This window comes from Cryptomeria japonica, chromosome 5 (genome assembly GCF_030272615.1).
Source record: "Cryptomeria japonica chromosome 5, Sugi_1.0, whole genome shotgun sequence".
Classification (NCBI taxonomy): domain Eukaryota; kingdom Viridiplantae; phylum Streptophyta; class Pinopsida; order Cupressales; family Cupressaceae; genus Cryptomeria; species Cryptomeria japonica.
The window spans coordinates 812764950-812837038 of record NC_081409.1 but is presented as its reverse complement, the minus strand read 5'-3'; the positions used below and the strand labels follow the sequence as shown (position 1 = coordinate 812837038).

The following is a 72089-nucleotide window of genomic DNA, read 5'->3' as shown; positions in this document are numbered from 1 at the left end:
GAAGCGATCTTCCACATATGTCGAGTTTGAAAGTTATTAATGTCTGTGTTTAGGTATAGAAAACTGTCATGTGAATGACAATCACTTTGATGATAGTGAATTGGATTATTTCAATGAACAATGAAGTTTAATGGTTTGCAAAGGTATAAATGATTGGATATGTTTGATACAACATTAATGAACCCCTATAGCATTCATGAAAGTATGATGGTAGATTGATATTGATGGAGAAGTTGTTTTTATGCCTTAAATGAGTAGTTTGGAATGAACCTTGAAGGGTTATTGAGTGAGTGTGTTTGGAACTATGGTGCTCTGCATCACAAAATAGGAGTCACAGTGAATACAATTGGATGGTTAAATCTAATGATAATGTATTGCTCAAAGTAGCATCTCCAATGTTAGATTCAATACCGTTTAAGCTTTGATAATCACCTTCAAACCTTTCATGAACCTTCTGTATGGTCTTCTCATATGATCTTCAATATTCGCATATACCATGATACAATACCATATATCATATGTTGTTACCTTCCTATTACATCATCTCACAAATGAGATCTTGCATATATACAAAAACCTAGGACCAAATGTGTAAGTCGGCTTACTAAGAATATTACAATGAAATCAATTACAAATAAGTCAAGATGCAATGCATCATGTTTTCTCAAATACATTTACAACAATATCCAATTAATAAATCATCTCCATAATGTGTCGTGCTGATCTGGAATAGATAATGCATGCCAATCCATAGCCTAGACCAATTTGTCGGTAACAACAAATATGTCAACCTGATTAGACCAATAACCAAAATACAAAAACCAAGTATCCAAACCATGTCTTCAACATAGCCAAGTGATCTCTAGATGATAACAAGTCATCCTCAGTGCCAGTGAACAATATAACCTGTCGATGAACAATATACCGATGACTGTGCATAAGTCACTGAACTTGCCAGTGAGCATAATGTGTTGGTTCAACATAACCAAAGATATCCAGAAGGATAAGTGTTAACATCAATGACAAAACCAATGCAACAAATCCATAATACCAACAATCTCCCCCTTTGGCATTGATGGAAACACAAGATGGAAAAACATCTAAGTGCCAAAACAGAATGCCATAAACCAAAAACCAACAGTCTCTGGAATAGATCAATACCAGAAATCAAAATACAAATGCAAAGAGTATATATCTCTCCCCCAATGAATAATCTCTCCCCCAAAGAATAATGTTTCCTAAATACAAAGTTTTTCCATAGATATCTTTCCCCCTTTGACATCAAATGCCAAAGCAATACAAATATCAGATCATACAACCAACTCATATAACCAATTACAATAACCAATTGTTATAACCAACTACTCCCCCTGAGAAGTAGTTGTCCTCCATCAAAAACGAAAAAAGGTTTCTCTGTGAATTTCTGTCAGTTTGATGCTAATCTTCAACTATCTAAGTCTCTACCGGTGAGGGTATTACCCCGAGCTACTCTCTGAGATATTCAAAAGTTTCCTTAGGTAAAGGCTTAGTAAAGATATCTGCAATCTACTCTTTAGTATTCACATAAACCAATCTCACTTCTTTTGCTTCAACATTCTCTTTCAGAAAATTATATTTGATAGAAACATGTTTAGTTTTAGAGTGAAATACCAGATTCTTTAATATATCAATTGCTGTTGAATTATCACAATAAATGATTATAGGTTCTTTGCATTTTACCTTTATGTCCTTCAACATTTTCTTAATCCATAATACCTGAGTACAATTAGTTGATGCTGCAACATATTTTGATTTTGCTGTTGATAATGATGTACAACTTTGTTTCTTGCTCAACCATGAAATCAATCTGCTACCAAGAAAGAATGCTCTGTTGGTGGTGCTCTTTCTGTCATCTACATCTCCTGCCCAATTTGCATCGGTATATGCACATAAATCAAAATTTGCATCTTTAGGATACCATAAACCAAGATTTGTTGTGCCTTGTAGATATCGGAAAATCCTTTTCACTACTGATTCATGATTTTCTTTAGGATTACTCTGAAATCTTGAAACAATACATACTGCATTCATTGTATCAAGTCTTGTTTGTGTCAAATATAGTAAACCTCAAATCATAGATTTATATCTTGTCAGATTAACAGGAGCTTAATCATCATTTAATGTCAATTTATTAGTTGTAGTCATAGGAGTACTTACCGGTTTAGAGTTTTCCATACCAAATTTCTTCAATAGTTCCTTCAAGTATTTTGTTTGACATATGAATATACCTTTATCAGTTTGTGAAATCTTTAATCCTAAAAAGAATTGTATCTCCCCAATCATAGACATTTCAAATTCTTCTTGCATCTTATTAGCAAAATCCTTACACAATCCATCTTCTCCTCAAAAAATGATATCATCAACAAAAACTTCAATAACCAAGATGTCATCATTAGTCACTTTGAAATATAAGTTGTTGTCAGTATTACCTTTAGTGTAACCAAGCTTCACAAGATATTTGTCCAATATAGATTACTAAGCTCTAGGAGCTTGCTTCAATCCATTCAAAGCTTTCCCTAATCTACAACCCATATCTTTATCATTTGTCAATGAAAATCCATTAGGATGTTCAATCTAGACTTCCTCTTCAAGATCACCATTCTGAAATGCACATTTTACATCCATTTGATATACTTTATAGTTCTTATATGTTGCAAATGCAAGGAATAATCTGACTGCCTCAATTGTAGCTATCGGTGCAAAGGTTTCATTGTAATCAATTCCCTCTTTCTATGAATATCCTTTACACACTAATCTTGCTTTTCTTCTGATTACCTTTCCATCTTCATTAAGTTTATTTCTGAATACCCATTTAGTTCCAATTACATTTTTGTCTTTAGGCTGGGAACTAATGCCCATGTATTATTCTTTTCAATTTGTTCTAATTCATCTTCCATAGCTTTAAGCCAATGTTTACCTTCACATACCTCAATAACAATTGCTGGTTCAATTTGAGAAATTAAACATACCTCTTCATTTGTCAGTCTCCCTCTTGTCATTACACCTTGATACGTATTCCCAATTATCTAACTTTCAAAGTGATTTAGTCTTACATACCTAGGTTTGTTCACTTGCTTCTGTTCTTCAGTCACTATGGAATTCTCTAACGATGCCGGTGTGATTGGATCCACATCCTGTACCAGTGCACTTTGTATAGGTTCATTTATGATCATCTCAACTGTCGGTTCAGAATCCATAGATCTTGAATTTCCTCTAAATTGTTCATCCATCTTCACATTTGCACTCTCAATTATTTTTTGTAATCTTTTATTAAAACATCTATATGCCTTTCTTTTAGATGAATAACCAAGAAATATTCTTTCATCACTTCTAGGATCAAATTTACCAATATACTCATCTCTCCTAATATAACATTTGCTTCCAAATATTCTGAAATATTTAAGAGTAGGAGTATTACCAAACCATAGTTTATAAGGGGTCTTACCAGTTTCACCTTTGATGTGAACTCTATTGAAAGTGTAAACCACTGTATTTACTGTTTCTCTCCAGTACACATGAGGTAGATTTGCTTCCAATATCATGCTTCTAGCTGCATCTAGAATAGTTTTGTTCTTCCTTTCCACAATTCCATTCTACTGAGGTGTCTGAGGTGTTGATAGTTATCTTTTGATTCCATTCACTTCACAGAATGTATTAAACTCCTTAGATGTAAATTCACCTCCTTGATCTGATCTCAAACATTTGATTTTCTTACCAGTTTCATTCTCTACCATTGCCTTGAATAGTTTGAATTTCCCAAAAGCTTCTGATTTCTCCCTGAGAAAGGTAACCCAACACATTCTATAATAATCATCAATAATTAACATAAAGTATATATCTCTCTGTAAACCTCTTGTTCTTGTCAGACCACACAAGTCAGTATGAATTAAATCAAGAACAATATTGGATTTCTCAGAAATATTCTTAAAATTTGTTCTAACTTGCTTTCCCATTTGACATTCCTTACATACCGGATTATGAGGTTTTACAATCTTAGGTAAATCCCTTACTGCCTTAGTTGAACAGATCTTTACAATGCAATCAAAATTCACATGACAAAGTCTCTTATTCCATGACCAACTTTCATCAATATGTGCAATTAAGCATGTCTTTTCATTGTTATTCAAATGAAAGATATTACCTCTAGTCTGATTACCAGTTGCAATCTCCAAACCAGTTCTATTCATGATTTTACATCTACCATTTTTGAACTGTAACTGAAATCTCTTTTCAACTAATTGACCAACACTCAAAATATTATGCTTCAAACCTTCAACATAGTAAACATTGTCAGTATTGTGCTTACCATCAAAAGATATAGTACCCTTTCCTTTGATCAAACAATCTTTATCATCCCCAAATCTTACTACATCTCCATTGTATTCCTGAAAAGATAAGAATTTACTTTTATCACCAGTCATATGATGTGAACATCCGAAATCTATAATCCATTCATCTTTTTCTTTGATTTTAGCTGCCAAGGCCTGCTCTATCGGTGGAATAGTAGGTGTTGGTTGATCTTCTTTTATTGCAGCAAAATCCCATCCATTGTCTGTCGATTCTTCATCAAAATCATCAGTAACTCCTTCATCAACATAGTAACATGATTTATCTCTATTCTTCTTACATCTGTATCTCTGATATTCATGGTTAGGCTTATATGTTCTTTTAGCTTCTTCTCTCAATCTTGCATGTCTATCAGGACATCTAGATGCCACATGACCAACTTTATTACAGTTAAAACATTTAAATGGTGCTTTACCTTCATACTTACTTCCAATAGGACCTTTAGGCATTTTCCTTGCAAATAGTGCTTCAAGTTCTTCTAGTTCTTCATTTTCCTTCTTGATTTCTTCAAGTTCTCTTGCATAAAGTGCTTTCCAATCAGATTTTTCAGATGATGATGATGTTGCAGATGATGATACTTTGAAGGCTAAATCTGTCTTAATTATAGCAACAGGACCAAATTCCTCAAGCTCAAATGCTGAAAGTTTTCCAACCAAGGTATCTCTAGATACTGATGTATTAGGCAATAGTAGTTACTTTCATTTTGTATGTCGGTGGCAATGCTCTTAAAATTTTAGAAACAATTTCATCTCCTTCATTCAATGTCTCCAATTTATCCCAAATAGCTTTAGCAGTAGATCACTTTGATAATCCCATGATTTGTTGATCTGACAATGCGCTCAAAAGTGCTTCTCTTGCTTTGCAATCATTCTCTTGATCATTACCCAATGTCGGTGGATTAGGTTGACTAGGTGTAGGACAAACATAGTCATTCTTTGTAACATCTCATATGTCTCTTCCAATGCAATTCAAATGTGTCTCCATTCTGATCTTCCAAATACCATAGTTAGTTCCATCAAGTTTTAGACTGTCCTTTCTGAAAAATTTTGTTGCCATAGAATCTCCTCAAGCTGTTAGACTTCTACAAAAAGAGGACTTAGCTCTGATACCAATTGTTAGGACCCGGAGGCAACTGAGAGGGGGGGGTTGAATCAGTTGATAATGAATTTCAACCAAATATAACTTAATCAAACTTGATACTTAATACCGGCAAACCAAACTTAATGTCGGTTGACAAATTAGCAGTTAATATCAATACCGATAAAAATTAATGCATGAAATAGAACGAGAAACAACATCCACAACACATAATACAAAGATTTGTACGTGGAAACCCCGTAAGGGGAAAAACCACGGTGGTAAACCTTACCCACAATCAGATGATACTACTGCAAATAGTATGTGTATATAAATGGGGTCTGCACATGCAGAAAGGCCAACCGCCTAGAGCTCACTGCTCAATCACAAAATAGAAGTCACACTGACTACAATTGGATGGTTAAGTCCAATGATAATGTACTTCTCAAAGTAGCATCTCCAATGTTGGATTTAGTACCCGTTAAGCTCTGATAATCACCTTCAAACCTTCCTTGAGCCTTCTCTATGGTCTGCTCATATGATCTTCAATATTCACACATACCATGATATAGTACCATATACCATATACCGTTACCTTCCTATTACATCATCTCACAAATGAGATCTTGCATATATACAAAAACCTAGGACTAAATGTGTAGGTCGGCTTACTAAGAATATTACAATGAAATCAATTACAAATAAGTCAATATGTGATGCATCATGTCGGCTCAAATATGTTTACAACAATATCCAATTAATAAATCATCTCCATAACATGTTGTGCTGATCTGGAATAGATAATGCATGTCGGTCCATAACCTAGACCAATTTGTCGATAACAACAAATATGTCAACCTGATTAGACCAATAACTAAAATACAAAAACCAAGTATCCAAACCATGTCTTCGACATAACCAAGTGATCTTCAGATGATAACAAGTCATCCCCAGTGTCGGTGAACAATATACTGATGACTGTGCATAAGTCACTGAACTTGTCGGTGAACATAATGTGCCGGTTCAACATAACCAAAGATCTTCAAAAGGATAAGTGTTGACATCAATGAAAAAACTAATGCAACACGTCCATAATAACAACACTCACATGGCCCTATAGGTTCAGACAAATCATTCACAAGTACCACAAATTCTGAGAAACAACTTATCAAAGTTTGGCAATTTTTCCCACTTAGGGCGCTCAAGAGATGACGTTGCTGGGGTATGGCACTAAGCATTCAATCGAGTTGGGAGGAAAAATAGGAGCATGCCTAGGGTAAAACCTTCTAATTGCCTTTTTGGCATCGACGGTTCATGCCCCCGATGAACATAACATGAAATTGACTATGTTGCAACTTTTCATTAAATGCCTCTAAAGAATTTTTGTGTCAATAGAAAAATCAACATGCCTTAGGAAAAACCTCTCCAAATCTTGAAAATTTGAGACAAAATATTGTAGAGGGGCCCCACATGACCCTGTAGGTTCAAACAGATAATTCCCAAGTGCCATGAATTCCCAGAAATAACCTGTCAAAGTTTGATAATTTTTTGCACTTAGGGTGCTCAAGGGACGACACTGCTAGGGTATGGCATTGAGTGTTCAATCGAGTTGGAAGGAAAACAAAGCATTCTTAGGGTAAAACCACCTAACTGGGCATGTTGGTGTTGATGCTTCACACCCATGATGACTTTTGAAATTTTGTAATTACTTGTCCTCTGTCATTACTAAGCGTAACTAACCATAGTTATTACATCCACATAAACAATTAAATTTTTTGGTTCAAATATGTCAAAGTGCATAAGAGGTAGAACATAAAATTAATTCTAATTTTGTTTAATTCTCATTTGTCATTACTAAGAATCCATGTTATGATTAATAGCAATACCAATATGGTCATTAAATTTGGTGAAGTTTCCCAAGGCAACCAAATTTAGCACTTAAGATTTAGATGGAAAAAATTATATTGGAACTCAAGATTATAAAAATATCATGCTATTGTTTATTATTATATTCAAGATTAAAATTTTAAATAATGAAGACATACACATGAGAAACAAATTATATCGAATCTCAACTTCTACATATCAAATTGTCAAATAATTACAAGTGTATGCCCATATACAAAAATGGCATAAACACCAACTCAAACAAAATGTATGTCCATATATGTAAGTGTACGTCCATATACAAAATATGCATGCCAGATACACATGTATGTATCCCAAAATGTCTCTATTACATCCTAAACTACCGATGGATCATCAAAATCAATCCTCTTGAAAGCACTCTTTGGCTCTAAAGGATCCTACACAAGAAAAATTCATACCATAATTGAGATTAGTTATATTATATAATTTACATTAAAAAAGTTAACATCAAAATCAATATACATTGAACTATAATTAAACACTAAAATTGAATTATTGATTACCTCAAGTCCTTGTCTTCTCTTAGGATGGTTGGGAGTCTTAGAATATACCTGTTGTAGAGAAGGGATGTTATCAATATTTTTCGTAGACAACCTGTATATGTTCACAAACATAACATTGATGTAGTTTAGCATATAATTGTCGGTGATAAGAACATATTTACTAAACACAAAATAAAATAAACACATACTTGAGGCATCTCTTCTTCTGCTTCTTCAGGTATTGTGGAAGCACTCACCAAAGATGTGAAACCAACAATTCTTTGTACATAAAAATTAAGTGTGTTAAACTATCAATCTATGTAGACATGTATAATCATTATAAGTTATTTAAAATATTAATTCAATCAAATTTGTATTCAATTACCTTTCTCTTGTCTCTAATTGCACTTTCAAAGTTTGGATTATGTAGCATTGCACTCACACTAGGTGTGTCCTACAAGGGTAAAATAAGATAAACATGTAAGTTAATATATAATTTAATTAATGACAATCATGCATATAATAAAAAATATAAATGACTAAGTGCAAAAATATATATCACGTAGCTATGAAGGCTAATAGAAATGGTTGAGAGGGTGGTGTCATGTACCTATGACAGCTCCTCCTCAGACATCAATTGTTAAATAGATCATGTATACAAACGTTAGTACTTAATACTCTCTCTTATAAATATTCATTTAACATAAAATACACTATCAAATTACAAGTCTTACCACTACATTTTTAGTATATGATGAAGGTACCTCCTTGTCTCTAGCATGCAAGGACTCCCCAAGGTGTGCTCCAATCCCTATCATCTCATCTAGTACACTAGCCATATCATGCACTTTGCAATTAGATGTGTCAATGCCATGATCAACAAGTTATCCAAGAGGACTTAAGCACATGTGATGGCATATAGTATAGTATGCAAAACCCAAATATGTGGACATGAGGAGGATGTGTCAGTGCTGCTTGATCCACTATTAGCATCACCCTCATGTGGCTAAGTTGTAGCCTAAGAAACCAAAAGGCCACTCAAAGAGTGAATAGTCGATATGGTCTGTGATATTGCCTCAACAATAATATTTGGAGGTTCAACTGGAGGTGTGCGAACAATGCAAGGAGGAAGAACATATGGTCCCTATACTACTCAAATTACCCTAGGTCTATCTTGGGGCATACATCCCCCCACACCCTGGAAATGTCTGATGTGAAAGCAGTTGACATGCTTGCCTAAAAAAACTTGGCATATAATTTTTTGATGAAGTAAAATGGCACATCAAGATTTTTTTGGGTGGTCTATCAATGATCCCAACGATCCACCAACGGCCCCAAAAGTTATCTTGCATAGCATCATTTTGACACCATTTGATGGATATTTTTGGTTTTTTCACATCTACGAGCTGTCTGGTGCAGGGATTAAAAAATAGGGCAACAATTTTGGTTTTAGATATCTCAAGGTTCTGCACCTCATCATAGGACAAGCCATTCACATGTTGTTCCTTCATGTCCTCTCGCCACAAAAGAACAACATTCAAGTGCTCAGTGGTGATAGTTCTATATTGGATATTATTGCCTTTAGTGCATCTAACATGGGGGATAAATAAGGGATTGTGTTATAGACATCAGTAGTGCCCCTCAATTGGTCCAAAATTTGACCAATTAACTCATGAATTGAGGGGGATTTTGGTAGAAAAGGGTTTGGTGGTTGTGGCGGTTGTGGTGGTAGTGGATTCTCATTGCTATTAGCCATTTTACTTGATTGAGGTTGAAAATTTAGATTTAATTAATAGATTTCAAATAACATAGTGTATTTGAAATATAAAAAAACCTTAATTTATAAGTAAAAATTTGAAAAACAAATAAAAAAATGCAAAGGAATGATAAAAAAGATAAGGAAATTAAGGAAAATTTGTACTTGATGCTTGGATTTGATGAAAATTTTCTTCAGGAATCGGATATCAAATCGCTCCAAAATGCCAAACCCATGGGTAAAAATGACCCACTAGTGACCACAATCTTGGTATTTAAAATAAGCACACGTATCGGATATCCAATACCTTTTTTCATGGTTTCCATTGTGTATTAATAACATATATTATTAATATATAATCATATATATTATGAATATATGATAATATATGTTAATAATACATATTATTAATATATAATATATTATAACATATTATATATTATATATTATATATTATAGTATTAATATACAATATTTTATATATTATATATTATATATTGTATAATTGTAAAGTGGAAAAAGCGATCGAACCCTAAGTGTTCCCCCCACCACTCCAAGGAGAGAGAAAGGAGGTCACTAGGATTGACGGTTTTCACTTAGGGGAGACTTTACATTCAAAAGAGGGGTTGAAACCCACAAGATCCAATCCCACACAATGCAAGATTGGCTTCTAAATGAGTTTCAAGGGTTAAGACAGCAAGGCTACCCTCTTTTGTAAAGAATGTAGATAGAAGGATTGAGCTAGGAATGCATGTAAAGTGAGAAAGATTCACTTATAAACAGAGATAGGAATATAGGATGAAGTTGCGGACCTGGAATTAGTAGTAAAATGTCGAGTCGGCGTTGTCCTGCAAATTTGAGTGAAAGTTGATGGGATGATGGCGCCCGGCGTGCACACGGTCCTCCAAAAAATCCGCGAAACGAAGGGGGATCTGTTTGTCTCTACACAAGGATTCCAGATCTTCAATTACAGCCGCGTACCTGCAACCTACACACAGAAAAGAGAGGATGATTAGGGGGTTAGGGATTAGGGGTTTGCCCTTAGGTCAAACCCCGGTTTTGGAATTAACCAAGAAATGAGAATGCTGTAAATGTAAATGATTGTAATGTAAACAAGTACTGATACCTTGTTGTAAGAATGTTTGTATTCCTACATGCGAAGGTGTAAATGTTGTTGTATGTTGTATGTTGTAAGTGATCTCCTCTTCAATGGTTGAATCCTTGTCTTGAATGCAACACTTAGCCTTGAATGGAGACTTAGAATGATCAATTGCTTGAAGAAATGCTTGAATGCTTGAATGTTTGAATGTTTGCCTAGCGCTTCCGCCTCTTGTACACATATGTTTTTCCTCCTCAAAATGGGAGAGGAAATGTAGTTTATATACTTGTCAATTAGGGTTGATAGACTGATTTTTCCAACCTTGGGCCGACATAGCAACCTTATTTTCCAATTTGCAAACTTAAAGACCCGAAGCCCCATAAGAGACCGGGCCCAAAATAGGGCCAGGGACCAGGGTGCTGGGCACCATGGTCCTGGGGGACCAGGGCGCTGGGCGCCATGGTCCTGAAGGACCAAGGTGCTGGGCACCATTGTCCCACCTCCAAGGACAACAGGGTGCAAGGAGGATCGGGCCAGGGTGCTGAAAAATGCAATTTTTGATGTCATGAACAAGTTTCGGGGTCTCCATTCAGGTTCAGTGTTGCGTCGCCATCGTGAAGACCCAAATGCAGTCAAAATTGCAAGTGTCACAATTTTAGGATGTTACATTTAGCCCCCACTTTAGCGGGAGTATAAGCGTATGCCCATACTTCCGGTAAAGTACAAGGAAACAACATTGAAAGACTTTCACCACGTCAAGGAGGCAAGATACGCCAAGCCCCCAGTGGACTAAGGATCTTACGACTTCGATTGACAAAGTAAAAGGGAAGATCACGAGGGAGACCCATGACTGTCAATAGTAAGGTTCCCTCACTATGAGTCATGCAAGAGAAATACCAAAAATTTTCAAGGCAAAGCTAAGTTCGCCAAGAAGTTTTCAAGTATCTTGAAGAGATATGGATGGAGTGTATGCCCCCCTACGTTAAAGCGATCATACACGCCTCAACGGGGGTGATTGCTTTAAGGTAGTGATACACATAAGAAATGAGAAGGGAAAGGAGCACGTTATCACAAAGATTTAGCCCCTAAGTGTGAGATAAACCCAAGGATAATAGACACAAAACATGAATCACGAGGTGACTTTGCTTTCCTTGGGGTCAGTATGCTGTATGATAATTCATGTATATCATATGTATGTATGCATAATTTTTCTTCATTCCCCAATCAAGGAAGGTCACCTAGAAGAAGGGAACACATGTGTCTTTTGAGTCAACATGAGAGAGACCAAAAGAGATCTCAATGCTTTGGATCGTCCTCAAGTAGACAACATTAAGGACAACAAATAGAAGAATGAGAATAACACATAGAAGAAGTAACAAAAGAAAGAGAGGAGGAGAGAGTCTTCTATGCTAATGAAACTAGTCTAGCACGTCATCCACCCCCCGATCTTGCTGATCAATATTTCGGGAAGGCGGGAAACACGCTAGAGGAGGAACATCCAACATAGCAGATGGAGCTATCACAAGATCCAAACAAGGGCTATGTTCACGTTCCAAGCCACGTTGTTCTTGTCTAGGAGCTAGGATAAGTGTTGTAGAAAATTCGTTAGATAGATGGTTATCAACATCAACATATTCATATTCACTATCAACATGAAGAGGAGTAACATTTTCATCATGAATAACATTTTCATCTATATCATCATCAAGATTTATAAAAATAGGATTTTTAACTCGCACAGGATCAAAACCATCATGCATCTTATATTTAGGAGATTTTGGAGACAATGGAATAATGCTTGTTGAAGGTGTTTTGGGGGATTGCAAAGTTTGAGAAGCAGCTGCCTGAGCTCTAAGATGACGCTTTCGTTGGCGTTCACACGCAAAATGATTTCGTCTAGTCTTAGTAGGAAGTTGAGAAGATTGAGGAGGAGGAATGTTCTCATCCTTATCACTTGGGTGTTTAGATTGTGGTTTCTTAGGTTGGATAATAGGAGAAGAGGAAGGTCTCTTCTCTCTATAAAAGGAAGGAGGAGAAACTACTCCATATAAAGGAGGAATATTTGGTTTAGGAAGGAGACCAAGTCCATCATGACGAGGAGGTATAGGTCTACTTTTAGAAATTTTATTAGACATAGACATAGTCACATCCATAGGAATGGGTTGGGAGTCTTCTTGAGGAAAGAGATTAGTTTTATCTTTCAAAGGAAGAACTTCTTTCTCAAGAACGATAGGAATATCAAGTTTGGGTGTTCTAGGTTCACTTAGAGATAGGATCATATCTGTTTTCCACTTTTGATAAGATTTGAAAAGATGATCACTTCGCGGTGGAAGAGATTGGAATTGTTTAGGCCAAAAATAATCAATAGGAACGCTAGAAGTTCTTTCAACTGGTTTAAAGAGACTATGATTGACAGTAACAATTTCACCATTATGGGGAAATTTCAAACATTTATGAATAGGAGAAGCAATAGCTTTCATGGAAGATAGCCAAGGATAGCCTAGCTTCACACGAAATTGTTCGGATGAAGGAATAATAGCAAAGTTCACATCAAGGGATTTGTTATGAACTTCAATAGGTAATGTAATAGAACCAATTGCAGGAGAAGAAAATGTATCAAACAATTTCACAACCACATTTGTTTTGTCGTAGATCACTTGATTCAATTGTAAAGTAAAGAGAAATTCTTCAGTAATAACATTAACCATGCAAGAAGGATCAATAAGCACTCCACGGCAAGGTGTATTTTGGACTTTTGCAACTATATATAAAGGACCATCAGGTGCCCTAATAGTTTCACTAGAATCAAATGTGATGGAAGGTTCTTTAGGGTTTTCTTGCTGCTCTACAAAGTTAATCACATTCGGAGTCATAGACACAAGACCATCAGATGAGAAAGAGGAATCATTAGTCTCAATCACATTAGAGGTATGAGAAGGTAATGGATCAGTAAAAATCTTAAGATTTTGGTTAGGAGGAGCTACAGATGTGTTGCCTTTATCATTCACACCAGAAACAGAGATAGTATTATTATCAATCAAATCTTGAATTTTACCCTTTAAAGCAAAACATTTTTCAGTATCATGCCCAGGTTGACGATGAAATTGACAAAAAGATTTGTTATCAAAATAGGGTGAATTAATCTTTGCAGGATCTATTTGCTTTATAGGAGGGAGAGTAAGCACATTTTGTTCCAATAACTTATTCATAATACTATGTAATGATTCATGCAAAGGAGTAAACTTTCTTTCTTTCTTGAAAAACTTAGAAATAGGAGGCACACCTGATGCTGCATTCACATTGTTGTTGATGATGTTTTCATTGAACCTAACGGACTCTCTATTTGGTTTAAACTTTCCAAATGGTTGTTGACTACTATCACCCTTATCACTCGGAGCCACAGGATTTGGTTGTTCCATTTGACTCACAGTCAGTTGATAATTGTGAAGAGTTGCACACAACTGTTGGAAAGAAGTAAACTCAGAAAACAGAAGTTTTTCTCTAATATCTTTTTGTAAATTAGAAATAAAGATTCTTTGAATATCATTGTCAGGCACTGGAAAAGAGATTTGAGCATACAAATGCTTATATCTACCAATGAAATCAGTCACTTTTTCTTTAACACCTTGTTTACAATGCATTAAATCAATCAAAGTAACTTTAGGACTTATATTGTTTTGAAATTGTTGAATAAAAGCATTTGCAAGTTGTTCGAAAGAAGTAATAGAATAAGAAGGCAACGAGCAATACCATTGTAGGGCTTTATCTCTTAATGTCCTAGTAAACAGTTTTGCAAGCAACCTTTGGTCATAAGCAAAATCGGTACATATTGTTTGAAAAGTCTTAACATGTGTTAGAGGATCACCTTTACCATTATAAAGCTCCAAATGCGGGATTTCAACATGTTTAAGGGGGATAGCTCGAACAATGTCAAGAGAAAGTTGGCTCGCAACATCAAATGTGGGCACACTAAACTTAGATTGATTCATAGAGGCAATTTGTTGTTGTAAAGAAGAGACAGTTTGTGCAAGATTGTTAATGGTCGCTTCAGTCGAGGAGTTCATATTAGACGTGTTAGATTGTGATGGAGGTATTATGTTATTGAAAGAAGGTATTGATTGAGAGTAAGGTGGCGGGACACTATGATGGTTAGTCATAGGAGATGATTGGAAACAAAGAGCACTACAAGGAGGAATGGAATGGTTAAATGAATTGCCCCCTTGCGTCATGTTCATTTGTGGAGATATAATAGGAACACTTATTGAAGGAATGAATGAAGAAGTTGGGTTGAATGAAGGAAGAGGGTTAATTGAAGAGGAAGGATTGCCCCCATGACTGGTGATCATAGGCGGAATGTCTTGTATTGAAGTGGTCATTATGTTTGATGTAAAAGTAGGTATGCTAGCAATAGAAGTTGTTAAAGGAATGGAATGATTGATTTGAGTAGGAGGTTGTGTATAACCTAAAGTTTCGGCACAACTCTTCATAGGCATCACATTTGAATCCACAATGTGTGCAATACCACACAAAATATCAATTCCATTCTTATCACTTTGAAGCATACGTTTTAGACCCTCAATTAATGAAAGAGCTTGACTATCGAGATACTCCTGAGACATCCATTGCTGAAAATCATCAAATTGGTTATCCAATTTCGAAAGTTGTTCTACAGAAACCTCATGGAGAGCTTCTTCATCATTAAGAGGATTAGGGGAATTACCCGTGTCCTCGTTAAAAAAGCCATTCAAATTAGGTTCCATCTCCTCGATAATTAAACCTTGGAAAGACTTAATTCTACGGCTTCGTCTAATGGGAATAGTGTAAGTAGGGCTTATTGTTGTAAAACTCATGCACTAGAGAGGGAGAGAAGATTTTAAATTCAGAGGTAGCAAATTTCAATAAAATCAGCCAATCTCCTAGATTTAGGCTGTTAAATGCAATCACGACAATCTCCTGAAATTTCAGAAAAAATGTCAAGGACCGTGGCGAACGGAGTGCACACGGTCCTCGCAACTTTTTTCGAAATTTTCAGGGATGAAAGTTATGATGATTAGGGGAATTACCCGTTTCCTCGTTAAAAAGGCCATTCAAATTAGGTTCCATCTCCTCGATAATTAAACCTTGGAAAGACTTAATTCTACGGCTTCGTCTAACGGGAATAGTGTAAGTAGGGCTTATTGTTGTAAAACTCATGCACTAGAGAGGGAGAGAAGATTTTAAATTCAGAGGTAGCAAATTTCAATAAAATCAGCCAATCTCCTAGATTTAGGCTGTTAAATGCAATCACGACAATCTCCTGAAATTTCAGAAAAAATGTCAGGGACCGTGGCGAACGGAGTGCACACGGTCCTCGCAACTTTTTTCGAAATTTTCAGGGATGAAAGTTATGATGATTTTAAATCTAATCTAAAAAAATTGAGTGATTTTATGATCTATAGATAGGCCAAATTAAAGTTGCAATCTCAAAATTGAACCCTACCAAGATTGTTGAAAAATGCAAAATTTGAATTTTGAAAAAGAGATGGAAACTGAAATTTTGAATTTTATGATTTTAGAGGGAATACTAAGAGCAATGCAAGCTTTCAAATTTAAAAGTTGACTCAATTTCACGCAAAATTTGATTTTGAGAGCGGAAATCAAAGTTGTTGCAATTAAACACTTAATTTCAAAAGTCACAAATTGCAAGAATTTGAATAAAGCACTGAAATTTCGAATGAATGCTGATACACTTTTCAGATTTAGGACAGTAAGAACACAATTTTGACACAAAATTTAAATTTCAACAATTTTTGAATGATTAGGAGCCTTAATCCGAGCAATCACTAGACCAACTTTGACTTTAATTTTGTAAGTGTTAGAATTGATGAAATCAGCCAAGATTCTGGATTTTAGCAGAAAAATACAGTAAGATCTAGCTCCTGAAATTTCGGAAAAAATGTCGGGGACGATGGCACTCAGGGTGCACACGGTCCTCGCAACTTTTTTCCAAATTTTCAAGGATGAAAGACATTATGATTTTGTTGTGGAATCCAAAGTTACAGTCGATTTGGAGATGTTTTGATCAGTGAAATTGTCGGTCAAAGGTTGAATCAAGAGGGTTTTAAAAATTAGGGTTTTGACACTTAACCACTTAATTTTCAGAATTAAAGCACAAATATGAATTGACAATTTGTAATAGAAGGGTAGATCTGAAACAAGCATTAACAATTAAACATTTCACAAGCTCAATTACTAAAAAGAAAATTTAGGGTTTTTATGCAATTAACCTCTAAAATTTTGCAAAAGATCAAACATGGAAATGTAATTAAGGAAGCAATTTTTTCAGATCTAACCATGAATAATTAGAAAGGATGTTCACATCAGGTTCACCAAAATGTAAAGCGGAAAAAGTGATCGAACCCTAAGTGTTCCCCCCACCACTCCAAGGAGAGAGAAAGGAGGTCACTAGGATTGATGGTTTTCACTTAGGGGAGACTTTACATTCAAAAGAGGGGTTGAAACCCACAAGATCCAATCCCACACAATGCAAGATTGGATTCTAAATGAGTTTCAAGGGTTAAGATAGCAAGGCTACCCTCTTTTGTAAAGAATGTAGATAGAAGGATTGAGCTAGGAATGCATGTAAACTGAGAAAGATTCACTTATAAACAGAGATAGGAATATAGGATGAAGTTGCGGACCTAGAATTAGCAGTAAAATATCGAGATGGCGTTGTCCTACAAATTTGAGCAAAAGTTGATGGGACGATGGCGCCCGGCGTGCACACGGTCCTCCAAAAAATCCGTGAAATGAAGGGGGATCTGTTCGTCTCTGCACAAGGATTCCAGATCTTCAATTACAGCTGCGTACCTGCAACCTACACACAGAAAAGAGAGGACGATTAGGGGGTTAGGGATTAGGGGTTTGCCCTTAGGTCAAACCCCGGTTTTGGAATTAACCAAGAAATGAGAATGCTATAAATGTAAATGACTATAATGTAAACAAGTACTGATACCTTGTTGTAAGAATGTTTGTATTCCTACATGCGAAGGTGTAAATGTTGTTGTATGTTGTATGTTGTAAGTGATCTCCTCTTCAATGGTTGAATCCTTGTCTTGAATGCAACACTTAGCCTTGAATGGAGACTTAGAATGATCAATTGCTTGAAGGAATGCTTGAATGCTTGAATGTTTGAATGTTTGCCTAGCGCTTCCGCCTCTTGTACACATATGTTTTTCCTCCTCAAAATGGGAGAGGAAATGTAGTTTATATACTTGTCAATTAGGGCTGATAGACTGATTTTTCCGACCTTGGGCCGACATAGCAACCTTATTTTCCAATTTCCAAACTTAAAGACCCGAAGCCCCATAAGAGACCGGGCCCAAAATAGGGCCAGGGACCAGGGCGCTGGGCGCCATGGTCCTGGGGAACCAACGCACTGGGCGCCATGGTCCTGAAGGACCAGGGCACTGGGCGCCATGGTCCCACCTCCAAGGACATCAGGGTGCAAGGAGGATCAGGCCAGGGTGCTGAAAAATGCAATTTTTGATGTCATGAACAAGTTTCAGGGTCTCCATTCAGGTTCAGTGTTGCGTCGCCATCGTGAAGACCCAAATGCAGTCGAAATTGCAAGTGTCACAATTTTAGGACGTTACAATAATATATAAGTTTAATAATATTGGATATTTGATATTATCTAATAGTATCAAATATCTATTATGCTTTGGCTTTTGTCATGGCTACATGTACTCACATCCACACCAAGCAAAAAGTCAACACATATTTCTCACATTTTTGGGAAAATGGAAAAGAAATTTTTTTCATATCACCACTTTTTGGCCCCTCATGATCCTGCACACACCCAAGTATGCAGCAAGTATTAGGTTCCTTGATTTTTTTTATGGTCTAAGGAGAAAGTTGATTTCAAAGTCATTTCTCTCAAAAATAGACATTGACAATGCTATGTGGGTAAGTGCACTAAGATGGTGAGCAGAAAAGTGGCCACATGCCAAAAAAAACCAAATTTTTCATAACCCGTGTGGGTTCTAAAAATTCAAAAACGTGCAGATTGGTAACACCAAGCCTAGCCAAAAACAATTTAAAAAACTAAAAGTTCCTCAAAACCCGTACGAGTTTTGAGGAACATTTGGTTTTTAATAAAAAAATTAAAAGTTTCTCAAAACTCGTACGAGTTTTGAGAAACATATTTTTTTTTGTGTATACCATGGGTTTTGGACATTTTCAATGCCAAAACGCGTGGAACAACAACAAGGGAAAGCCAAAAAACCATAGAACCCGCACAGGTTTGCAATTATTTTGGATTTTCCCAACATTGAGAGCAACTTTTAACAATGGCACCTCGTCGAACAGGTAAGATTTGATTGGTTTGATTATTTTTGTTTGCATTTTAATTGAAGTGGGGTTTTTTAATTGATTTAAGTTTTTTTTTTAGTAATTTGAAGTCAAATTCTTCAAGCAATCCCCAAAAATGAAATAGACAACAAAGACCTCCTCCTACACAAGCAACACAAACAAACCCTGTAAACATTGCACATGAGCAACAAGAAAGCCCTCAAAATCCTCAAAATGTTGCTCCTCAACAACCACTACCACCCTAAAACCCTCCATGTCCTCCATTAGATCATGCAGATGCCACACAAGATGATCTCATCAATCACCTTAAACAAAATAGTGCCCAAATTTCTATATTGGTGAATAGGTTGAGGTCATCTAGGCTTGAGCACCACACAACCCTCGCTAGAACACTAGAAATAATAGCTAATAGTGAAAATGAGGTATCTAGGGAGGTTACGAAATGAGGTTCATGGAGGGATAGATGTCAAACATTTTATGCGGATGGGTAGTCATATGATCAAGTGAAAAAAAAGGCCATAGGTAAAGCTGACATATGTGCTCTTTTCACCGATCCTGTTACCAGTAACAACCTAGAACTAAATACAAATTGGTTTCCTATACATTGGTGTGTTCATGCTAGGCTAAAAGAAGATTTTTGGGATAGGTGGTATATGGTCTTTGACCAACCACCTTGTAATAATTGGGAGGTGCCTCTATTTTTTGAGAAAGTTGTATTGTGAGTTTATCCTCGGCGAGAAGCTGAATTACTTTGACATCCAATAATTTCAGGGTAGAGGGAGAGGCTCTACGTAGGATAGACCTGGGGCCCATATGGTGATAGAGCCACAACATAGGAGGTGTACAACTCCTAAACCCATGGTTCATGTCACTGTCCCTATATCTTTGAAGGAGTCTATAGAATTACAAACTCTTCAAGCAGTTGCATCATTGACTGACATCATTGTTCAACATGGCACATAGTTGGTCGGAGTAGAGGATGTACCAGCACCTGCGAGACCTCCTTCATCGGCGACACCTCCTTCATCAGCGACACCTCCTTCATCAACAACACCTCCTTCATAAGTGGCACCTCCTTCATCAACATCACCTCATGCATCATTTGGCACGAGCCAACCCTTTCAGCATATGTGCACCACCTGCCAAGGTGTATGTTCTAGTGTAGACACTAACGTGGACGACGATGGTTTGACATCTCATTCATGTACATGTTGTGGGAGTAGATATCACGCTTCCACTGCAAAGGATGTGGCCCTCACTGATGAACTGATCAATATGTTGTACCCTCTCTATCAAACACAGGTGTGTTTAATTATGTTTATGACATGTTATCAATTAAGTGACTAAATCTTATAAAAAGAAATGAATTTTTATTTTTAGAATAATTTAAAGTGACATATAAATAAAATGCATTGCAGGGTGCAGCAGGTTTTGGGAGTACACCACATACTTTTCAGTCGACTCCACGGTCATGAGTAGTTTCTCCACCAGAGGTAAAGATTTGTAAATTTGTTAAAAATATAATAATACATTGGTTTCAAAATATCTTTTTTTAATTATATGTATCATTACTTGGTGTTTTATAGGGCTTATCAGTGGTTGAGATGTCCCAACTTGATGATATCAAGCTTTTGGCCATTGACTTTGGCCAAGATAGCTATGCGGTACCATTTAGATTTATATATGTTTTACTTAAGTGACATATTAAATACATGCTCTTTTCCCTTATGTTAATTTTTTCTATTAGTTTACCCCATATGCCTCAAGGACATCTCATGTGAGAAAGCCATCCTCTAGCACTCCGCTCGACATAAAAAGATATCATCTCGGACACCCAAATGACATAAGGTAATTCAGTAGAATTCAAATTCATTTGTTGAAATGTATTATGATTAAACATGTATATGTAGATATTGATAAATGCACTTAATTTATTTGTTCTATATACAGAAACATATGGGGTTTACGAAATTAATGAATGCACTTGATGTCGACGAGGTTCAGCAGAGGGAAGAGGTGATATCTTCATATACACTTTGGATTTCATTCTTGCTTGTTCGAAATAAGTAAATCCTTTTATGTCTATATCATATGTTATCATTTTTCATATAGGAAATGGTAATAGCTGCATTAGATTCGACTAGGCCTCCTAAGGTTATATAAGAACTATACGAGGCTTCGGTGTGCATTTGTTCTACATATGTTAAAAATATTTGTTTTATCTAGTTTATCAACAACTTTGGGTTATTAACTTGTATAATTGTCTTTAACCTATTACAGGCCCCTTCCAAACTTCCTATTGTTATTCTACCATTCCATTTCAGTAGAAGTCCTACACGTATATTATGGGATCCAACACGACCAAGGGAAAAGGTATGTTTGTCTTAGATCAACTCCTTTTCACTAAGTGCACAACGGAGTTGAAACCCTCTAGTTAACCCCTTTCAGATCACTTACCATGGATATAGGAAATGGTCGTAACTAATTCTTCTGTGACTTTGCCTCCTACGACCACAACACATCCATCTAAGGCTCCGGTATGCTTTAGTTTTTTAGTCTATTCGTTTTTAGTTATTATGTGTTATTTGACATATATGTTATTAACATGTATTAATGTTGGTTTACCAGTTACAGGCCCCCTTCAGGACATCGCACGGATCCTCAGCCTCGCCCAATTGTAGAAGATAGAGATAAGGTAATCAACATTTCAACTTCAAACAATTTAGAGTTTAGTATTTAGTTATTTTGATTTTATATTGAGAAAATATATCTTATTCGACATTTGAATTGTCCTTGTACAGCCACCTCCAGAGCCATGTATTGCTTCAAAGATGCAAAATTTTGATGATCCACCACAGTCATAGATACCGATAGAGACATAAAGTTATAGTTGTGATCATTGAAGGACCAATTTTTTTATATATTTGACATTTTTATATGTATATATCAACTTTGACAGACATGGCACATGCCAAATTTTTGTAATTATTATTAATTTGGCATCTATGCCATTTTTTGATATGTACATGATTATTGTTCATTTTGATATATATGAAACTTGATATTCGATCCAATTTGTTCATTGATATATATGAAACTTGATGTTCTTGAAACTTAGTTATTTGCTATTGAAATGTGATCAAACTTGTTCATTGTGTATATGTCTTGAAATGTGATCCAATTTGTTCATTACTTGTCACTCATATGGCGTATACTTTTAAACTATCTATTTCTCATATTGTGTACACCTAAGTACTGACACCAGTAATGCTAATATTGTGTATTTGATTGAATGAATTTTCTTTGAGTCCTTCGTACATGAAGAGATTGGATTAAAGTTATTATTTCATAAACTCATTCTTATGGAGCGAAGTTCATCATTTCAAGACCCAATTAATACAAGATTTGGGTGCACAAAGCAGATTTGAAATTTATCTAAGGATGAGTCGGCTTAGGTAAGGTTTTCATTTAAATTTTATTCCATAACAAGTCAGCCTTATGGTAAGAGACACACCTATTCATTTAAATTGCCTATAAAATAAGAGTTGAAGCAATTATTTTAACATCAAATCAAACCAATTATCTCTTCTTTCATCAAAAACTATCAGTGAGAGGTGGCAAAATAGTGCATCTTTCATTATGCTTGTCATGGGAATGAACAGTCAGTGCGAGTGCATCTGGTTGGTTGGGTTTATGCTAGGTGTTCCCTTGTCTCGTTCCCCAAGACGTCTGATCGTTCTGAGCCACCTCATAGCGATGTTTTCCCATGAGCGCTCAAAGTGGGAAAATGGTCAAACTTTGACATCGCGTAACTTGAAGACCGTGGCACTTATGGACAATCCATTTGAACCTATGGGGTCATGTTGTTTCTGCCCAAAATATTCTCTCTCGGTTTCAGACAACTCAATTCCTTTTTCTTGTGGTGAGATTTTTTCTATCGCATAAAAAACTAGTGCATCTTTCATTCTACTCGTCGTGGGAATGAACCATCAGTGTGAGCTCATCTAGGTGGCTATTTTTATGCTAGGTGTTCCCTTGTCTCACTCCCCAAGATGTCTAATCATTCAAAGCCACCTTGTAGTGACGTTTTCCCTTGAGCGCTCAAAGTGGAAAAAATAGTCAAACTTTGATGTCGTGTAACTTGAAGAAAATGGAACTTATGGAAAATATGTGTGAACCTAAGGGGTTGTGTTGTTGCTACCTAAAAAAGCCTCTCTCGGTTTCGGACAACTCGATTCCATTTTCTTGTGGTGAGATTTTTTTTGTCGCATAAAAAACTGTCAGTGAGAGGTGGCAAAATAGTGCATCTTTCGTTTTGCTCATTGTGGGAACGAACCATAGCACGAGCACATCTAGGTGGCTAGGTTTACACTAGGTGTTCCCTTGTCTCACTCCCCAAGACGTCCGATCATTTAGAGCCACCTCGTAGCGACGTTTTCCCCTAAGCGCTTAAAGTGGCAAAAATAGTCAAACTTTGACGTCGCGTAACTCAAAGACCGTGGCACTTATGGATGATCTGTGTGAACCTATGGGGTCATTTTATCGCTTCCTAAAAAATCATCTCTTATTTTTGGATAACTCGATTCTATTTTCTTGTGGTGAGATTTGTTTGTTGCATCAAAAACCGTCAGTGAGAGGTGGCAAAATAATGCATCTTTCGTTCTGCTCATCATGGGAATGAACCGTTAGTGTGAGTGCATCTAGGTGGCCTATTTTATGCTAGGTGTTCCCTTGTCTCACTCCCCAAGATGTCTGATCATTCTGAGCCACCTCGTAGCTTCATTTTCCCTTGAGAGCTCAAAGTGGAAAAAATGGTCAAACTTTGACGTTGCGTAACTCAAAGACCGTGGCACTTATGGATGATCCATTTGAACCTATGGGGTTATGTTGTTGCTGCCTTAAAAATTCTCTCTCAATATCAGACAACTCAATTCCGTTTTCTTGTGGTGATATTTTTTCGGTCGTATAAAAAACCATTAATGAGAGGTGGCAAAATAGTGCATCTTTTATTTTTCTCGTCATGGGAATGAACCGTTAGCATGAGTGCATCCAGGTGGTTGGGTTTAAAATAGGTATGCCCTTTTCTTTCTCCCCAAGACATTTGATCATTCTGAGCCACCTCATAGCAATGTTTTCCCTTGAGCACTCAAAGTGGAAAAAATAGTCAAACTTTGATGTTGCGTAACTCGGAGACCATGGCACTTATGGATGATATTTTGAACCTATGAGGTTGTGTTGTCTCTACCTAACAAATACCTTCTTGGTTTCAAAAAACTCAATTCCATTTTCTTGTGGTGATATTTTTTTTGTCGCATCAAAAATCGTTAATGAGAGGTGGCAAAATAGTGTATCTTTTGTTTTGCTCGTCGTGGGAACGAACTGTTAGTGCAAGCACACCTGAGTGGTCAATTTTATGCTAGGTGTGCCCTTGTCTCACCTCCTAAGATGTCTGATCGATTTGAGCCACCTCATAGTGACGTTTTCCGTTGAGCGCTCAAAGTGGAAAAAATGGTCAAACTTTGACGTTGCGTAACTCAAAGACCGTGGCACTTATGGAAAATCTATTTGAACCTATGGGATCATGTTTTCACTTCTTAAAAATCCTCTCTCAATTTCGAATAACTCGATTTAATTTTCTTGTGGTGGTATTTTTTCTGTCGCATCAAAAACCGTTAGTGAGAGGTGGCAAAATAGTGCATCTTTCGTTATGCTCGTCGTGGGAATGAACCATCAATGTGAGCACATCCAGATAGTTGGTTTTATGCTAGGTGTGCCCTTGTATCACTTCCCAAGACATCCAATTATTTCGAGTCACCTCGTAGCGACATTTTCCCTTGAGCGCTCAAAGTAGGAAAAACGGTCAAACTTTGACGTCGCGTAACTCAAAGACCATGGCACTTATGGATGATCTATTTGAACCTATGGGTTCATGTTATCGCTTCCTAAAAGGGCCTCTCTCAGTTTCAGACAATTCCTACTTGCCCTTCAAATCGGGTAATTCAACAATAACTCAAAACTTTCAAAAAATTGCATATTCAGATACCCATGTGTAAGTTATTTAACATATGTCAGAATTAGACACGGTTATTCATAAACAAATAGTACAAATTTATAATCAAATGGTACAAGTTTATTACAAATGTATTTATAATCAAATGGTACAAATTTGGGCTCTCAAAATTTGCAAATCAGCCCCATAGACACTTTCATATATGAAATTTGGCATCTAATATAAACGATCAAGCTCATTACTATTTATATTTACAAAAATTTGCATCTAAATATGCAAATTGCAACTCGTTATTTTTTTATACAAAAATTAGCATCTAGATATGCACATTACAACTCATTGTTGTTTTTTATACAAAATTTGGCATCTAGATATGCACATTACAACTTATTGATGTTTTTATATGCAAATTTGGCATCTACATATGCATATTACAACTCATATGCATATTGCAGCTCATATGCATGTAGAGCACATCCAAAAAAGTGAAAGTACAACATTTCGCAAAAGATATATACACAATTGTCAAAATTATTCTACCATATTGTAGAATTATTCTTCTAGATGGCCCAAAATCAATGAAGTGAACCTTCTGGATCAGCTCTAACCCTTAGTTTCTCAAGTATTACCTCATGGTCAGATTCATGAACTTTCCACAAATCCTTCTTAAGAGGTCTACCATGATATTTAATCAAATGAATATTTGTTGCAACAAGACGAGTTTGAGTAATGAATAATATGTCTATGTGTCTCAAAGTCCCCAAACAATCAGGCATTAGAATTTTTGATAGCGTACCTATATTTTATAGAAGGATAAGTTAATGCCAAAATCAATACAACGACTGCTAAATAAATGAGTTTAAGAGGTCTCAATACAACTCGACACAACAACGGTACCAACTAAGCCATGTCCCTATCACAACAACGGATCCTATTGGGTACTCAATACCCTCTCCATCAACCACTGTAGAAGTCAATTTCTTTTTGGCCTCAATACAACAACACAAAAAGTAATTTATTCCTTCTTTGTTGTTCTCATCCGCAATAACTGCATAAACATGACCTGTATTTAATAGAAGGATATAAGTTAATACCAAAATCATCATAAGTTAATACTAATAAATAGAGCTTAAAATTGTAGCAAATTACAACCCTTTACCTGTTTCAACTATGTCTGATACATGGTCAAAATCCATTGATGCTTCAATCTGGTTCATTTGTAGTGCTCTAGGAAGTTGATATGTATCTAGGGTTTGCAAAGGTCTACAAGACCATTGGTCAACCCACTCTTTTAATTCACATTCATCCCACACAAAATGCATACACGAAGAGCAAAAGCATGCAATCTGTCTAGTGTAAATAACTAGTGATGTTGCATTTGAACTTCTAAATGAATGCATGTCACTTGATACGGTAAGTGTACAACAATATAGATAGTTTTCAATGTTAGATTCACGTATTAACCAAAAATATCTAGAAACCATAGACTTACCTGCATTACCTGGTCCCATCGTAGAGTTACACCATTGCACAATTGTTTTTGCATCTATTAACATTGCACCATCTTTGTACTTCAATTCCTCTCTCGTAAGTGATCTTTTCACACATGCTCCCGCACCATCATGCTCTCCCTTTCCATGCCCTGCCTCAATGAAATTCCAAAAATGTTGCACACCACTTGTCACATACATCCTAGTCAACCAGTAGAACATCCTTGCATTCTTGAATTGTGCAGTGCAATTGTCCAACCATATTAAGTGTTGGTTGTATCTTATATCTCTTTCCCTTAAACTATCATAGAAGACTGTAAAGCATCCTTGCACAAACTCTGAGGAATGAGTACGATTATCGCTAATATAGAAGTGATATTCTATTATAACCTTTATGTCCCCCTCGATGCTATCATGTGCATGCATGAATGCTATGTGTACAAAAATTGTAACTTGTGTAGAGTGACAATACATAGATTGTACTTCATTTTGCGGCTTTAGTGTATAATTCTCAGCAAAATCAATGACAGAGACAATAGTGCCGAGGGGGAAAGTGTCCTTACACAACTTGAATTGCTCATCTAACCACCTAGCTCTATGTGTGTGACCTATGTACTCATACACTAGTTTCTCTTGAAACATCTTCATAAAATTAGCTATGCATATATCCCTTTTCACTAACTCACACCTCTTTAATTATTTTCCATCTTTAACACTATATGTGATTGACTTGTATTTTCTAATAGAAACTAGTTTCTTACCAATTTCATGTGTGTTATCCAAATGTAGGCATATATGCAATTGTTGTGAACCGCCATATGTAGGACAAAAACCTCTCAAACACATCATCTTATAGTAAATGCACCCATCATCTCATCTACATAGTACACTTGAAATAAATTCTCTCAGTGAGTTAGGAGGTGCTTGTAGACCACATTCCTGCAAAACATCATTAGTGTGCAAAGTACAACATATATAGCGATAAAAATCATAATGCATGGAAAATTCAACATGGACCCTACAACAACATGTAGTACATGCATGATTAATCTTAACATAAAATAGTTTTTTCATCTCAAAAAATCTTTGACTAATTTTAATCTGAGGAAAGCTTTGAAGAAACCTTTCATAAAATTGCATTTGAGTTGTATCTAAATAGTGTTTTGGATGTGGCTCACGATTACTAATTCCAATTTGCCTTCTAACAACATCTCTTTGGTTGGGTGAAACCCTTGTGTTGTCATGCCAATATTTCTCAATTAACGTTCTTAGTGCATCAACAACAACCTTGTCCTTGTGTGGGAGTCTACCTGAGAATGCCGAAAGAGAATTATTATTAGGATCCTCGATTGTCTCTCGCCTCTCTAAGGCATAGTGTAATGTGGTTCTACTTATCCTTAATGACTTGCTTGTTTTTCTTATTAAACGAGATTTTTTCGTTTCCTTTCCCATTATGGTTGATGTGAGGACACGACGAGTACCATTAACATCTTTAGTGCATGATTTCGAACCAATAGCTTGGTATACATCAAAAATATTTCTCACAATAGTTCTTTCACTATTATTTTCATATGTTCTTAACCCCAAAATTTTCATTGTCTCTCTAAATTTCAGATTTTTAATCATTTCAACAACTAATTGGCATCTTCCACTTTGATTTAAGTTTTTAAAATAGTTATTCCAAATACTTCTAACCATTCTTCTACAAGTTCTTTCATAAATTTTATCATGCATTGGCTTCACAATATATTTATCAATATCTATTAGGAACTTTGGTTTTCTACGAATTATTCTAAGAGGTGTTAAGATTGGTGCATGATCTTTGTTTTCATTAGGTGCATTACGTGCATTGATCACATCAAATTCAAATGGTATATCTTCTTCAATTTCATTATCATGTGCATTCACCAAATCATTTTCAAATGGTGTATGTTCATTGCATTCATTAGGTGCATTCATCATATATGTATTAGAATTGGTTTATGTTGATCATTTTGATTTGGTGCATTCATCATATCAATTTCAATTGTTGAATGTTCATCACTTTCATTAGGTGCATTAGATGATGTACCTTCACGTAATCTCCTCATACACTCCCTTTGTCATTCCTTTGTTGTCTCTCTTTGTTCATTTGTTCCACTCTTGTTCTTTCCCATTGTCCTACACATAACATCATGATGACAATCCACAATCAAATAGCAAAAAAATAACAAATGATCATCATTTTGTTATAATCTAAAGTAACAATAACAAAATAACTTCAAAAAAAACCAAAATACAAGACAAATCAATCATGATCAAAGAAAAACAACAATAAATGATCATCATTTTGTTATAATCTAAAGTAACAATGATAAAATAACTTTTAAAAAAATCCAATATACGAGACAAATTAATTATTTAAAAGCAAAATTGACAAAAAAATGAAAACCTGACTGTTACTGTCCCAAAAAATCATGTGCAAAAGCAGTGGGGCCTTCAAACAACTTGCAATGCTGGTTTTTAGGCCGTTGGGACTAAAATATATTAAGATTTTCCCATAACCTGTACAGGTTATGGAAACCTTTAATGTGAACATTCACAATTTCTCATAACCCGTACGGGTTCTGTAGAACTAGAAGTTTTGGCCTTAGTTCTACATAACCCGTACGGCTTATGTAGAACTAGGAAAAGGAGAGGGAGAGAGAGAGAGAGAGAGAGAGAGAGAGAGAGAGAGAGAGAGAGAGAGAGAGAGAGAGAGAGAGAGAGATGGATGGAGAGGGAGAGAGAGAGGGAGATTAGGAAAAGGAGAGGGGGAGAGGGAGAGGGAGAGAGAGGGAGATTGGGAAAAGGAGAGGGGGAGAGAGAGATATTGGGAAAAGGAGAGGGAGATTGGGAAGAGAGGAAGATTGGGAAAAGGAGAGAGAGAGAGAGAGAGAGAATAGGAGATAGGAAGAGAGGAATAGAATAGGATAAGGAGAGGGGGATGGAGAGAGAGTTAGAGACAAAGAGAGAAGGGGATAAGGAGAGGGGGAGGGAGGGAGATTGGGAAAAGGAGAGGGTGAGAGGGAGATTGGAAAAAGGAGAGGGAGAGGGAGGAAGATTGGAAAAATGAGAGAGTGAGAGAGAGAGAGAGAGAGAGAGAGAGAGAGAGAGAGAGAGAGAGAATGGGATAAGGAGAGGGGGAGAGATAGAGGAGAAATTGGGAAAGGGGGGCGGAGAAGGGGAGAATAGGATAAAGAGAGGGAGAGGGAGAGATAGATTATAGGAGAGAGAGAGAGAGAGAGAGAGAGAGTAGGAGGAGAGGCTGAGAGACATGAGGTAGAGAGAGAACGAGAAGGAGAAAAGGGTGAGAGAAGTGTGAGGGGAAGAGAGATGTGATAGAACTCAAGGAGGATAATTAGGGCTTAGAATAGACAAAGACGGTGATGGGGGAAAGAAGGCGAGAGAGAGGAAAAGAAGAGATGCATGCATGTATACAAACATATATACATATATCTATATAAATGTGTATATATAACTATAGATATGCATATATACATGCATAAACACACATTATATAGGTATGTCTAACATATGTGTAGTAAATGCTAAGTTTACAAGCATACATTATTATGTCTTCATAACCCATACGAGTTTTGTGAAACACAAAAAAATGTTTTTAGTTTTACATAACCCGTACGGGTTATTTAGAACTGCAAATAGTACTTTTTGTTTTTCAAAACTCGTGCAGGTTTTGGCTTGGTAAGAGGGTTGGAAAATGACCCTAAGGCTTGCAAGCCCATTTTCCCCCCATTTTTGTCCCTTTACACATTTTTTCATCCTCCAACATGATTTCTCAACTTCATCGTCATCAGGTTTACAAATGATCATGTGGGTATCTCTAAAATTACCACCATAATCTCACACATCTTCTCAGTTTTCTGACCATATAAATTTTTCTATTTTTGGACAACATTGGCATAGTAAACTTTAATTTTCTTTATCAGTGCCTTGACAGTCCTCACAGACATATGTCTACCATTTTTTTAACAACTTTTGATATACTTGACCAAATTCAAACTAAATTATATATTATTGTTCTACACTAGATTCTATACAGTTTTGTTTTTTTTTTTTTGCATTTTTTATTATTTTGATGCAAGTTATGCCCAATGCACGAATAGGTACCAAATTTTCAGGATGCGGTCACTTCAAAAAAAAAAAAAAAAAAACTCAACGGAAGATTACAAAAAAATACACAACTCCTAAATGTCACTCTTACCTATCATCCTACTAAAGGGTTTTGCAAAATACTAAATCTAACTATATATTTTGTGCACCGCACAAAAACAGCTATGTAATGTTTTTTTTGAAAAAATCAGGAACAATTTTGCATGCGTGAAAGGTTTGACCCTCTTAATATTATCCAATTTTAAAAAAATTTAGTAGTTTAGAAACTAGATTTAGAGTACTAAAATTATTATTCTTTTTTCAACTCCTAGTTTTGAGTGTATGACCTTCAAATATATCTTTGAAGTTCAGGTTTACCCATTTTCAAAAAAAAAAAAAATGGCCACTTATAACCCCCTTTTTTTCACCATCTTGGTGCACTTACCCATGTATGTTGTTGAAGATAACAATTGTATATAGGTGGCATTAAATAAAAGCACAATATCAAAAAAAAAAAAGTGGCCACTTATAACCCCCTTTTTTTTCACCATCTTGGTGCACTTACCCATGTATGTTGTTGAAGATAACAATTGTATATAGGTGGCATTAAATAAAAGCACAATATCAAATTGTGATTATGTTTGCAGACAGGTAGAAAAAGGTGTTGGTGTAGTGTGCAATAGTAGCATAGATGAAGATGATAGTATTTGCACTAACATTTTATTGTTCATCAATCATCTATATGGATGATTGCAAGAAAGATATCGATGACAACATCAAGTCTATGGATGAAGATGATGACCCAATTGTTACTTGTATTTGTGTGGATAGTGAAGTTGTATGTGCAAAAGATTTATTAGATGAATTAGCTCAAGTAGCTGATTGTATAAAGCATGCATGTATGGATGAGCTCAATAGTGAACAATTACTTGCTTGCTTGTTTGATATTTTTCCTTCTCTTGTCCCATTTAGAGATTTTAAAGTTGTTGGTTGTTTACATAAGAATAGCATTGGTGCAACTACAAATGGAAATAAATATAGGTATAGCTAATGATACTTATTGTGAGAATTGATCACTTGATGATTATGACTTGGGCAATCATATTGATGCATATGAGAGCCTCTTCCTTGGGTGTGAAAATTGTAATCTTCCTCATACATAGTCCACTTTAAAAGGGTAATTTGAGATTGTTTCTTCTCGATTGGATATGGAAGGGTACATGCATTACAAGTTTGATTTCTATGGCACGATAAATTGCTAGGGTGAATGTAAAATAGCGAGAAAACTGAAGAGATTGTCTCTTCACACGAAGTATCTCATTATTCAAATGAATAAGTTGAAGGTTGCATCAACATGACTTACTCCAAGGTATGTTGGTTCTATGTTGTTCCTAAGGTAAGTGGAATTGAATATGGGGCTTTTATTTGTCATGAAGATGTAGCTTCTTTTGGTGGGGATGATAGTGTGCCTGAGTTTGAATGTTGCACTTTGGTCCAATGTATAGTTCATTGTACTAACGTGCAACAACACATGTTTTATGAGGAAAATATACATGTTTCTTAGCTTGATGGTGTGCTAGAGTTCCAAAAATTGTAGTTTGATTTGGTAGGGGAAGATTTTCTTTATTTAGATCAACAATGTAATCAAGCACAATTTTATTTTCCATTTGAATTGGAGATATTCTCTTTTTGTCTCAATTCACTTATGTAGGTTAGTAGATATGGTAACAATTTGCTTATGCGTGAGGGGAATTCACTTCCTCCCATTAGTGTCTTTTCTCTTGTTACTAACCCAATTTCAAAAAAAATTGCCCCTACTACTGTATACATATGTGGTATATTGTGGAATGAGTCCAACACCTATTACTTATATTTGCTCTGAAATGGTGATGGTAAACATGCAAATTCTATTCTCTACGTGGGAAGCATTTGTGAGTTGGTGTATGCATATGTATAGCCTTATTTGATGTAGCTTGGAAAGATTAATGGTATTGGTTTGAGGGATATCAACTCCTTTAATAGGATTTTCTTTGATAGAGGCAAGCAAATTCAACAGTTTATTCGTGGTCATGTTCCTTGGGTATATTGTAGGGTTTCACCTACAATAGAATGGAAATATTCAAGTGCATTCATATTTTCAATATATATGCACCTCCATGTCATTGGCTATGAGATTATAGTCTTGTGTCTTTCGTGTGTTAGTTTCATTAATTTTTGTCTACTCTCAAAGTTTTGTGCCTGCAAGAGACACACGTCCCCATCTATAGCCAATATTGGCAACTCAAATTTTGTGTGTCTAAGATTCGTATTTTGTGCTCCTTAATTTGTCCACCTTGCAATTCCTTTTGATCTATTGTTTAAATTCTTCCAAAGAAATATTATATGGCCCATCTTTCCCCTATTCTATACCTTGGTCAAGTTTCCCTTATTCTAAAACTCATAAAAATTGACTAAGCATAGTTTTTTTGGTCTTTCAAGGATTCTTGTTCATGTTCCAACAAAGTTTTATGATGCAATCTCAATCGTCAACCCCAATGCTCATTTCTTCTCAAGCAATTTTGTTGTTCTTCTTTTGTCTAAGGATGTATTTTCCACCTCAACGAACTCCATCAATGCTTAAACAATTCTCCAACAAGCTAATCATGATTCCTCAAAGTTGCAAAAGATATATAACCAATTAAACTCAACCTTTTGAATAAAATAGTTTTATTGATATTAATAAAATCTAATATACAAGAACATATTAATAAAAAATTAAAAATATTAATAAAAAAGTTTAGTAGAATAACCTACTTTTATTTTTATTTTTTTTTAAATTGCACTAAACAGAATAGTAAAATTAATAAAACAATATAATGTAAAACTTTCTTTAAAAAATACAAAGATACCAATGAGAGTTTCTTGTGGTGAAACATTTAAGTATTTTTTACCTCTGTACAAACAAAATGACAGCCATGTGACTGTTTGTAACAGTCATTTGTGATTCCTTATGAGAGTTTCTTGTATCTTGCTGTATGTAATATTTTCTTGTTAATAAATTTATTTTTTTTCCAATAAAAAAATTACATTCGAAGGAACTCCATTGACATGGGCGAATCAGGCTCTTACTACTCCGAATGTAACAGACTTATGCAGATTGAAAAGAAAGACAGCTTAGGAAACACAGGCTTATGCAGATTGAAAAGAAATACACTCTGAAAACACGGGCTTATGCAGATTGAAAAGAAATATACTCTGCAAACAAAGGATTATGCAGATTAAAAAGGAAATCAACTTCTCAAGCAGGGGAAATGGCCATGGAAAAAAGAAAGCTCTAAAAACCTATAGAACTTAATCAAAAACCTGTCTTCTGAACTCCCAATTTCTCCTTTTCCATCGATTTGAGCAAAGGGGAGCTTGATTTCCACTCTTCTGAGTATTGCAGCTGAAGCTCTCTGTATTTATTCCACCATATCATGAAGCCGCTCTCTTCAAAGAAAACCTCCATGGAAATACTCTTCTCCTCGATCATCTTCGATACATAAACTTCAAAATCTTCGAGGTTTTTCTTGAGATGGGCATTGACAGTTTGCTCTTGCTGGAGATTTGTCAGGTCTTTAGCAGCTTCTTCTACACAAGCCCAAAAGCGAGAGTCCTCAGTTAAGGATGCAAACTTTGTGCGAGCCTTTTTCCCCCTTGTACCTCTTTCAATGCGAGTTTGGTTTTTATCATCCAGCCATTTTTCCAAAACCCTATGACGGAGCGGCCTGTTCTCATTTGAGAGATAGCTTCCATTGTTGCTCTGCCGTCGATAGTAGTCTGCAATGTCCAGAGGCTCTACAAGTCTTCTGTATGCAGTGCCAGCATTGATCCATTTGTTTTGGTATCGGAAGTCACTGGGCAATTGATGATTCTTCACCATATCAATATTTTTATCCCAGAAATCTTGTAGAACCAACCTTTTCAGATTGGCATTGAAATCTCTGAATTTGCCGTGGACTTTGAAAACATCGTAGGAACCATGGCTGTCGCCTTCATGATGAACTGTTTTAATGTACCATTCCAGCTCTGCCATTTTACTTTGGTTATCGCTCAACTCTGAATTTAGGTTCTTAATGTCCATGTCATGCTTGTTTTTCAAATCTGCAGCTTTTTTCAGGGCATCAAATGCTGATTTAGTCTGTTTAACAGTAAAAGTCGTCAGTTTCAATTTCTAAACACAGTAAACAACATTAATAACATACCTGGACTAGGGTAATCTGTTTAACAGTAAAAGTCGTCAGTTTCAATTTCTAATATAGTAAACAACATTAATAGCATACCTGGACTAGGGTAATCTCTAATTATATGCAAGCAAATTAGGAAAAAATATTTTGATAAGTGTAAAGTAAAATTAGCTGTGGAGGATAAGACTGATTAATGGACTGGTGATCATTTTTTTTTATTTTTCTTCTGTGATTAACAGATTTTTACTTCTTTGTATTTAAAAAAAGTTAAAGTTCTAAATATTGTAATACCATTTAAAAACTATGTGAGCAATTAATTAAAAAAAAGAGAGAGATTACCAGAGTCTGAAAACCCATGGCTTCTAATTGCAGTGCTATTCCCATCTCAACGGAGGATTCCAATTGCAGTGCCATTCCTGTCTCAATGGAGGATTCTGAGAAGATATTCGAAGTTCTTGTTGAGTATCCACTTTCAAAAACATTTTTCAACTTATCACCATAACTTGTGTGCTCTGAAATCAATGCACCGGCAATATCATTTTGTTCTGCAATACCATTTTCTTCTATGCCTTGCAAAGTTAAAATGAGCATCTCCAAGGCAGCTTGACTGTCCTCAATACAAGCTGCTCCCTGGGTTGAACAGAACATATAAATACCAAAGGGTTTATATGGGCTAGATTCTCCAAGGCACTTGACATTGTCAAGAAGTTCCCTGAAAGCTTGTATAGAATCAGAATCATTGCCCATTATCCTCTCTCCCTGAGGAAAAATTGAATTCAAATGGAGTGCAATTGATTCAAAAGGTGCAAGGAGCATGCGAGGAACAAAATCATGTTTTGAAACCACATGACAAAATCTTCCAAGCCAATCTTGGGAGCCAACTGATTCTCTAAGAGCAGCATTTCCCACCAAAGGAGAGCCAAATGTAATGCATAAAGGATAGATATTTTTCAGCCTCTTATCCAGAAAGCAGATTGTAGCCAGTGTTGCCATAGCACCTCCTATAGAATGACCCACGAATATAATGGGTTGTTCCTTTTTTTGTTCCTTAATCTGTTCCGAAAAATGCTTCATCTGATAGATCATAGAATAAATGATTAAACAGCTTTAAATTTAAATCTTAGAACTTTGAAACTTTACACGAATTTTAATCAGTACATTTGTAAATGACCTGTAATGTTTTGAAAACTTACAAATGTAAAGATTAAAAATTAGTATAAAACATGTCAAGAATTAACAATCATAGGTAATTGCATTAATTAACATAGATAGCCATAAAACTACACAGAACAGTGTGTAGTTCAGTGTACTTTTCTGTTGGAGGATAAGTCATCTTTGAATTGAAGATGAATCAGTTATAGAAGGGTTGGTAGTGTAGTAACAGAGCATTCCAAACAGCAAAATGGGAGGTCTTGTGTTCCTAATTGGTGGGACATAAAAAGTCTAGAAGGTATCAAAGTTCAGGTCAGCAAAGTTAGGTCAGGATAAGAGTCCTGAACACCTAGGATGTGGATCAGAGAGGTGTGTCGGAAGATAAGCCACCCTTAAAGAAAAGATGAACTTATCATAAAAAGAGTGACAATTCAATGGCAGAGCATCCTGACGATTAATAAAAGATCTTCAATTTGACTTTTAACTAATCTATAAAATTTTACCACTTTTCTAGAATCAACACCATATATCTAGTCTTTTCTCTATAGAAACCCTAATTGGATAAGGTTCAAGCCTCGATCATATGTGCTGCATAGAAATCTGAAACATAAGAACGATTTAAATATTGAACAGTTGAATCGAGAAAACGCATGCTCAAGGTCAATATTTCTAGCGCATTGTCTAGTTACAGATTGGTTCGAAAGTACTTTCAAAGTTAATCAAAAGGATAATTTAGCACAGATCTTTCAAATGTAAGATCCTAGATTCAACTCCTAACTGATCCATAAAGAAACTGAAATACAGACAACTTAGACTTCATATTAACCAAAAACATCAGCACTAACTAGAAAAAAACTGCAGGTGATTATGAGATCTGGGCTTTGGAATGCAATAACACGCATTCCTCATCAGAAAGCAAGTATAAAAGAGAAGAGAAAAGGGTTTTCATACCTGGGTCTCCAAGTCTGATTTTCTCATGATATCAAGGAATTTATTGAGAGCTCCTTTGTGAACAAGAGCCGGTTGATCATCATCATCCTTGAGACGGCCAGAGAAGAACTTGTTCTCATTCTTAATGTCGCATTGTTCATATGAGCTATCACTGGCAGTGAAATCTCCAATGTGAAAGGAAGGGAATGCGATAAATGGGACGCCTTCATACTCACTCCAACGAAAATAAGTATTGTCATTGTCATTTGGAATACTGCGCGTCTCCTCCCAAGCTCTGTTCAGGATTTCACAAGAAGAAAGAAAAATTGCCTGCTCTTGACCAGCAGCAAACCTATAACAAATATTCTAGCAATGAGCAGCACCAAATGGACACTGAAAAAAATTACTTTCTTCGTACGAATTTCAAAAATTAAGTTCACATTCTATAAGAATCAATACTTTTCTGGTTAAACCCACTAAGAATCAATACTTTTCTGGTTAAACCCATTTAAAATTTTCAGAAGAAGTTTCAGATTTGTTTAGTTCTTTCGAATACCCAACCAAAAATCTCATAATGATCATTTTGACACACATTAGAAACAAATTGTTTTTGTCCACTGATCCCTTGTAAAGCAACAGAAGCAAATTATGCTTACCAAACAACTATGTACTAAAAATTGCAGCCCAAATTGATAAGTAAAGAAACTCATACTTACTGTGGCACGGTAGGCTCCAAGTATTCATCCATGCTTTCTAAGCTCAAATTTGCTGCTTTCTTTGATCATTTCAATTCTCAAGAGGTATGGGTTTTATAAGGTAATGCGTGTGGATTATAGGGGTAAACAAGAAGAAAGAAAAGTCAGAGCAAAGACCTAGTGAGAGCGCGTAAACAGGGAGGAGGGAAGGTACGAACGTCATACTCACTGTCATTGTGTACGTCCTGCAGATTCGTATATATCCGCTTTTAAATTGTAAATATTTAAAAACGTGAAAATACGAGTCAAAATATGAAAGACTTCGAAAGCTCTTGAAAGATTGAAGTTCATGTTGTTCACACGTACATCTAGTTTTTTCTTTTGAAGTGTCTTTTTTATTTTACATTATTTTATTTTATTTTTAAAAATTTCAAAAAAAAAAAAATTGTTTGTTTGAAATATTCTTTTGATTTTTGAAAATATCAAAATGTTTTAATTGTTTTTTTTTTTAATTTTTTTGAAATTTCTAAAGTCAGCAGCTACTGTAAAAAAACTCTTCGATTTATAAAACTGTTCGATTTTTTGTGTTTTACAGCAATGGGAATGCAAATCATGAAGATTTAGCTACTAAAAATTTCGCGAAATTTTGTTTGTTTTGCGGATTTTAGAATGTTGTGTAGAGATTAGCCACATCCATTTCTAAAAACATAGGATAATTTTATTTGTTTAATTGGGAAAAATAAAAAAATTAAGAGTTATACCTGTGCACGTTGATTGAGAAATGGTGGCCAGACAACATGGATTCCCATGCAAAGGTCGTACTATTAAATTATTTTTTCATTTTTATAACTTCTTAGATTTAAACATTTGGACAACTAACCTTATTATTTTTGGCCGCTTTAAATCCAATAATGATGTCTATTTTGCTCTAGGATAAGCTATTTTTTCTCTCAAGGTTGAACTCTTACAATGTGGATAAAAATTCACAGATTTGGTGCTCTAATGCCATATTGGCATTGATAGTGTACTCCACAGTGCCCAAAAATCACCTACAACTAAAATGCCTATCGTAAATCTTGAAGAGAAGAACCCATGATTGATATGTTATGCAATCTTGAGAAAGATTGATCCAATGAGGAATATGATATTTATATTGACCTATAATGATTTGGATAGATTACAAATTTGCTAACAATGAATGGTTATTGTAAAGTGGGAAAAGTGAACTACTACAAAGGTAATCAATCCTTCCAAAGATAAAACTCCTACCCTCCACTCAAATAAATCTTGAGGCAACTACAACCTTTAATTTTATCTAATTAGTACCAAAATGTGAGTTTTCAATGTGCATAGGGTTGAATTAAATTCTTGGGACTTCAAGAATAGACAAAGTAGACCACAGAGGTCTCCTGGACAACCCAATTAACTCTTTGTCTAAGATGTTTGCATGAGAAGTAGACAAAAACATGACTCACTTGCATCCCATATAGATAGAAAATAAAGAGTGGTCCAAAGAGGAATATGATATTTAGATTGACCTATAATGAATTGGATAAATTACATTGGTTACAATGAATGCCTATTGTAAAGTGGGAATAGTGAACTACTCCAAAGGATGATCAATCCTTCCAGAGATTAGACTCCTACCCTCCACTCAGATAAACCTAAGGCAACTACAAACGTCAAGTTTATCTAATTATTAGCAAAATCTGAGTTTTTAGTGTGCACAAAGTTGAATTAAATTCTTGGGACTTTAGGAATAGATAGAGTAGACCACAGAGATTTTTTAGACAATCCAATTAACTCTTTGTCCAGGATGTTGCACGAAGTGTAGACGATAGTGTAGCTCACTTGCGTTTGATAGATAGAACTCCTAGACAACCCCTAGCCATCCTGGGGATAACTAGCCATCCTTTGACATACCTTGCACATTTTGGGACATTTAAAAACCGTGCCCTATGTTTTTCTTGGAAAGGAGACGGAGTTAGACATTTCCTAGGCATCTCCATATCCTTGAAACAACTCTTATAGGAAACAAGGGTACTAGTGCAAGGGATACATACCTAAGGAGCATTGCATAGAAGTGCTCTCAATGATCATGACTAAGCTATCTTATAAGTCTAGCAATCAACACAACAAAATTTTATATCTTTCCTCTTCATCCATCTTTACGCTCACATAGTTGAGTTGAGTAAACGCTTCAAGGTGGTTTGTATTAACTTCCATCCACCTTCTTTCATCTTCAAGGAATAGAACTTCTTTTTCAAAAATATTTTATTCACTAAATATTTGGTTTGATAGATCTGTCACAATTTCTTGCATAAAGATTTTGTAGTGGGTTCTTCGTGGACATTGATAAGAATAGAATTTGCTAAGAAAAATTTAACCAGACCCTCATTTTTAGTCTATTACATTACACTAAAATGCTTGAGAAACATCCACAAGACTCTAAAACTTTGCATCAATGACATCCCATAGATCACAATCAATCAACAAAACCTTCCATTTTCAATTTTCACATCTCAAAGTTCATGTTTAAAAACTTTTCCACCTCAATCCTCCCTAACGTCTTGCCATCTTTATTTCTTAAAATAAATATTCACAATGCACAAGCTCCTACTCAAATAATGATTAACTCAAAAAATCCTCTACCCAACAACTAGAACTCAAAGTGATCATGGTCCAATAGCACTTGTAATGACATAAGGTGCGAGAAAAACTTCCCTTCCAAAGAGAAGTCTCACATTTCAAAACCTCCCCAATGATTATTAAATTTAAAACAAGATTATAACGCACTTACAATGCAAATTTTTACAAGATTATTTTACCAACAATAAACATGAAAAAAAAATCTACAACATTTCAATAGTATTTGTGTACTTAAATTCTCATACTCAATATACTCCCTCAAACAACAATTTATATACTCCCTCAAACACCAATTTATAGACAAATGACCAGATAAAAACCTCGAAAAGATGGCATCTAAATTAAGCAAACTTTCCAATATTACTCTAGAAGAGTCCTTACAACCTGTAAAAAATAGTAAACCATGACTACATAATAATCTCTACTTTGATTCACTGAACAAGAACATCGAACTTATCATTATTCCCTATGTTAAAAATTAACACTTTAAGACAAATAAAAGACCCTATCATAAGTTGATTATAAATTTGACTTTTAGGCATCATAAGAATCTTATCATAAATCTGACTTTTACACATCATAAGAATCTTATCATAAATCCTCATAATTATAAAAACTTCAAATAAAAGACCCTATCATAAGTTGATTATAAATTTGACTTTTAGGCATCATAAGAATCTTATCATAAATCGGACTTTTAGGCATCATAAGAATCTTATCATAAATCCTCATAATTATAAAAACTTCAAATAAAAGACCCTATCATAAGTTGATTATAAATTTGACTTTTAGACATCATAAGAATCTTATCATAAATCTGACTTTTATGCATCATAAGAATCTTATCATAAATCCTCATAATTATAAAAACTTCAAATTATTGAAATATATCCTCTTATAACACTTTTCAGAAGCACCAAAAATATGGAACCTTCCCCCATTCCCCATCTTTAGAAACACCAAAGATAGAAATACCTTAAAAGAATTCCATGGACATGGGTCAAATCTGGCTCTCACTATTTCGAATATTACAAGCTTATTCTGATTGAAAAGAAATACGCCTAGCAAAAACAGGCTTCTGCAGATTGAAAAGGAATACAACTTCTCAGGCAGGGGGAAAGGCCATGGAAATAGAAAACTTCTAACAAACTTTAAAATATAATCAAAACTCTGTCTTTTGAACTCCCAATTTCTTCTTTTCCATGGATTTGAGCAAAGGGGAGCTTGATTTCCACTCGTCTGAGTATTGCAGTTGAAACTTTCAGTATTTTTTTAACCATATCATAAATCCGCTCTCTTCAAAGAAAACCTCCATGGAAATACTTTTCTCCTCGATCATCTTCAACACAAACTTCAAAATCGGGCTCTCCTTACCGATTGTAACAAAGACTTAATCAGATTGAAAAGAAAGACAACTTAGCACACGAAGGCTTATGCAGATTCGAAAGGGAAACTACTTTTCAAGCAGGGGAAAAGGCCATGGAAATAAATAGCCTGTAACAAACTATAGAACTTAATCAAAAACCTGTCTTCTGAACCCCCAAATTCAGATTTTCCATGGATCTGAGAAAATGGGAGCTTAATTTCCATTCCATAAGACGTGGATCTGAAATTTCAAGAGCCAATCCCTGGCTATGACACTTCTATACTGAGACTTCTTTTCTGAGAAGAATCCATAAGACGTGATTATCATCCAATCTTCATACGGTTCCTTAGGAGGGATTTTCAAAACAACCATAACAGTTTCTCTATTTACATTCAATAGAACACCCCCATTTACATTTCTAATACATCTGTGTCCTGGGTCATACTTATTCATGCACTCGAGCGCTAATTCAAGGCACTGTATAGAAGGAGGAAAAATAGTAGCTTCTATTAACCCACTATCCACAATCTTTTCCATGAGGGATTCTTAGCTCTTTCTAAGAATTCGTCCAAATCAGCATGAGCTAAGACGTGTCCCCAAATTCTGGGAGAGAACAACTGAGACCTGATTCTAACCCTAACTTTGGTGGAACAGGTCTCATTTTTAAATTTCACTCAAATTCAGCACACTAACACAGACAACAATGACACCCACTACAGGTACTACAACAAAAATTAACAATTTCTTCCTTAAGACACGAAAATGACAGAGGCGTCGAAGATTTTTAACTCACCTTTCATGCAACTGAGTGTCTGCTAATCTCAAGAAATGAGAAAATTATCTCCAGCTCCGGACTCTCACCTTCCCTAATTTAGCTTCTTTATGAAGATAAAAATGTTTTTGAGATCAATATAACTGGCTAAAATCTCGGTTTCATGATTACCACAACTCATTCGTTCTTGTCGAGTTAGCGCTGAAATGGCACTTCTAACACATGCTTTCATTACAAAATATTTCACGTGATCTCTTATCAAGAAAATGATTACCTCCTTAAGTGAGAATTCCTTAAAATAAATCGTCGAGATTCCTAGAATATTCTCCTCCATACTGATCATTTCCCTCCTTTAGCCTCTGCTTTTACAATGTTTCCATTTTGAATGTGGCACTGTTGAACCATTGAACTATTGAACTCTTGAAACAACGAAGGTTCAAAGGTTCAACTCCATTCTCCACAGGGAATTCTCTGCACAAGTTAGACTTGCCCCAACTAAGACATATATATACAAAGACCCAATGAACCGATGAACTTTTGAAATAAACTCCAGGTTCAAGCAAAAAGTTCAAAGACACGACCACTTAGACATAAAAACACATTGATCGAGATACACTCAAAGCAAAAAGGAAGACAACTTAAGAGAATTAATTATGCTGAATTAAACACACATTATCTCGGCACAAGAATACCAATATAAGGTAAATCAATGGGTGTAAAAACAGGGGGTAACAATATTCTTACCTCGATTTTGGGAAGGGTGTTGGTATAGAATATAGTTTATTGGAATATTTTGATTGGAAGATATTTTTCTATAGTTTTGAATTCAATTTTCTATTTATTAGATTTTTTGTACATTTACCCGAGTTGGCTTCTGGGATACATTTTTGTGCAACTAAGGATTTGGCTTTGGCTTGAGCTTGGATTTAGGATTGTTGGAACTAGTTGGGTTTAGAAATTGGATTTCTCTTCGTCAGCTCTCTTTTGCCATAACTTCTATAGTTCAGGTTAGTTAATTTTGTCTCTTTGTGTATTTCATTTTTGGAAAGGATTTTTTTGCTTCATGCCTGTGCATAGTTTGTTTGCGGGAATAGGTGGAATATCATTGAAATAGATTAATAACAATATAGATGTATTGTATAGTTTGGGATAAATTTGCTATTGCATTTCTTTATTTGTTTGGTGGTTTCCTTCAACGACATTGTGAGTTCTTTGTGTATTCTTGAGAATGCCTTGGTTGTTGTGACTCCTCATTTTGGTCTAGGAAGAGCGAAATTGATTTGCCTTCTCTTATCTATGCATCTGGGATGATTGCTTCTTTGATCATAGCCTTTGTTTGGTTGTTTAAGTATTGACTCTCTGAGTTTTGTCATGAGTTCTTGCGACTTTTTGAGAATGAATCTTGTGTCTATACTTTGGTTGATTGATTGATATTATCTCTTGTTCCTAGAATTATATCTATTTGTAAAGTGGAAAATGGCTCCCTAGTGACTCCCCACCTAGAAGAGAGAAAGGAAGTCACTAGGATGATTTTCACTTGGGAGAAACTTTATATCAAAAGACGGGCTTGAATCCACTAGATCCAAATCCAAGGGAAACAAGGATATGAATTCCAAGTGGATTGCAAGGGTTGGAAAGTGCTTTACTCTCTTTTGTAAATAGATATGTTGACTTGTTGACTATGTAGAAAAGGGAGATAAAATGAATGAAATGAGGAGCTACAGGTTCGGGATCGCGTTGTAATTTCGGAACTGAGATATTCAGACTAATATGGAACTGCCCTGCAAATTTGGAGAAAAGTCATTGGGACCGTGTTGAAAGTGCACACGGTCCTCCGAAAAATCCACGCGTCAAAAAGGGTTTTTCCGCCTCTATAAATGGAGTCTAATCCTGCAATTATAGCTGTGCACTTGCAACCTACACACAGAAAAGAAGGGAAGAAGGGTTCTGGATAGGGGTTTGCCTCAGTCAAACCCTGGTTGAAGAATCAACCTTGAAAGAAAGTAATTGCAAATGCTTAAATGTAAGTAATGGAAATGTATACCGTGTAGATCTACAATTGATGATGATGATTGCTTTCCTTCCTAAATGTAATCACAAATGTTGTATGAAATGGCATGTAACGTGACAAAACCCTAACACACACACACATGCTTGCAAATAAAAATTGTAATGTTGCTCCAATAGATGAATGAAGAAGACACGTGAAGAAGAGAACTTGGTAGATGATTGAAGACTTGAATGCTTGATGAAGACCTTTTGCTTGAATTTCGCTTATTATCCTTATCTTGCCTATGTATCATGATCATCCTTCGTATATCGAATGAGGGAATTAAATCTCCTTTTATACATGCCCAAGAGAATTTATTTTTATCCATTGAAGGCCGACAAAGGAAGATTCCAATCCCCGAAGAAGAAATTAAGCAAAACGGGTCGGATGGACCCATCTTGGGGCCTCCCTAAGAGGGAGGATAGGGGTGTGGGAGGACAGGGATGCCATGCCCCTGCCCTAGGGAGACAGGGGCATCACGCTCCTGTCCTGCCCTATCTTGGGCCCGGACAGGGTCTTAAGGCAGCATAAGGGTCACAATAGGAGGAGACTTGGGATGAAAGTGCAGAATGAGGTCTCAATCAAGAGAGAGATGCAGTCGCTTAGGTGAGGATCTAAAATATGGTCCAAATTGTGAGGGTCGCAATTATAGGACACTACCTATGGAGGGATGGTGGAAAGAAAATTTTGATGGGGCCTCTAAAGGCAACCCGGGTCCTTCAAGGGCAAGGGTTATTGTCAGGGATTGGAAGGGTGGGGTTTTGGCTCTAGGTGCCCAGAGATTGGCTGAAGGTACAAATAATTTGGCTGAAGCTTCAATGGCACTAATAGATGTTAGGATGTGTAATCATATAGGTGCTAGAAAAGTGCATTTAGAGGGAAATTATTTAATAATTATTCTAGCATTAATGAAGAAGGTGATTGAGGCATGGCACTTGCAAGGTTGGATTTACAATATCATTGAAGAATTGAAGTATTTTAATGATTTTCAATTAAGTCATGTAAGGCGTACTGGTAATGTTGAGGCAGATATCCTTTCCAAATTGGCTCTTACATTTAATGCAATTGGCGATTTTAGATTGGAAGATTTTTGGAGTGTTTGTTTTGAGGAAGCGAGTAATGGGCATTAATATCACAGTAGCCAGTTCAGTATGGCTAACAAAGGTATGATAGCTAAGGGTGGCATTTGAGTTAGGCGAGGAATGATATTAACGATGGCTTTCAAGGTATCCAAATTTGTATTTAAAATTGTCCTCATTTTCTCAAGGCTTCATTGAGACAAAATTCGTAACCATAGCAGTTTTGTGGAAGCAAACTATCATAGTTTTGAGAGGTGGTGAAGCAAGGAGTATGGCGAGCATGGAAGCCAACTTCACGTTATGAAGCAGGAAACAAATTTATTCCTTCAATGAGGAAATAGCCATGAGACAACCGCAAAGGATGTTTAAATTTTTGGATGAGTTGTTGGCTCAAAGTGAGACAATTGTGGTGGGGGATGCTTTCAACGTGCTCAAATTCAAGCACAAATCGAAGATGGATGTGCTTTCCCTCATCATGGCTTGGGGTTTGGAGCTGGGAGAATCCACAACAATGGTTAGAAGGGTAATGCAGACGATTATCCATGATGATTTTTTGGTGGGGGTGGACTCCTTAGAATGGGCAGAGACGGGTGTTGGATTTGATGCACAGGAGGGGCTAGAGGTAGGTGGTAACGATGGAAATGCAGGTTTCTACCCCTTTCTTCGATGGGTGAGGGGTATGTGTAAATTCCATCGCAGACACGAGGCTAGAATGGACTGGGATGCGTTGAAGCTAATAGTGAAAATTAAAGAGCTCGATGAAGTAATTGCACAAGCCAAGGAAGAGGTCGAGCGAGTTCAGAGATGGGTGTTGCGTCCTAGACAACCAAAGCTGATAGAGATTAGAGATGTTGGGGTGGCGAGGAGCAAGCGTAGGCAGAAAGTCCAGTGAGTTGGTGTTGTTTCTGTTTTATGGTGGGGACATGCCTTTTTTGGATATGCATTTTTAGACTTGGTTTGGCCACGATTTTTGATGTAATTGGGTAGTTTTTTGGGGGTTTTGCCTTTAATTGGCAAGTTTGGTAGGTTTTAGCAGCTTTATGTTGAAGTGGCAATATTACCTTTTTCGTAGTTTCAGATACTTGAGGTGCCATTTGGATATTATATATGAACAGATTTTTGGATATTAAAAAAAAATTATTACTGAGCAAAAAATTAATTAATTAAATTACTTTTCTTCAATAAATAATGCATGCTTAGAGCCTAGTCACCAAAAAAGTAAGACAACATTAACAATTTAAATTATGTTTGTCATTAGTACTACATTATTTTTATATTTTGATGCCCTTATTATCATTACAATAAAATTCTAATTGCTTTTGTGGCCATATTCACATTGAAATTAAATTTGAAAATTTTCCACTTATAAAATATATAATCTAATCATTAAGGGTTTTCTTGAGGTCTTTTAGTGTAGGCTAAGTTGTAGATTTACCTCATAGCCTTATGATAGCAACAAGACCATAAAATATTACTTGTCATTATTTTGTTGTGATATGTGACACTTGTATTGCCTTTCCTCTCTATTATTATCGAGACCTAAAAAACCAAACATAAATGGCCTCAAAATCTAATGTCTATTAAGAATGTATGTAATATAAAATTCATATACTAATATTACATTTTTAATTTTCATGAATAAAAAATTAAGATCTTGTCAGCAACCTATAATGAGTATTCATTTTATATCTTATAGAGAGTTTGAATTTCCTCTTCTAGTATTGATGTTGTAAGATGAGCATGAATAAGGCTACCTAACTATGCAGTAAATAGATAAATCATGGTAAATCATGTATTGACTTTTTGTGTTAAATAAAGTTTATTTAGTTGGAAAAAGGTAGTTTAATTATCTAAGGATTTGTTTATTAAAATTTGATTTATTAAATTATGTCTCTTTAGTAAATGATGCATGCTTAAAGTCTAGCGACCAACATCTAAGGGGGGATCTTAGAGAAACTATAGGCATTGATCATTTTTAAAGCGAACTACAGGGTTTAAAACAACTCTTGGGGTGGGTGGGAGGTAGGAGATCGGGTGGGTGGGAAGCTATAGTTCAGGTGGGAAGGAATTCTCTGTCACTTTAACCCCCATGTTGTGACCTGATGATTGATCATCAGGTCGTGTATTGAAAACTTAAAAAACACATTAATAATTTAAATTATGTTTATTAGTATTACATTTTTATTTTTATTTTTGAGGCCCTTATCATCATTACTATTAAATTTCTAATTGCTTATTCCACCTTATTGACTTTAAATTAAATTTGGCAATTTTCCACTTAGAAATTATATAATAAGGGTTTCAAGTGTTCTTTTGTGGCCTTTTAATGTAAGATAAGTTATCGATAAATCTTATAGTCCTATGGTAGAAACAAGTCCATTAAACATTACTTTCCATTATTATGTTGTGATATGTGACACCAGTATTGTCTTTCCTCTCCTTTATCATCGTATTCTCTAAAACCCAAGGCATAAATGGCCTTAAGATATAAGGATTATTAAGAATGTATGTAGCATAAAGTTCAACTACCAATACTACATTTTAATTTTTATGGATAAAAAATTAAGATCTTGTTAGCAGTCAATGACAAGTATTCATTTTATATTTTATATAGCCTTTTAATTACATCTTCTAGTGTTGATTTTGTAAGATGAGACATGAATAACACTGCTTGCCTATGTGGTAAATAGATAAATCATGGTAAATCATGTTTTGTTTTATGTGTCAAATAAAGTGTATTTAGTTAAAAAAGGATAGTTTAATTATCCTTAGGATTTATATGATAGCATGGATAGTTTCATTTTTTTTTGGTCTCGCACACTAACATTGTGATTCTACAATATACACTTAAAGGAATGAAGAGGATCTTTTGATACTTTTTATTACTTCCACCTCCATGATTTTGGGGGTTTAGAGAGAATTGATACAGAAATATGATATGTTTTATCTACAACATTTATATTTTTACCTTTGTCTTCAAATTCTTTAATCTTATGAAGCGATTTCAATTTTCTAGTAGAATCTTGCTCTTAATGTTTTTGAAAAAAATTGTGTGGTTGATTTCAAGCCAACCTCAACTCCATTTCAATCAAATGTTTTAAGAATACAACAAACTCAAGCAACAAAAATCAATTGAAAAACCAAAAATAACCATTCATAAGAGAGTATCAAGAAAAGAATGGTTAATTATATAACACAAAAGGATACATTATTGTAGCGTTGTAAATTGTACACCCTTGCTAGGGTGGTACAATTCTATGCTTAGTTTAGCACCCGCCTTAGTGTGTTTGCATCTTGCATTGTAATTTCCCTTTAAGGATTTAATTAATTAATTTAATTAAACCTAAAGTCATATTTCATCACTCCCCACATCATAAAATTGGGCCCTTTACCCTAAGTCTGCCCCTTTTTATTTTATTCTTCCAATAAATCATTAAATCATAAACCCTAATTGTGTCTTATTTTAGCCTTTAAGGCCCAATTTCGCATGTAAAAACATCTCAAAATCAGTTGTAACTTTGGGATTTTCTCTAATATCATCATATCTAATGGCCCTGAAAATTTGGTGAAAAGTTGGTCGGACTGGGTGTAAGTTGCACCCAGTCCCCAACATTTTTCCTGAAATTTTGGGAGCATAATTCTATGATATTATAATGCTAACCCCAATAAATTGGCGGGAAATTCAAATCCTATGTCGGCCTAAAGATGAAATTAAGATCTAGGGTTTCATACATAAGAGCTCTCTTTCTTCATTTGAAGGCAACTAAGATCTGAAAAAAAAGCTTTTGGAGTGAGCACAAGGAGCCTTCTATGTAGTGAAAGAGAATCTTATGTGGAGTCTTCCACAACATTCAAAAACATTCATCAATAATTCATCAAGCATTCATCAAGTATTCATCATCAATTAGGATCCTTGAAGACATTGAAGAATAATAGGAGATCAAGTGGCTTATATCTCTCCCTTGGGGATGGGTATGGTTTCATGTCTTTGTATGAGCTTCTTCACACTCATTTTCATATTTAAATTCATGCTTTAGATCATTTAGCACATTTTATTTAAAGCACTCTCATTTACATTTACATTTGCATGCATTTAGGGTTTACTCTCCAAAGCATAGGGTGGCTCTAGTTTCTTTTCTTTCTCATTTTAGGGTCTTGCACACACACAACATTCCTGCACACACTATTTTACTATACAAATTGAATATTTGTTGAGGTGTAAAACACCAAAATAGGGGTTTGACCAAGTAAAAACCCTACATAGCCACCCAAATCCTCCCTTTTTAGTTGCAGGTGCAAGTACAGGTACCCGAGAGACTTTCAAGACTGCTAAAAGGCACAAGGATTGTTTTAGCCCTCAGATATGTCCCAAAACCCAAGGACAAGGGCGTGGCACCCTGGTCTTTCCCAGGATAGGGGTGTGGCATCCTGGTCCCTCCACTTTCACGTGATTTTCAGCAAGGTGGTAGCTCAAGCCCTTCAGTTTGTAGTCTCTCAGTTGCAGCTTCATGTCAGACAGAAAAGGACCAGAGCGTAGCAATCCTGTCAAGGTTAGTTTGGTTCATTTTTCAACACCATGTACACATTCAAATTCCTCCCCCTTCTCTGCTTTCAGTATCTTAGTTTCAAATTTGCAAGTGTATGCAATTTCAATTCATAGATGCTTCATTGTTCATCTCCTAGTCTAGTTGATCGATCTCTCACATCTTATCTTCATATACAACAAGAGGAATAGAAACCCTAAGAGATAATCCTTGTCTCTCTCTTTCTCACAAGAATTGGTTAAAGTGAGCTATTTCCCTAGGCTCTTTCGTATTCGCAATGTGTTGGCAAAACTGGGATTAGGTCCTAGTCACTCGGTCTCGCTTTTTCCCCTCCACATTTTGGTGAATCCAATATTTTTTAATTCTAATTTATGTTCTTGGATCTTAGTGTTTTTCTATTTCAAATTCAAATTTACATTTACAAGTTTCAATTCCTTGCAAATTTCAAAAAATTTAGGGGTCAATTTTGTTAAAACCCCAATTTTTCAATTCAAAATTGAACTTGTGGATAGCTTAATTTGGATCATTAATTTTGGATCTAATTTAGGAATACATTTCACTCATAAATTTCATTTTCTAAATAAACATTTAGAGTGCTTTCATTGGTTAAAATTGAACATTTCCTTCTATTTTGCATATGTTGTCATTTGAAAGAGGAAAATTATTGTCATGATGCATTCATTTCATAAATGTGATAATGGGTTAGCTTCCCTTTCTTCAATTTTTCCATCTCTTAAAGAACCTCCTCCTATCTATGACAACATTTAGTGCCTAAAAGAGTTCTTACCAACCCCTTCAAAACTCTCCCATGCTTTAAGGATGAAGATTTGAAGAGTGATCTTGACAATTCTCCTAAAATGTGACCTTCCCATCTAGCTATCTTAGAGGAAGAGGATGATATCATAAACACCTTTCTTAGTGTTATTTTACATTCTTTACATGATTTCTCTCTAAGTGAAAAGGTATTGGTGGATATTGACTTACCTTCTCCTAAATTTAGTCTTACCAATGGGGGCATGTTAAGTGCAACAAGAGGTTATGAGCACTTATTTCAAAGATCACCTTCCTAAGCATGAATCTTTGGAGAAAGATGTTAATCTCCCTCCTAAATAATTCTCCCCTCATGAGGATAATTTTGCGCAAGAAGATTGTATTGTCCCTACTTTTCCTAGTGATGGCATTTCATCTTTTGACTTCAACAAAATTCCCACTAGAGATGATGCATTAATGAGAAATGCTTCTCTTTGTCCTGAAGCTTGTCTTACCCATAAAGATGCCTTAGAAAAGGAAGATTAAATCATAATCAATGTCCTTAATTCTCTTTCCCCTAAACATCCTATTGAACACATTTTGAGGCAAAAGGATTATTTGATCACATGTAGTGATGCTCTCCCTCCTAAGGATGATGAATTAATGAACAATGTTAGCCCTTCTCCCAATATTGGCAATAACAATAAGGACATATTTGTGCAAGATATTTTTAATAATTTTTTCAATAACCTCACTATTTGGGACAAACAATTAGAAAAAGGTATTGATTATTCTCTACCCCATGAAACAACCCTATCCAAAAAGGATGAAATCATGATTGATAACTCTCTTGATAGCATCTCACCTTTCATGAATCTCAATTTGTTTTCCTCTAAAGGTAAGGCATCTCCTTCTCCCCAACTAGGTTCTACTCATAAGGATACCTTAGTTCAAGAAGAGATTGTTAACATCTTTTTCAAAGGTCTCCCTCTCAAAGGTGGAACTTTAGAGAGTATTGTTGATCCTTCTCCTAGAAAGTCTATTCTCCATGTAGATCCTTTGATTATAAAGGATGATATATGAACTTTCCTACTAATACTCTTCCTTCTAAAACATCAATGCCTACTCCTAGTCTACCTCCTAAAATTGATCTTATCCATGATAACATTTTAGTGCAAGAAGATACTATCAACAATTCTTCCAACAATCATGTCCATTCTTCTTCTAAAATTCATAAGGAGACCTTTGATATTTCTAAACCATTTTCAATCAATTTGACACATGTGAATGAAACACCTAATAAACCTCTCTTCACAATTCAAGGTGCTTGTCCTTCTCAAAGTTCTCAATGTAAGCATATCTTAGTGGTTCAAGGTGGTTATGTTAATAATTCTTTTTGCACTCCTAAGAACCTTGTTATTACTATGCAAGGAGGTTATCCTACTAAGAGCCCTTATGAGTATTATAAGAAAATCACCGAAGAGATTTATCATACGGTTACTCATACCTACAACACAAGAAACAATAGGCAACCTAATCCTCTTCTAGTTACCCCAACTTCACTTCCTCTCTCTCAACCTACTCTTCCACAAGTACCTCGTATATCACAAACTCTTAGTAAGGAGTATGATCTCATTGAACAACGTAAAGCTACTCTTGCCAAGATTTCTATTTGGAATTTGGTTCAAACTTCACCTGATTATCATGAGATGTTACAAGATGCTTTGAAAAACTTAGATGTCCCACCTCCAGTGACACCTAATAACGTGGCTTCTTTGATTGATCCTACAAACAAACCCAAAGCTCAAATTGTATTCACACAAGATGAGTTACCTTATCATGAAATCCAACATCAATATGATCCTCTTATGATTGTGGTTATTATCAACAATAGTACTATAAGACGAACCCATGTGGACAATGAATCTGGCCTTAATGTTTGCAATGTGGACTTATTGGATAAGATTAATGTGGATCATTCTCTCATTGAGCCCGCTTCTATTTCTATTTGAGGCTTTGATAATGTTGATAAACAAACTTTAGGTCTCATAACCCTTCTTTTTAAGGTATGTCATGTTACTTTTTCTACACCTATTCATGTCATGATTGATAATTTGACATATAACCTTCTATTAGGGAGACCGTGGATTCATAGCATGAAAGTTGTCCCCTCAACTTTGCATAGGCAAGTCAAATTCATTTACAACAATAAGACATAGACCTTGTTAGCTGATACCAATATTCAAGCTCCATTAAAACTTGCATCTTCTTGTTCAAATACTTCCCATTCCTCTCCCAATCCTCCTACTTCTTCAAATACATCTATTTCCTTTAATGAGTGTGTTCCTTCTAGTACTCCTGATTCTTCTACTCAATCAGAATCTCCTCTAAAGATATACTTTCTCCTAAAGGAGTGCTCTCAGATGATGATTGGAGATCTCTATACTTTAACCCTACTTTTATAGGAGAGTATAGAGTATAGAGTATCTTGGAAAGAATCTAAGACTGAGAAGGAGAAATATAAGGAGGAACCTAAAGAGCAACCCACTTTGTCTAAACAACTAAGTAACCACTTTGTGGCTACTTCTAATTTAAATATTTTTTCATATCCTTCCTCTAATTTATATAGCACCTATGAGGCGCAACCATCTCTTTCTGATTTGGAATCCTTTTATGGTCTTGGTTTTCACATTTTAGCTAAGAGTGGCTATAATAGAAATGGTTGTGGCACAAATGAACAAGGAATTAAAGTTCCTTTAGAACATAACACACATGAAGCTTCATTTAGAATTGGATATAATCCTTCTAAGGCCACCAAAGCATCTAAAAGATCATCTCTCAATGTGAATGCTATATTTAGTAGTGATGATGACCTCACCTCAGTTAAATCATCGTCTACTTCTTTCAACACTCATCCCCCTCAAGGAAATCTTGGTGATGAACAATTCTCTTTATGAATCTCCCCAAGAGATTTCTAATCCCACTTATGATACTTTATCTTCTACTCATTCTAAAATCACTTCTTCTAGGAATAAGACTAAGGAATTATACTTATCCCTCTCCTAAGATTTCTTGTGTGCAAGAAAAGTATGAGTTAGTGGCCTATTCTTCTCCTATAAACCTCTCTCTTTCTAAAGACTTTTTAACATTCATCATCTTATACATGTTTTTAATCTCACTTATAGTAGAGCATTTAAAATGTCATATTCAAATACCTTATTCAATCTATCATGTCTTTAAATAACATTAATGGCTATTATGTTGCTCATCATTATGTGACATTGGTAGCTCACTTACTGGGGGCTCATTATCATTCATGATGGTACAATTTCAAGTGCAATGATGCTTTTGGAAGCAACATAATAGCCTATTTCTATCTCATCTCTTCTCCCTATATATATGGGGGAAAGAGTGATTTCAAACATCTCTCCTTCTTAAGATTAAAATTTCCCCTTTGTGAAGTAGTGTCTTCTATAAGGATTTCTTATTAATTGTAGAGTTCCTTCTCTCATATTGGAACATGCATCCCTAATGGGGATCTTAAGTACATATCCTTAATTGGGACCTTCTCCTTTATGTTGTAAGTATTTGATCATTCATCAATTTCTTTTCTTCATTGAGAAGTATCTTTTATAATAAACACTTTTATTTTGTGAATGTGCATGTCCCTGATGAGGATCTCTTGCCTTCTTTTAGAAGACTATTGCTATAAATAATCTCTCTTTGATGTCATTTCAATCCTCCATTCTTTTCCAATTTCCTTTATGGAGTTGCATTTTTGGATTATGTCTCTTGCATTTTTTTCCATTGAAATCTTTCATCTTGTGTGAGAGAGATCTCCAATCCTCACACTCTTTGTTGTGTTGGAATTGAGGTTTAGTCCTCTTTCTTACCAAATGATTCTCCATTTAGTTTTTCATCCTGTATCAAAGCTTCTTGTGAGTGTTTGTCATCAATATTCTTTCAGAATTTGATGTGGTAAACATGATACCCTATTTCAACTCACTAAATTAGCAAGCCAAAATAGGGGGGCATATAGCTACCCTCAAATTTTCATCACCTTCTTTAGTAAGCATTTAGGTTATCTTGTGATTTTATCTAACATGTGGTTTTGTAGGGTGCGGTTCCTAACTGTGTACTGCAGATACCATTGGGGGCTTCGTCTAATAACTTGTGGATATATCATTTTTCATGAATGTTTAATTTTCTTTACTTTAGCTTGCATATGCACGTAGTGTCATATGACCGCTAAAGTGGGGGCTAAATGTAGCGTCATAAATTGTACACCCTTGCTAGGGTGGTAAAATCCTACGGTTAGTTTAGCACCCGCCTTAGTCTATTTGCAGCTTGCATTGTAATTTCCCTTTAAGAATTTAATTAAATCTAAAGTCATATTTCATCAATCCCCACATCATAAATTGGGCCCTTTACCCTAAGTGTGCCCCTTTTTATTTTATTCCTTCGATAAATCATTAAATCATAAACCCTAACTATGTCTTATTTCGACCTTTAAGGCCCAATTTCCCATGTCAAAACATCTTGAAATCAGTTGTAACTTTGGGATTCGCTCTAATATCATCATATCTAACGGCTCTGAAAAATTTGGTGAAAAGTTGGTTGGACCGAGTAGAACTTGCACTCAGTCCTCAACATTTTTCTGGAACTTTCAGGAGCATAATTCTATGATATTATAATGCTTAACCCCAAGAAATTGGTGGGAAATTCAAATCCTAGGTTAGCCTAAAGATGAAATTAAGATCTAGGGTTTCATACATAAGAGCTCTCTTTCTTCATTTGAGGGCAACTAAGATCTGGAAAAAAAGCTTTTCGAGCGAGTACAAGGAGCCTTCTATGTAGTGAAAGAGAAGCTTATGTGGAGTCCTCAACAACATTCAACAATATTCATCAATCATTTATTAAGTATTCATAACGTATTCATCATCAATTACGAGCCTTGAAGACATTGAAGAATAATAGGAGATCAAGTGGCTTATATCTCTCCCTTGGGGATGGGTATGGTTTCATGTTATTTTCATGTCTTTGTATGAGATTCTTCACACTCATTTTTATATTTACATTCATGCTTTAGATCATTTAGCATATTTGATTTAGAGCACTCTCATTTACATTTACATTTACATGCATTTAGGGTTTACTCTCCAAAGCTTAGGGTAGCTCTAGTTTCTTATCTTTCTCATTTTAGGGTCTCGCACAAACACAAGATTCCTACACACACTATTTTACTATATAAATCATCTATTTGTCGAGGTGGAAATTACCAAAATAGGGGTTTGACCAAGGTAAAACCCTACATAGCCACCCAAATCCTCCCTTTTTCAGTTGGAGGTGCAAGTACAAGTACCTGGGAGACTTTTAGGACTACTAAAAGGCACAAGGATTGTTTTAAACCCTCATATCTATCCGAAAACCATCAGGGACGGGGATGTGGCACCCTGGTCCTGCCAGGATAGGGGTGCGGCACCCTGGTCCATCCACTTTCAGGTGATTTTCAGCAAAGTGGCAGCTCAGGACCTTCAGTTTGCACTCTCTCAGTTGCAACTTCATGTCAGACAAAACAGAACCAAAGCATAGCACTCCTGTCCAGGTTAGTTTGGCTCATTTTCCAAAACCACATACACATTCAAATTCTTCCCCCTTCTCTGCTTTCAGTATCTCAGTTTCAGATTTGCAAGTGTATGCAATTTCAGTTCATATATGCTTCATTGTTCATCTCCTAGTCTAGCTGATCAATCTCTCACATCTCATCTTCATATACAACAAGAGGAATAGAAACCCTAAGAGATAATCCTTCTTTCTCTCTTTCTCACAAGAACTAGCCAAAGTGAGCTATCTCCCTAGGCTCTTTCGTATTCCCAATGTGTTGGCAAAAGTGGGATTAGGTCCTAGTCACCTGGTCTCGCTTTTTCCCCACGACAATTATATACAAGAGTATCCTTTCTTATATAATCAAGGTGAAATATAGAACAACATATGAGTATTACAAGTGTCACAATCATATGATATGAGACATAGAATAAATAACCTAAAATTGTCCTAAATAAGATTATTTTTTGAATAGGACCTATATGGGAACTAGTTAGGTAATATACCGCATTCACACTAACAGGTGTCACACTATCCATTCCTTGTACTACAACTAGAGTTTATGTTACATTATAATAGCAATTGGTTAGTAATATTTTAGACTTGACATACAATCATCTTGAAATTTTATTTGTGGTTGTCATTGTCTTTCATCTCGTTCAAGGTTCTTGTGAGAATCATTAAAAGAAATCCAAGTGTACCTTGAGGTAAATAAAGGATTTTTCATATTTTGCAATTCAATACACATGAGGAGTTTTTTTTTTAATTTTGGGATTTACTAATTAAATTATGTCAGTGGTGTTGATTATTTAAAGACTACTTCTAGTTTTATCTACTATATTTCTTTCAAGTTTATTGCTTGACCTTGCAAGAAGTAGCTATTTGTTTAATTACTATCTACTAATTTGATTATTGAGTATTATTTCTTGCTAGCTAAGAGGTTTGGTGGTTTCAATAATTGGTGATGGAGTTTAGTATTTCTTTTGATCATGCTGCTACTTTTTTATGCAATTATCAAAGTTCTATACACATTTCGTACAACCTAGTTGAGAATTAGTTAACAAACATATTGAGATCCACATGTACTTTATTTGGCATCCCATCCAAGATTATTTCTTTATCTTGGAGTGTGCTCCTATCAAGAGGAGTATGTTATATATATAACACCTTTAGCATCACCTTGTTATATGAATTTGTGATCAATGAGTTATTGAATCAAGGTATCTTTGTGGGATCATCTTGAGTCCTTATTCCTTCACCCCTTCTCTCTCTTTTGGAATGGAATTTTTTCCTAGGGTTTTTCCTCCTCTCCATTTGTGAGAGATATTTTTCACATGGATACCTCATTATGGTTAGTTTTTAAATCTCATCTTTGAGTCTTATCCTCCTTTGTGTCCTCCCTATTTTGCACTTAAGAGGGTGTTTATGTGAATGGGTTTATTACCCATCCAATTTTCCTTTGAGGTAATTTTCACACCTAATTGATTAATTTTATTTAAGGTTGTTACTGTTTTTTTGTCCCATCATATTATCATAACACTTGCTACAATCAAATGTTGTCTCTCACATCACCCTTTCCCATATATACAAAGGTCTTAATGTATAGTTGTTGTTTACAATTTAACATTCTTTCAAGTGATTCTCTATTTTTCAAAAAAAAAAATAATGTTGTGAAATATTCCTATTCCTATGAAGTTATTTTGACAACTTCAACATAAATTACTATAATTTTAGATAGCATTTTTTCCTTTCTACCATTAGATGGAAATAAAATCATATTCATGAGAATAATCTTATTATTTATCAAATATATTTAATTGAACTTAAGAAATCTAGGACAACCAACATCATAGTTTTTAAAGATCGTCAATGTTTGTTATGGAAAGAGAAAAAAAAATGGAAGTTTCAAACAAATGATTAAAATATATTCAACAAATGGTATTCCATATATGTTCATTGTATATTTATTTTATTTAAAATGATGTTCCTAATCTCGTATGTTTCATTGCATTACTAATTGTGAAGTTCTAGTTACATTAGATTATTTTGAAAAAAATCATAAATCATTTTTTAAATCACGAGATAGAGTGTATTCTTGGGTTCAAAGTTCTGACAAAAGAAACATGGAACTTATTCATCTAGATGAAATTATGCAACTCAAAACTCTTCAATATCTTTTAAAATTATGGAGTTCGATGGTTTCTATAAGGACACACTATTGAAAGACATGTTTCATTGATGTCTCTTGTATCAACTTTATGACAAATAAATAAAAATAGAGGCATAATATGATAAGAATATTTTTTAGTTCAAATATAATTCATAATCTTGGAAAAATATTTTCCTGGAAGATTGTGTCAATGTTGCATCTTGAGGGGCCTCTATTGATATTACTATCAGCACTTAAGTAGGTGGTTTTATAAGAAGTGACATACTTGCAAATAGCATGTGTTACTTATCTAGATTCTTAGATGCTTCTAAATATGGGTATTTAGATAGTACTAATAAATAGGGTCTTCTCCATAGACATGAATTAAGGTTTGTAGCAAGTGTATTGTTTGAATGGAAGGTTTACTTATCTTCTTTATTTCCACTTTGTAAAGTTGCTTGACCATTGCCATTATTTATAGGATGTTTATGCTAGAGAATATACTTTGAAGTATTGGCTTGATAATCTTGTTCATCACATGCACATACTTTATATGAAGTGGAAAAAATGAAACATTATTTGATGTCTAATCTTATAAACATAAATTGCATATATTTATTAATATTTTATCATCTCAATTGTAAAGATATCAATGAGGAAACCTGAAAAAAAAAAAATTATGGATTCACATATATGTGAACATATTTATAATATAATATTTTATTTATGACATTTAATTATATCATAACATAACTTAATTATATTTATAAATATTAATAGTAATATATACCAACTGCATACCTACCTTCAATAAATTTATATAATCAATGTTGAAATATATTTTTCTTAAAATATTTATTTTTTCAGTCGAATAAGTACCATGAGAAAGATATTTCTTCACACCTTTTACATGCATATATCTAAAACAGATATGCTAATATACATTAGTATTAAATAATATTCATGTTTAGATAATTTTATACAAAAAAATAATAAATAAATTATATTAAATCTAGTGTTATAAAATTATTAAAAATTAAAAAATTAACATTAAATAAAATGAATATATAGAGTATATATATTAAGATTGTTTTATATATTTATATAATTCAATTTGAAAGAAAAATGATTATTGTATAGAAATTAAATTATAGACCCCTCTCCAAAGGGTTGTAGTTCAATTGGTTGAGCATAATTGGTGAAGATGATGGTATGTGATAAAAAAAATAGCATCCATTGAAATTCAAACCTCTAAAAATGTATTTAGACCAAATTCAACATATGAGTGAATTGGTATTGGAGTTGATTTGCACAAATTAGATAGACAAATCCAATCCTATGGGGGATAGGGTATGTATGTCATATTTGTAGCACAATAGTTGTCTCTTACATGGAATATGGCATAATCTCATATTACTATAAACCATTTGTAGATCCAAAAATAGATCTCTCGATATCATGAACTATACAAAGATCCATTTTCATTTCCATTTGTTTGATTCTCTTTATTTTATCCTTTAGAATTGAATTGAAGGTAATTTGAGCCCATTTCCATTTGTTAAGCGAGTTTGATTTTTAAAGTCATGGGAATGTGCCAAATTGCCAAGTATTATAATTGCAATTACAAAATTTATTTTCTAAAACTCAATCTCACATCATCTTATTTACCGACTAGACTATGTGGATAACAACTGCTTTATATATTTGTGTAGCCTCTAATTCAAGGTGGACTTTGGTGCAGTCAAAACATTCTCCATTAAAGGAAAGTTATTTATATCTATAATAATGGGTGAAATTATTAAATAATATTACAATTTTGAGATGATTTTACTAGTTCAATTGTAACTATGTAGTGTATTCAACACACAATCTCACATTATCGTATTTATAGTTTGGTCTATGTGGATAGCAAATGCTATGTTTTTGTGTAGTCAAAACAATTCATCAATAAGGGAAAGTTGTCATATCATGAAGGAGAAAGAGAATAATATGATAATATAGTTACTCTTAAATTTATTTATTTTTAATTATATGGTCTCAGAAAATTTTAAAAATCTACTTATAAACTCTTTGAAAAAATATATCATGTTGTTATATAACTATATTAAAGTTTACTAAAGCTCTTAGAAACTATTAAAATAGAAGATTAGAGATAATATATCATTCAGCTATACAATATAAATATTGTAAATGATTCAATTTATTAGTTATCTACTAAAATAATAATAATAATAATAATAATAATATATATAAAAGTTATCATTACGTATGTTATGAAAAATATTAAATAGTTAATAAGATAGTAATTTGTTTTTTTATGTTATATATTATATATTAATAAATTTATATCATAATTTTATAATAATTTATACTTTATTTAAATGAGTATAAATATATCACTCTAACAAAATTATTAAAGAAAATTTTTTATTTTTTCAAGATTTAGATTAGTTTAAATTATCAATAAGTATAATCAATTTAGATGAATTAATGTAATGTTTTTTAATTAATAAAGAAGAAAAATAAGGGTGTTGATCTTATACAAAGACAAGCAAAAAAGGCTACATATAACTGGTCAAGAACAAACCTCTAACCGTAAAGGCCAAAACAATCCACTTGCAGCACACTTATAGAGAAGCGAAGAACCCACATCAAGGGTGGGTAGAAATTTCACCCACAACTCAGGGAAGAGTTTGGGAAGAAGAGGAAGAGTGATCTTTCATCTATCGACAAACAACCGTCCACATAATACTATCATTTGGAACACCAACACAAGGAGGAGCATGAGGAATCCCCTTAGTGGGACTGCCAGCACCAAGAGTAGGATGTTGACCAAGCAACAAATCAACCACTAAAGGATGGAGAAAAACAAGAGCAACAAGTAGAGGGGTCCATAGGTCCATATGGTAACACACCATTAGCACGAAGCAAAGGAGGATCCATGATGCCTAATGAAGCCACACCAATAGCAAGTGGCACAACATCATCCCATGAGGAATCATCACCATCTTGTGAAGAGTCATCAAATGAAGAATTACAAGCCAAGATAGTCAGGTGATTACCATGAGCATCCTTACACCAAGTGGAAATGGCTTTATAGCATGTGAGTGAACAATCCCTAGTCAAGTGGCCAATAGAGAAGCAATGACAACAACAGAAGGGGAGGCCCTCATAATCCAGCGAATCAATCCATGGCCTGTCTCCAACCATAAGAACAACATCCTCGAGGAAGAGGTATGGAAATGTCAATATCGATCATAATGCATGTGAAAGTAGAAAGACCCATGGAGGAAATGGTATCATCAACCTTCAAGAAGCAACTGATAGAGTTGTCAATGGCCTCAAAACAAGAATTCTCCCAGAAATAAAGGGAAAGATTGGGAAGACAAATCCATACTAGATGCACACTGAGTGGTTCAATAAGAGGGTTGAAGGAGGTTGTCCATGGTTTGACCAAGGGATAATATACACTTCAAGCCCACAACTTGCTTAACACCAAATCATGGTCAGCAAAAGAAACAAAAGAAGTGACAAAAAACACTTAGCACAAGGGAAAAGCTCAACATTACCAGAAACTAAAGGCTTCCAAGAATCAATCACCCATCAATGAAGACCCAAGAGAGAAGGCCAAAGACCAACAAATCTACACACCAACCCACAGTATTGGTAGAAATCCATATTTTCCATCACGTATTGGCCACAAACCACAATGGAGGAAGTCTTAGTACAAGAAAAGAGGATGAGATTTCCCCTAAGAAGAAAGCGTAGCAGTTGATCTAGAAACATGGGCAAAGATTCATCCATCAACAATAGAAGAAGGCCTTGAAGGAGGGACCCCAACAATAGAGGGAAAAATACCCTCACAACTAGTAGCAATGAATTAATGTTATGTTAGTTGAGATTGATGAATATAATTATTTGTATAATCGTTTTAAGAAATGTAAATGTAATATGTGAAAAAAAAAATTATAATTGAATAGGAATGATCCAAATAGAATATAAATACAATACATGTATATGCTTGGCTCAAGAATTAGAGTAATTTTAAGAACTAAGTACTAGAAGTAACCAACGCACTAAAAATATATCACATATGAGGCATTGATCATAGATTATAAGATACCATTTTATAAAGTGAAGTAAATTTAACACAATATCATGAGCTAGCCTTAAAACTACCTAACTCTTTTAGCTTCTACTCCATTGCTATTTAAGAAAATTAATGTGATGATTCTTGGTGGCTAATGTTTATTCTTTCATGAGCATGGAAGGTAATGGTCTTTAATTCACTTTGATTAGAAAATATTAAAGCAACCCATAATTGATGATTTGTATGTCTTACATGGTTGATACAATCATAAATTAGGAATAGTTCTATAAAAATTTTCATTTCTCCACACTTAGGAGAATTTACACTACAATTTTCTAACATACCTATATTTACATCCAAAATTATACTTCCAAATATCTATAATCAATTATGGGGGTGTTGTACATATAGGGAATATATGGTTCATTGGTTTGATGTTACAATGATATAAAAAGGATATTTCCCTTTGTTAGATTTGGTTATGAAGGTATCCACCCAAGATCTAGTAGCCAATGGAAAGCATAAGAACAAGAGAGAAAAAATGTGACAAGAATAAATTTTATCCTCATCAATGATGCAAAACAATAGATCAATTGGATTCCATGAATGTACATAGCATACCCCTTGGTTGCATCGGCCAAGGTGAGAACATATGAGTACAAGAGATTATGACAAGTGTCATAATCTTATGACATGAGACAAAAAGTGATAACTTATCACCACACCTAAAGAGGATAAGTGATAGTGTGATAACACCACTAAATGTAGAAAAGTGAAACCACAAAAGGTGGATGTGATAATATAATAAAAGCACTAAATGTGGAGACACCATATAAAGTGGAAATGATAACATGATAAAACCACCTAAAGTGGATATGCTCCTAAGTGGTGTGTAATTAGGACCTGGGTGAAGAAAAATCAAGGTACAACACCTTAATTAAACCAACACCTCCCCTTAAGTGCAACTTAGGGATAATATACATGAAATCTAACAATCCCAGATGGGTCCCAACAACTAGGCCATGTTAGGTACCCATCTACAAATGCAATGCAATCTCTCACAAAAAAAGAAAATGAGAAACTAGTGGGAAATAATTCCTCCCCAAAAGAGAGATGAAAATACAAAACACTCTCAAAGAAGTATGAGAATGACAAAACCCCATGTGAGGAATAAGTCCCCCCATAATAGAGACCAAGTACACCGCCCCCCCCCCCCCCCCCCCCCACGCCCCCCTCAATGTAGAGTGTGCACCAATGATAATACCTCAAAACTGGATGTAGGAGGTAATCAACGATCATGTAACAACATTCTTCCCCTTAGAAACAAAACCAAAGGTGTATGAATGAAGTCTCTCAAATCCTGAAAGGAAGATGTAGGAAGAAATCTCAAAATGTGAGTCTCTAAAATTTTCTCAAGTGTCCCTATGTCTATGTTGAAAGTTTCTCCTTCCAAATCAAGTGTACTAGGCCACACTGCTAAAAAATACAACACATGATCTAGTCAAGATAAATGAAGAACATGATCCAAAGACTCAAGTGTCTCCTCTAAAGATAAAGAGACCTCCTCCAAATGTTGTACATAAGTATCCACAATCACATCAAACTCGAAAGAGTGATCATGTAGAGAATGAAAAAGAAGGTTTGAGTGCTCCCTCAAAAAAACTGAAGAAGGATCATATCTACCAAAGAGAAGATCAATATCATCAACAATGTCTCCCCAATCTACTATATACAATTCCATAAATAAACCTACACATTTTTTGTCAAGTAATTATCCATAGGAACTATATTTGAAAGACAATGTATATCATGTTGCACTAAATAACAATAAGCCAAAATTGTAGCAACAAAAGAATCATTAAGAGAAACAATAGGTGTAATATCAATATGAGAAGATAGAATGTAGGGCTCAAGAACTAGATCACATGTGAGAACACCCAAGTTCAAGTAACCAAAGTTCTCCTCATTATCTAAATCCAAACTAGAAGTGTGATCATCATTGGAAGAATAAAAGTCATTAATATAAACATAATTAAAAGGAGTACAATCAAGATGCATAATCCACCACCCTAATAAAAATGATATCTCTACTCTCTAAGTCTTTGATGATAACTAAATTGAGTGAACTCCACAATCTTCTTTGATGCACCATGTGTGACTTGATAGATGGAAGGAAGATTGCTTATCAAGTGAGGTACAAACAACACGTCATTGAAGGTTTCATCGCCAATATCAATAGATCCCTTCCCAATTGCATTCATATATGTATGATTACACATCAAAATCAATGGCATGTTGCAAGGCTTAAATGAAGAGAACATGTAGACTACGAAGATGTCATATGATGAGAATCTCTTAAATTTAGAGGCCATCTCCATGAATCACGACCAATAGTAGCACAAAGAGCTTGTCCTTTGTTCTTACTTATCCCAAAAGTGTGACTCTTTTCTTTATCAAATTCTATGTCTTTGGAAGAAGAAGCTTAAGTAGACATTCTAGAAGGCAAGACAATTCTATTCTTCTCAAGAAGATGCTTCAGTTCATCAATATCCTTCTTGTAACAATAGTTCTCTTTATGTCCTAACTTCTCACAATATGCAGAAGTAGTATTATCCTTCTTAGATGATTCCCCTTTAGGAGAGGATTTATAATCTCTGCATTGAGGAGAGGAAAATTTTTCTTTATCCTTCTATAGTTTTGGCTTTGATTTCTTCTATGTCTCATTGTAACCTTTCTCATGACTAGCAACCAAATCATGTGACTTAAATGACGAGAATACCCATTGTGATCAACTTTTCATGTTCAAGCATTAGCATCTCAGTGAATGAATCAAAGGATGGTGTAGTATAGGACCTCCCCATTGTCAACCGATGAGGGTGAAAGCTAGAAACAAAAGTTGCATACTCTTAAGGAAGCTTGTCCAACAAATTGAAAACAGATTGTGCGTCCTTCTTAGCAATGCCACAATCCTTGAGTCTTGCTCTTAGCCAATTTGTCTTAGTTACATAATATTGGATTATATCAAAAACCTTAAGATCTAAATTGTTGAAATCATTTTCAAGATTCTAACCCCTAATCTCATCAACTTGTACATACAATAGAACAAGTTTGTCCCAAGCATCATTAACTATTTTACATTTATCAATATGAAAGATAAGATCGACTGATACATATTTCCTTAATGATCGAAGAGCCATGGTACTTTTAATAAGTCAATCAATTTTCAAATTATCATCTTATGGTTTTGAAATGGTTCCATCAATATAATGAGTTAATCATTTTTCCATGAGCTTACTCCATACATTTATTTTCCATGTTTCATAATTGTGTCGAGTTAAAAGTGAAAATTTAGGAAAACCCATAACTAAACATCAAAAGAGCACAAGAGATAGATGAAGGCACAAGTAAACAACACTCCCCCCTACTCCCCTCCCACCCAATGCACTCAATCAAAGAACCCCCTCCCCTCCCACCAAAATAATTGATTTGGCACTTTATACTTAGTGTGTTTACAATGGTCACTTAAAAAACAAAGGCAAAGTGCAATTCTGATTTCAATATTTACAACTAGTTCAATCAATCTATATCATACTCAAATCACTAATGCAAAAGACCAAACTGGGATCTCAGCATTATAATTGCCATAATAGGCCAAAAAAGACCTAGTTCTAAAAGTAATATTTCTTAACAAAATGACTAATAGCATAAATATGAAGTGCAAAAAAAAATTATGCACTTACAAAAAAAATGACACTTGAAAAGGAGTCCATATGAGCCCAAACAAAGCCTCTGAAGTTGCAAAAAAAGGATTACACAGCTACAGATGTGAAAAACTAATCTTTTTATAAAAATTGTGCATCAAAATCAAAAACAAATCTCACTAATATGTAGAGCACCAAAAAATAGCCCAAATCAAAAAAAAATTGCTCTAAAAAAAAAAGCTCGAATGACCAAGTTATGGGTGTTTGAAAATCAGCTCCAAATCCAAAACTACCAATTGTGAGGGGGGAGTAAAAAAATTATCCTATGTTACTTGAAGGGCAGAAATGTTTACTGTTTAAATGCAAATAATTACATTTGGGATGATGAAGTTGTGAATAGAACCAGACAAGTGGCAACCTGGTGATATTTTTTGATGTGATGTTGTGTCAGTATTGATTGAGTGTTGACTAGACAATATCAAACTACTAACTGAGCAGTACATGTGGATTTGACACTTCAAAGTTGGTCGAATAACTTGCTAACACATGTCACGATTGAGTGGTCTTTTCTTAAGTGGTTGTTGACTACACACTTGGCGGTTGAATACACCCTTGGTAGTTGGTTGCAACGGAGTCATTTCATTGTATGTGTGGCATGTAGGTCTATAGTGAACAAGAATGTGTCACATGGCATACTAGACTCACCAAGGGTACTATAGTACCTACAAGCCGTATGGCCTTAAAAAAAAAAAATTGCAAAGCTTTAAAAAAAAACTTTATAAAAATATTTTTATAAAAAACGTCGATAGAATTTTTTTTAATAAAAATTGTAAAAAAATAAAAACTATTAATAAAATTATACCAACAAGTAATTATGATGCCCATACCAACTAGCATTTTTTTAGGGCTCTGGGTCAACTGCTTTGATTTGAAAGATTTAATAGGCAATCTTGGGGTTTTTAGGCCTTCTGAGCATGATAACAAGGTCGATTTTGGTCCAAAGTGCTCCAAAATTGTAGGTACCTCCCAAATCTAGCAACCACCTCCCAACTTCAAACATTCATAGATTTGGCATCTAGAGTTTGATTTAGATGAAACAAAAGTCAATATTGATTTTCTCAAACATCTTGATTTCAGTGGTGGTCTTAGATCCATCCTAGCAAGCTCTAATTATGACTTGCAATAGAAAGCCACAAAATACAAAACCCCAAATTGCACCAAAATTCTCTCAAAATGATTATATAATGACATGCTAATGGCTCTAATACCATGTAGTATTTGGCTATTAAGGTAGCCACCCAAGATCTATATGCCTAAAGGAAAGCACAAGAACAAGAGACAAACAATTTGACAAGGATAAATTCCATGAATGTACATGGGAGACCCCTTGGTTGCAAGGATAGATTCAATGAATGTACATAGTAGAGCCCTTGGTTATATAGGCCAAGGGGAGAACACAGGAGTGCATAATATTATGAGAAGCGTCATAATCTTATGACATGAGACAAAAAGTGATAACTTATCACCCCACCTAAAGTGAAAAAGTGATAGTGTTATAACACTACTAAAGGTGGATTGCCCATCTAAGGTGGAAAAGTGAAACCACAAAATGTGGATGTGATAATATGATAAAATCACTAAAGGTGGAGACACCACATAAAGTGGAAATGATAACATTTTAACACCACCTAAAGTAGATATGCTCCTAAAATCTCTTATGTGGTCCATAAGTAAGCTTAATTGATGTGTAATGAGGACCTAGGTGAAGAATAACTAAGGTATAACACCTTATTTAGACCAACACCCTTCAAGAAGCATATTAGGGCATATGTTAGGGCATAATGGTTTACATCTCTTATTGTAGAAGATCTTACCAATGGGCTATTATTGCAATAAAATAAAAAACATATTTAAAATTTTTTGCTAAAAAAGGTGCTCCATGCCAAAAACATAGTAATTTAAAATTTGCACCTACCCACAAACTTCATCCTTACACAAACACTATGGTCATTCTCTATATGAGGGACCCAATTGGTGGGAAAGATCACTTCAAGTTATTTTAAGATAGCATGCATTTATTATCAATCTTGGGTTAAAGCAAGGCCAGTGAAGACCATTGTGACTGTTGATATCTATAGTATTATAATAGACAATCTTATTTTTATAATTGACTTACTGTACACTATTGTGATGGATAATAATACAAATATTAACATAAAGAGGTAAATAAATTCTTAGAATAATTTCATATACAAAAAATGTTAGCATGATTTTATCTATAGAGTAGTAAATATTGAAATGTTAGCATCTTAATATATGAAAGGTTATGACACATGTGGCATATATATGTAAGGTGTCTCAACATATATATGTAAGCATCTTTCAATGGGGAATTTTAGGTACCAAATTTAGGTTTTGACACTATAAGTTAGGTTTTCAATATTGTAGTTTATTTTTAAATATGCTATTTCATTAAAATTTTGGAAAGGGGCATTATATTTGCATCATAGCACCTTTCATGCTAGCATAAGAGTGAAATGTTGCAAGTTCGTGCAAAAAGGTAATAGGTAAATCAGGTACTTGTGAAGGGAGAGGAGAAAAGAGGTAACAATGGGTGATAAAAATGAAGAAGCTCACTTCATGGATGTCCTCAAGACTAAAAATAAATAAATAGCTAGAGAATTTAAATATTCCCTAAGAGAGTGTATGGCGGAGATGGTAAGGGAATTGAAAGAGATGAATCAACAATGGACTATTGGGAAATTTACTCCAAATGGGGTAGAAAGACACAATTCAAAGAATTCAATCAACTCAATTACAAAAAGTTTTAAAGCCAAATTTCTAGAAAGAAAAAAGATGGGACCCCTAGAATAAGAACAACTTATACACCCCTAGGATGAAATGGAAAAACACCATGTTGTATATAATACCCAAGATTTTTCTATCCATGAAGAGTTTACTTATGTTAAGCATTATTAGATGATGAAGAGAAATATGCATATAGATCAAAGGTATGAGAAGCAACCTTGCAAAGAAACTCAACATTTCTTAATAAAGATCAATATATCCACATGTGTAAGGAAGTTAAGTAGTGGAACAACTTCCTACACTAACCTTGATAGGAGGGTAATGCAAAATATTTTATAGATCCTTATAGTAGTTACAAAAATTTAATAAAAATAAACATAAATAGAATGCATACCACAACACAATTATTTACATGTAGGGAAAACCATTTTGGGAGAAAACCCCCACACTCCAAAAGTCGCCCAATATATTATTCAGAAATCAATAACAAGTTACAATATACTTGTAGAGCAATATTTTCATAGGAGTGTCACCAACCAAAGATTCAAAGATAACTCAATAGCTATAAGACTCTTATACACAACCTCCAACTCACGCACCTCATATGCAGGAGATACACTACATGCAACCATCAAACAATATTACAAAATCATGGGCTTAAACCACCCAATAAAGTGGCACCCATCTTATCTCCAATCCTAGATGACCTATGATGTGTCAAAACACACATCAACACATGTACCTCCCTTTTACAGCCCATTTATATGGCTGACATGTTTTTTATATTTCTTATTCCAGAAGACCCAACTTTCAAAGACCATAACTTTTGAATCGGGTGTTTGTTTGAAGAGATGCTTGAAGCACCAAAAAACCTCACGACGTGCCCTATCAAGATATAAATAGTTATGCATGTTACAAACACTTTTGGGCGATTTTGGATCCTCTAATTCCTTCAAAATTGAATCTAAAATTTTCGTTTGGAACTTTCAAAAATGAAAAACTTTAATATCTTCAAATCTAGACATGATCTTGCGACAAAAATTTCATGCTTATCTAGCCAATCCAAATTTTTGGGGAAATTTTGGACCAATTTGAGATCAAACAAAAACTAACTAAAAATAGTAACCTTATGTATATACAAGGTTGAGACACCATTTTCCTAGCATTCTCCCACTTGTTGAACACCTTACAAGAGAAAAGGGAGTATGTACACAATAATTTAATTAGTAGGGGCCATGAGGCCCATAGACTCTAAACACCACCTGAACTTATCTATGCTCACAACCTTAATTAAAGAATATGTAAAATTCATCAAAGTTTCTACCTTAACTAGCTTCACCTTGCCATCTTCAACCATATCTCTAACAAAATGAAACTAAACATCAATGTACTTGGTATGAGCATGAAATATTGGATTCTTAGCTAGGCAAATCACACTTTGACAGTCACAATAATTGTCACTACACCAAGTGTTTTAAGCCAATATCTAAACATAGTATCTTAACCAAATGGCTCCTTTACAAACATGAGTAGATACCATATACTCTACTTCAATAGTGAACAAAGAAACTGCAGTCTGTTGCTTACTCATCCAATAAGTTGCACCAGCAAATAAAGTAAACACATAAGCATTGGTGGATCATCTGCTAACAACATTACCTGCCCAATATGAATGCACATAACCATGAATATCAAGGAAAATCTTGTTTCGTATCAAATTACCACTGATTACATAGAATATTTGGAGGTACCAGGTCAAATATTTGAAGACCTTTTTAACTACATCCCAATGAATTCTACCAGGATTAGACATATATCTACAAAGAACACCCATTGTTTGGGCAATGTTTGGTCTAGTGCAGACCATATCATATGTCAAACTTCTAATTGTACTCTCGTAAGGCACTCTACTCATGTCTTCCATATTTGATGGGTAGGATAATCTAAAACAAATAATTATGTTCCAACTATAAAAGGAACACATAAAGGCCTACAATCCTACATGTTGAACCTCTGTAAAGTTGAATTTATATACTTACTCCTACCTAGCCATAGATTTTTGTTCACTCTATCTCTTCTAATTTCCATCCCAAGAATGTGTTTTGCTGCACCAAGTTCTTTCATTTCAAATTTAGCAGCAAGTTGTGACTTTAGTTCTAAAATCATACATTTCCCTTTACCAATGAATAACATATCATCAACATATAATGCAATGTATAGGAAATGATCACCATCATATTTATAATAAACTTAATGATCTGATTTAGAATTATCAAATCCCAAACTCAACACATATCTATCAAAATTTTGGTACCACGTCCTAGGATTTTGTTTGAGGCCCTACAAAGATTTCCTCAATTTACAGACCAAATTTATTTTACCTTTTACCACATAGTGCTCTAGTTGTGATATAAATATCCTCCAAATCACCATGAAGGAAAGTAGTTTTTACATCCACTTGCTCAACCTCTAAATCATAAGCAACAATCGAAAGAAAAATATAATGTATGTCATTTTTGCAATAGGAGAAAATATTCACCACAATCAACACCATAAATGTGAGAGTAGTCTTTCATAACCAACCTTTCTTTATACTTCTCAATACCTCCATCTAAAGCAATATTTTTCTTAAACACCCATTTGCAACCAATAGGTTTGTGTCCTTCACGCAATGGTAGAGGATCCCATGTATCATTCTTTTTCAAAGTTGTCATTTATTCTTCCATAGCAATACTCTAAGATTCAACATCATTCATACCTAGTGCCTCTTCTACAGATCTAGGTTCATCCACATTATTATTCAAAAAAAAAATGCATCTCCAATGATTGGGTG

General features: G+C 34.8%; 2 protein-coding genes across 2 annotated transcripts; one reads left to right on the top strand and one right to left on the bottom strand.

Annotated features, from left to right (window-relative positions):
- Positions 1-33723: 33723 nt before the first annotated feature.
- Positions 33724-37856, bottom strand: LOC131042474 (lipase-like PAD4). The gene is made up of 4 exons (XM_057975776.2): positions 37716-37856; positions 37021-37351; positions 35257-35991; positions 33724-34871 (listed from the first exon to the last, which is right to left on the bottom strand). Exons 1-4 carry the CDS (start codon positions 37745-37747, stop codon positions 34047-34049), a joined length of 1923 nt encoding a protein of 640 aa, XP_057831759.2. The 5' UTR covers positions 37748-37856; the 3' UTR covers positions 33724-34046.
- A 7244-nt stretch (positions 37857-45100) lies between these two features.
- LOC131043041 (uncharacterized) lies at positions 45101-45661 on the top strand. The gene has a single exon (XM_057976393.2). It carries the CDS (start codon positions 45101-45103, stop codon positions 45659-45661), a length of 561 nt encoding a protein of 186 aa, XP_057832376.2.
- Positions 45662-72089: the final 26428 nt, after the last annotated feature.

Excerpts from the sequence above, each read along its gene's own strand:
- LOC131042474 (XM_057975776.2), bottom strand. The coding sequence starts at position 37,747 with ATGGATGAATACTTGGAGCCTACCGTGCCACA. Across the intron at positions 35,992-37,020 it reads AATCAGACTTGGAGACCCAG|ATGAAGCATTTTTCGGAACA; the intron begins GTATGAAAACCC and ends ATGATCTATCAG. Across the intron at positions 34,872-35,256 it reads CCATGGGTTTTCAGACTCTG|ACTAAATCAGCATTTGATGC; the intron begins GTAATCTCTCTC and ends ACTGTTAAACAG.
- LOC131043041 (XM_057976393.2), top strand. The coding sequence starts at position 45,101 with ATGAGGTCTCAATCAAGAGAGAGATGCAGTCGCTTAGGTGAGGATCTA.